The 72089-nt window shown below is 36.7% G+C and overlaps 3 protein-coding genes and 2 long non-coding RNA genes across 43 annotated transcripts in view; all 5 read right to left on the bottom strand.

Annotated features, from left to right (window-relative positions):
• Nucleotides 1-34131, bottom strand: part of LOC127794303 (uncharacterized) — a 58348-nt gene extending 24217 nt beyond the window's left edge. Inside the window, exons 1-6 of one of the 16 annotated variants that reach the window (XR_008021627.1) lie at nucleotides 19797-19881; nucleotides 19415-19714; nucleotides 19152-19341; nucleotides 17510-17614; nucleotides 17379-17415; nucleotides 15724-16322 (exon numbers count right to left, since the gene is read on the bottom strand). Coding sequence is in view for 7 of the 16 variants with exons in the window: in XM_052325282.1 (XP_052181242.1) it covers nucleotides 16133-16322; nucleotides 16619-16713; nucleotides 17510-17614; nucleotides 19415-19684 (660 nt within the window). In the remaining 9 variants the exon portion in view is untranslated. Of the gene's footprint in view, nucleotides 1-15723; nucleotides 16323-16618; nucleotides 16714-17378; nucleotides 17416-17509; nucleotides 17615-19151; nucleotides 19715-19796; nucleotides 19882-30611; nucleotides 31009-32428; nucleotides 32534-33693 lie in introns of those variants that run through there. The other 15 variants (XR_008021629.1, XR_008021630.1, XR_008021632.1 and 12 more) reach the window with 15 other exon arrangements.
• On the bottom strand, nucleotides 20472-25934 carry LOC127794311 (uncharacterized). Its single transcript, XR_008021637.1, has 3 exons — nucleotides 24551-25934; nucleotides 24388-24451; nucleotides 20472-24293 (listed from the first exon to the last, which is right to left on the bottom strand). It is a non-coding gene; the product is annotated as an uncharacterized LOC127794311 (long non-coding RNA).
• On the bottom strand, nucleotides 28335-29158 carry LOC127794309 (uncharacterized). The gene is made up of 3 exons (XR_008021635.1): nucleotides 29000-29158; nucleotides 28562-28916; nucleotides 28335-28472 (listed from the first exon to the last, which is right to left on the bottom strand). It is a non-coding gene; the product is annotated as an uncharacterized LOC127794309 (long non-coding RNA).
• A 7531-nt stretch (nucleotides 34132-41662) lies between the features above and the next one.
• On the bottom strand, nucleotides 41663-64041 carry LOC127794523 (protein MOTHER of FT and TFL1-like). Of its 24 annotated transcripts, none has more exons than XR_008021682.1 (7): nucleotides 54581-54829; nucleotides 53962-54471; nucleotides 53386-53569; nucleotides 53133-53199; nucleotides 52756-52969; nucleotides 49108-50048; nucleotides 48879-49027 (listed from the first exon to the last, which is right to left on the bottom strand). XR_008021682.1 is itself a non-coding variant. In XM_052325692.1 (5 exons), the coding sequence occupies exons 1-5, from the start codon at nucleotides 63965-63967 to the stop codon at nucleotides 48855-48857; spliced, it is 465 nt and encodes a 154-aa protein (XP_052181652.1). In that variant the 5' UTR covers nucleotides 63968-64041; the 3' UTR covers nucleotides 48518-48854. The 24 variants fall into 24 exon arrangements, 2 of the variants coding, with proteins under 2 accessions (XP_052181652.1, XP_052181651.1); XR_008021683.1 differs by having other exon boundaries at nucleotides 52756-52964; XR_008021678.1 differs by adding an exon at nucleotides 51463-51544 and having other exon boundaries at nucleotides 52756-53569; nucleotides 54581-54835.
• A 2780-nt stretch (nucleotides 64042-66821) lies between these two features.
• LOC127793735 (uncharacterized GPI-anchored protein At4g28100) lies at nucleotides 66822-69099 on the bottom strand. Its single transcript, XM_052324427.1, has 2 exons — nucleotides 68283-69099; nucleotides 66822-67652 (listed from the first exon to the last, which is right to left on the bottom strand). The coding sequence occupies exons 1-2, from the start codon at nucleotides 68931-68933 to the stop codon at nucleotides 67311-67313; spliced, it is 993 nt and encodes a 330-aa protein (XP_052180387.1). The 5' UTR covers nucleotides 68934-69099; the 3' UTR covers nucleotides 66822-67310.
• Nucleotides 69100-72089: the final 2990 nt, after the last annotated feature.

The raw sequence follows: 72089 nt of genomic DNA, 5'->3' as shown, positions 1-72089 counted from the left end.
GATTTTACGATCCAATTTTATGGACCATTTTTCGATTCCACTTAAAATCCCAATTTTAACTACCTTGGTGTGAACTTTGCGCACCTGAGGTGTATAAATATTAATCAAAAGTATAGAACATTTACATAGTATTATTTTCAACTTAAAACATTAAAAGAGAAAACAAGAGATGTAGGATTTTCATTTAGGCATTTTTTAGTAAGTGCCACGATCTAAATATGTGCATATATATACAGTGAACACCCTTGCAAGCAATGAAATCATATAGCCCATGGCATGATTTTTGGCATTAACTGTCCTATTCATCAAATTGAAGTACCTCTTCCAAAACAAATTTTACAGCTGTAACAAAGAAAGCAGATATCTAAAACAAATTTTGGGTTGCTGCTCCCTGCTTTGTTCTGGTATATATGGAGGATAAAAACCTAAAAGATATGTCTCATCATGAGACTTAATGTCAAATTATGGGGCACTTATATATATATATATATGCATGTATATGCTTACACAGAGTTGCAGTACTCCATTTCTTTCATTTCATAATAATAACTTTATGCCACAGATGTATCATCCACTCAAAACAGTTGGCTTCCCAGAACTTCTCATCACAAGTTGAAAACAGCACAACTTTTAGTCTTGTGAATCATCCAAGTAGTGAAACAACAAAACATCACAAAGTTGAGAGGCCTTCTCAGTTCTCAATATAATTTTGAGCAAGGGATTGATATTCAGGACTACCAAGATGCTAGAAGAGTTACCAGTTTTAGCATGAGTCTGAATTATCGCCTAGAATCTCTTATTTGGTTAGACACCAACTCTCAGGTCACAAAAAACATAGTAGTTTGTTATTTGAAGCCACCGGTATGTCAGCACAAACAAAAATTATAATTCATGGCCTCTTCAAAAGCATTCATGTTTTCCTACCCGCACAAGTATTACAGATACAAATTTCCCATTCGTGCCCACCAAAGACTAGGAACACATCAACCTTAAAGCCGGGGAGCCAGGGGCACCGGCAACACAACCGCATTGTATGCACCAGGAAGACAGTGAAGGAAGTGGCAGTATTTGGGCAGAGTTGAAAAACTTTGTACAAGCCTTCACCTTGCTTCTTACACCAGTTGCATTTCCTGCTTCCATTTCTTGAAGCCGCCAAATGTCCAAAGGATTCATCTGGACACATATCAACAATGGAAGCTGGACCAGCAGTAGTGGACAGAACAATGGCGGTTGGACCACTGTGACTTTAATATATCTACAATGTACTACAAAATAAAAAATGCAGCATCTCAGGTAATGTCACCAATTTCAATAACATAACCAGGAAGCAATGATTAAACTAAACAACCTTCTTTTTTTTTATCTGTTCTCATTTCTCACCTGTCCTGGCTTCATTGTCAATGCATATTCGCTCCACTTCCGTCGTACAGCATTGACGGCAAAGTGACCGACACCAAAAAAAAAAATTGGGGGCCGAAAAAAGGTCAACAAAATCAGCAGATTAAGCATAAAAATAAATTTCTTTCGGTAAATGCCTCTTCAACAAGAGAAGGCATTCGAGAAAGAAGGATCATATGGAATGGCACATCGAAGTTAAGCCTATCACGATAAACGCAGCAGAACCGATGGAAAATCTAGCAGCGAAACAAGACCTATGCAAAAGACGGAACAAATATACGGATAAGCAAGATACCCAGCAATATTTCCACAGACTTTCTAGAACCGTTCAGGCAATGGTGCATGTCACCCTCAAAAGTACTTCTGGCCAGCCATCAGATCCCACTTCTCGCCGTTGTCTCTCCCGCACCAGCCGGCCTCCGGATCCGTGGCAGCAAGCGGCCGATCGAGATTTTCAATCATTCGGAAACCCTAAAAGCTCTCTCTCCTTCAATTGCTGAAGAGCAAGCAGGAGGAAAAGAGAATTAAAACAAATAGAATAACAATGGAAACGAAGAAAAGTTGAAAAGCAACCTGAAGAAGAGAACAAGGTTTATACAGGAGCAGACACCGCAAGCGAGAGATTCTGCAGTTGAACAACGGCTACAGCACAGCAGCCGATTCAATAGTTGGTGATGCAACTGATGTCGTGCCGGAGGAAACCAAGTGATGAGGCTGGAGGAGGAATGCCTGTTTAACAAGAGAAGGAATTTCAAGAAAGAGGATTCATGTAGAACGGCACGTCCTAACTAACCGCATCACTATCAACCATGCAGAACCAACGGAAAATCAAGCTGCGAAAGAAGACCTATGCAAAAGTCAGAACAAATATATAGATAACTAAGATACCCGGTAATATTTATCGCACGACTTCCACAAGCTTTCTTGAACCGTTCCGGCCACCGTGCAAGTGGCGCTCAAAGTACTTCTGGCCGGCCACCAGATCCCCCTTCTCGCCGTCGATTCAGCGGCGCCGGTCGGCTCGGGATCCATGCCAGCCCTTCCTCTTTGTTTACCCTAGACAGCCGACGAATTGGTTTGACCTCTTCAGAAGCAAGCGATCGATCGTTCGCGATCTTCAATCATTCTGAAACCCTAAATTCTGTTCTTCATTTGCTGAAGAACAAAGCAAGCGGAGAATACAATTAAACAAGTCTGAAAACAATTAGAAGAAGAGTGGAAAGAAAGAAAGAAAGAAAGAAACTTACAACACCTTCTTATTCTTCTTCTACTTCTTCGGTCGATCGAAGCGAAGAAATTGCTTTCGAAATTGAAAAGAAGATGAAACCCTACCCCTTCCTCTGAAAACCCTAACCCTGTTCTGTAGTTTAAACTAGAGAAATGAGATTAGATACCTTGGACACCGACGAGACCTATGTACATATATAAGCAATTTGTTTTTCTTAATTACGTTATTCTCCTTATTTTTTTGTCTACTCGCAGCAAGTGCCTTATATTTTCGAAATTGCTCTAAGTACCCAACTCTTTTAATATTATATCAAACTCCCCCATGCAAGAACTCTTTGCTAGAATTCGCCAGAAATTTGATGATATAAGAAAAACTGAGTGTCAGTGGAAATTAAAAAAAAAAACATTTTAAAATAAGAATTATTGACTATTATATATATATTCTAAATTTTTATAAAATTGCAAAATTAACTTTAATTATATATATTTCTTCTAATATATTCGTTTGTATATAATTTATTTATATCTTATTTTATGAATTTACATTAACTATATCGATCTATTATGAATACAATTTTCCAACAAAGCAATAAGAATTATCGAAAAGCAACTAAGCGCTATATATAAAGTTTATTGTTAAATAAAGGCTGTAAAGAGAAACCACGTGTAATAGGATTATCAAAAAAATAAATGATAATTAACTACATTAATGAATTTAGGATAAGTAAATAAATGATAAATAAATGCTATCCACAGCACCCAAAGCATGCAGCCTATGTACCCATCACACTCTTCCCCCACCCCACCCCACGGCTCCCAACACAGAGTGCAATTTTGTGCACCCCACCTAACCGTTAATTAAATTAAACATAGAGAGAGAAACAAATTGGATTGCGCTACCATTTCTTCTCCTTTCACTCACTCTCACATGATACACACTCTCTCTCTCTCACTTTCCTTCCACCTCTGACGACCTCTCCCCTACCAACGAATAGGGTGTGTTATGACAAGAATAATGGCAATTAACGATGATTCAGTATAAGATAAGAGCTTGCTACGACAACGACGGGCTTTAGACGGAGGGGAGGAGCTAAGGTTGATGGTGTTTTCCTCTTTAGCGTGCACGCAAACAACTTCCAGAATACAACTATTTGTATGGGTATGTTTAGATAAAGGAAAATGCTACACGAACGTAAAGGTAGACAACTTGGTGGACAACTCTCTCCTAAAATTACAAATTTGTCCTTTACTTTTTGCTCCCAAATTTGTTACACTGCTTTCTTTGCTTCTTCCTTATACTCTCACACTCTTCTCTCTCTCTCTCTCTTTTCATTTTCCTTCCCCTTTATTTTTTTTCCATGCGTGACTAAAGCAGTCGGAGGCGGCGATGAAGCAGCTGTGACCCGTGGGTGAAGTAGAAGCGTTGATGGCAGCGGCGACGAACGGGGATGGCAGCTACGGCGGTGATGACAGTGGCGGCGAACTGTTATTATTATACAGTTCACACCCATAGATACATATTTCCGCACATATGTACAAACACTATTTGTGTGTCTAGGTTCATATCTTCGTGATTCATGCTCATTGTGTTTCGAAATTGAACAGAAGCATCGAATGAGGGTTTGGGTTTTAGACAATGCTTAGGTTGTCTCGACATATATGTTCATTTCCTTTCCACAACAGATTTTTCTTTCAAAATAAGTATTTGATTTTGGCTTTCCTCCGAAACTTGGCTTTGCTGGGGCATCCAGTTCTTGTGTTTTATACTTATATTTTATTATTTTTTGTTTCTGGTTGAGTGTATTTTTGGTTGAGTTGTTGAAACACATGTGAGAAGGCCTCTGGGTTTTTTCTACGTTGCAAAGGAATGGCAATAGTTGTGGCCTACAATAAATTTTTGTTTATAATTTTTAAAAACTTAAACTAACACATAAATATATAATACTGAAATATAATTATTAAAATCAGCTGCCTTTGCCTTTCAGCCCTCGTTTACTTTCATCAGCATTTAATCGTCTATACAGTTAAAAAGAAAGAGTATTTTAGTAGTAATTAACCATTCATACATCCATGGTGTTTAAGTCCACAGAGATTCAATCTGATAAGAAAGATAGATCTTCTTGGGTAGCCAGGCTTCATTGCAATGGAACATACAATGTCAATGCTAGATTTAAAGAAACAGAGATAATCACAAAATTAAGGAGTAGAAGGTCATCACTATTTAGCAGAAATCAACATTGGGCCGGCAAACACCCACTCATATATGTATACATACTTTCAGCTAAGTACAATAATACATTTTAGTAATAAATTAATGAATCAAAATTCAAACTAAACAGCTGAATACTGCAATCTAAAGTTGTCCCTTACAACTAAATATTTACAAAATTAGACCGTCAATCAATTTCTTCTTTTCTGTTCTTTTTAATATATGTATATATATATATACATATATCTAAGTGATGAGATGAACAGCAGCTAAAACTTCCCTGCTCATCTCCTTCAAATGAAACAAAAGCAGGCCAATTGAAGCCAGCACGCTGAAACCAACGACAACCACCATTCCTAGGGCCAAACACGGCCTTGTGTCCATCAGCTTGGCCTGAAGGAACCCTATTGCCTCACACACAAACTCGTCGTATCCCGCATAGCAGTTCTTCTCCTACTCGGCGGCCGGAATAACGACCAGAAACTTTGATGCCGGCCGTTCAACGGCGGCGACTGAGGCTGCGTCGGAGGCGACTGTGTCCATGGCGAAAGACGGCAGAAGCGGCTGAGGCGGCCACTACAACGGCGGTGACGACGTCGAACAACGATGGAGGAAGAGAGAGAGTGAAAGTATGAGGAAGAAGAAAAGGAAGCAGGATAGCAAATTTGGGGGGGAAAAAGAAAGGACAAATTTGTGAAAATGAAGAGAGAGAGAAAAGAGTGTGAAAGTATAAGAAAGAAGCAGAGGAAGCAGTGTAACAAATTTGGGAGGGAAAAGTAGAGGATAAATTTGTAATTTTAGGAGAGAGTTGTCCACCAAGTTGTCTAACTTTACGTTCGTGTAGCATTTTCCTTAGATAAAAGCTAAATTAATTTTTTGTTTTGTTATATATACGTATATTATATTATGTTAACTAATTAAATTAATATATATAATAAATTTAAAATTATTAAATTTAATAATATTATTATAATAGTTTTATTTTAAATATTAGATTTATAAAATTATAAATTAATTTATTAATATATTTATAAACGGGTCTATTTGCTAGTTATTCATGAATTTTTAATCAAACATGTTCACGAGGGTATAATTGAATATATTTATAAATTTTAATAAATCAAATTTTATTGAATTCAATCTCAACTTATTATTAACAAATCAAGATTGAAAGTTAAATTTAAATTCAATTCATTTACCAAACAAACTCAAATAATATTTCATCAAGCTAAACATTGAACTACTTATGAACGATTCAATTCAATTATAACCCTAACCAAGACAAAAGGGAGACAAATTTGGAGCTTTCATATTTAATTATCAAAATAAAATTATTCATTAATTATAGGTTTCCTAATTAGTTCTATGACATAATTTTTGATGGTTTTTACTCTACAATAAGAAAAAAAAAATAAAAACTTTAAAACCAGCTACTTTCAGTGATAAATTTAAAATTATTAAGTGAAGTAAATAAAAAAAGAGTAGAGATCACATGCGAACAACATATATATATATATATTTATTGGATGATTATTCTAATCAGTACTAGAAACTAATTAGGCAACATCCACAAATTAAAGCAATTAGATTTATATATTTTAGCCAAAGAACTTGGGGTCGTAGCCATTGTTGAAGGGACGATGTTGAATTCGATGGGATCATTGGACTTGAGCAGGCTCACGTACTCCTTGGCTTTACTGTCATCGGCCTCAAAGTGGGTCACGTCATTTTGCTCTCGCAGCCCTTGCTTCACCACGTTCTCCCTTTGGAAGTTGAAGAACACGAACCTCCCTAGGAACAACGATGAGTTAATCTTCATTTTCACGCCACTGCCCTAACTTCACCGTTTACTAATAGCCGTGAGTTAGATGTAAGAGAGTATTGATGGCAAGAAGTAGGAGTCAATGGGCTTCTTGAGGAATTTGAGACCTTGGATGGAAGGTAGGTGCAGAGAACAAGGCGAAGGCCATGGCAAAACAATGGAGCGTTGGAAGAAGAATGAAGATGAAGATGAGATAGTGGACGGGAAATAACAAGAAGAGGATATATGTTTGCTTGGTATTTGTGAAACAGAGTCTAGAGAGAGAGTCACCACTGGTGGAAGGGATGCCAGAGGTGGAAGGCAATTCTCCAACTACAACAGGAGGCGAAACAACACGCTGGAGGTGAAAAGACACTGCTGGTGGAGGAGTCGTCACTGGAGGTGGAGGGATAATGCGAGAGAGAGAAAATGTGTGTGTTGTGTGAGAGAGAGTAAGAGGAGAAGAAATGGATCAACTTATATTGGGCCCGCACGCAATTTCTTTGCCTCTCTCCCTCTATCTGTTTAATTTAACAGTGGGTAAAGTTACTCACTGGTAAATGGGGTGCAAAAAATTGCACTCCCCAACACAAAGACAATCAATCCTTGAAACAGTAAGCAGCCTTTGAAATAAAAAAAAATCAAACTGACGCAACTCAGATGGCACAGAAAAATGAAGGATGAAAACAGCGCTTTCTATATGAATGGATATAAGATTTCTTACAAGTACATGAGGCTACATTAAATGGGCTATCCCATTTTATGCCTTGGCAAGACGAACTTTTTATGGGCTTTGAATATATCAGGAAAAAGAAAAGAAAGAAAATATGGGCTTAAAGGAAAATTTATTCCAAAAATGGAAAAGTACAAGACCATAAAAGTACAACTTCTTGCATTTCATTGTCAATTAAAAAAAAGCCCATAAAAGGCTACAAAATGAAGAAAGAGAAACTTGTCAACAAGAAGCAACCTGAAGAAGAGAACAAGGTTTATAGAGGAGCAGACACCGCAAGCGAGAGATTCAGCAGTTGAACAACGGCTACAGCACAGCAGCCGATTCAATAGTTGGTGATGCAGCTGAGGTTGTGTCGGAGGAAACCAAGTGATGAGGCTGGAGGAGGGAGGGACAGCCAGCCAAAGAAAGCGGTGGTAGCAAAGAGGCACCTCATGTAAAATTCTGTTGGGTGGGGGCGAAAATAGTAGCAGCAAAGGAGAGCAGTTGATGTTGATGGTTGGCACGAAGGACACTTGAAGAATGCTAGTTTTGCTGTTGGCGCAGCAACATTTTCATCTCAAGCAACCAGGTCATGGTGATGACATCCGTCGAAGTGGGTATAAATCCAAATGCAGTGGTGAAGAAGCAACATAGAGCAACTTCTTGTCCTATTCACAAATTATTCCAAATTACAACATACACTAATTGCAAAATCTCCTGTAAGTACTTCCAGTTCGTAGGTCAAGGGAGTTGCTAAGAAATTACTGTGTACCATGCAGAATCTGTTAATTTACAGAGAAAATCCAAGAAATGAGAACTGCAGGTTTGGCTGTGTTGGACTCACCTCAACTTACCAGAAAGTATGGAGAAGCTGCTGTTTCCTTCCAGGCTGAACGAAAGCCAAGAGGGAGTCTCCAGCATCCCCGCTGACATTAGAAGCTTAAATTTGCCAAATTAAACTTTGAATAACGAACAAGTACAGAAGGAAGTGTGTCTTTTAAGCATTCACAAACCCTAATCTGGGAAACCATAACATCCAGAAAGGACAATGGCAAAGTAAATTATGGACTTTGATGGGCTGGAATGGATCATTCAATCGGATTCATAATTTTCTCTTGCCTTCCCCTGGCCACTGGTCAGGTTTGAGAAACGCTGAACAGAGAAAAACACCCAACATGGAAGACACACCAAAAAAAAAAAACCAACCTACACCACCGGTAGAGGTGGAAAAGATCAAAGGAAGGGGACGGTCCAGGCAGACTGAAATGGGAAGATGTCCGCCATTGCCATTACTGTCAAAACCAATACCTCCCCTACCGGTGCATCCACCAACTATGGAGGATACAGCGATTTCCACAGGCTTTCTTCAACTGCTCCACCGTGCATGTGGCACTCAGAACACTTATGGTCATCAGATCCCACATCTTGCCATCAGTTGTCCGGCACCAGGAATATAGTGAAGGAAGTGGCAGTTCCCCATAATAACCAGCAACGTTGAAAAACTTCATACTTGGCATCAATTTGCTTCCTAAACCAGTTGATAGGCAGTCCATTTCTTGTTTGCACTTCTTCAAGTCACCATTAGGGTGCCTAGTTCCCTAGCAGGCGTATGTTGCAGTTAATTACAGGTCAATGGAGATCCAAACAACAAATCAAGACATCAACCAGCAACCAAAGATTTAAAGAGAGCAAAAGGATAAAAATAAACAAAAACAAAAAGCCTACAGCAGATCCAAATACGGAGGCAAAAACCCTAATATGGTTTTGCAAAGACCGCTTGAGAGAGAGAGAGAGCAGGTAGCATGAATCTTATTTGTTTGACCTGGAAAGAAGTAAATAGTGTAGCAAAAAAGAAGAAAGAAAGACACCTATCACTGTTTTACAAGATGCATTTAAGAACAATTTATTTCCATAACCAAAAAAAATCTAGCACATACAGTATTGGCACCTTTAACATAATTGTATATTCCATGTTATTTACCCTTTTGTTCCATGTCAAACAAATCATTTGAAAACAAAATATAAGGGAACAAAAAGGGTAAAATAATAAAACAGCAATAATTGTACAATGGAATATGTTGGTGTAAATCACATTAACGGAAAGTACCCCAACAAAATAGAGCAGCGTCTTTTCAAGCATTTGCATCAAATAAATTTAATAATTGAAAATCATGAACATGTGAAAATAGGGGCAAACTGTGCTAGATATGGATTGTCTACCAGAAAAAAGTAAAAACACCTAGATCAGCCTTGTAAATGAACAAGACCATGAAAGTGTGGAAAGAAAATTAGGGAATGTTTCATTCGGTTCAATGGTGTCGCCTTTATCCAACACATTCACACAGAGATAGAGACTAGCCAGGTAGGATTTGCATGTAGACAAATTTGCAGTCAAAACATATAGCAATGAGTTTCAACTCCCAATAAATGGCATAACAGACTATACAAGTTCCCATGTGTGCGGAAATCCAGGAAGAAGAGCAAATCACCACACATACATAGACATTCACTTCTTGAGCAAAACAGAGACATACAGATCAACCAAACAAGCTAGAAGAGTTATCAGTTTTTACAGAGTGGGATCTACAACACCTGGAATGTTGGTGCCAATCCTGAGAGCTGAAACCAGAATGACACTTTCTGTGGTCGCATGAAACAAGAAAAATGCAGGACTACAAAAATTAGTCAACAAAGGAAACACTGACCCACGTGCCCATGCATGCATCAAAGGTTCACTTGGAATAGGATCTGCCATTACCTAAGAAAGCCAATAAACTTGTAAAAATCAATATTCATGGATAATAAAAGAGGCACAGACCTGATTGTAAGTATCCAAACCAAATAATAGACAGAGCAGAAAGCACAACTAACACAACACAGCACTAAAAAAGTGTAGGCAACCCAATGTAACATGTTTGGTCCATAACAGACTTCATAGAAATGCTGGGAGCAACTGTGCCCACAAAATCAACAAATTCTGCAAGCAATGGGTTAAAAGAATCCATGAGAACAAAAATGTAGAATGACAGACACGACTAAAAGAGATGGTGAAATGGCATAGGGGAGAGAGACTTTTAGATGTGAGTAAATGGTGCCATGCACAAGAATAAATTCAAGAAAACCCCAAAGATCAACCACCACGTGGCATCCATAATTGTTTTCCCATTCTGACACACGCACAATAAAGCATCCGTTGCTTCTGGATTCCGTTGTAAAAGGAAGATAACAAAAACAACTGGAATGCAAACCATTCCAGTACTAACAGAAAGGTTAGTGTTACTGACTCATAAAATGTCCAAGTTTTTACTTGAGATCTTCATAAGCCAACTGTTAAGTTGCAACTGCTTAGTCCCCAGAAATCAATGCGACTGGGTATCCAAATTGACTGATATAAACTAAAAACAGTCTAATCAAGTTAGAGAAAATAGCAACTTCCATTTCTCCCTTGTCAAGATGAATTGTTTTTAGATAAGGCTACAATAAATTTGTTAAACATTGTGCTTTTTCTCCCTTGTCAAGATGAAATGTTTATGGGCTTTGCACATATCAGAATAAACAAGAAATATGTGCTTAAATGCAAATTACTCCAAAAGGAAAAGTTACAGGTCTGTAAAAGTAAAAACTTGTTCTATGTCACTATCAATTAAAAAAATACCCATAGAGTGCTATGAGCCAACAAAACAAAAATTCTTGTCAAAGATTGATGCAACTTGTTATCCTATTAACAAATCATTGCAAATTACAACATGTAATAATTACAATTTCTCCTGTAAGCACTTTAATTAGCGGCCACAGGGAATTCCACAATTAAAGACTATAATTGAGTGTTAATTTTAGTAATAAATAGCATGAAAGTAAAATCAAAGCAAGTTAACTTGAGAAACAATTTCACAGGGTTAAATACTTGACAGATAAAACTGAAGTCGTTCAATACTTTTGGTGCAAAGCCATTGTATCATGGTTGCAGGAATATTCCTTTCTGCATTACGTACCGCAGCTACAAGGCCAGAAATAGAGTACATACAGACAAGAAGCAAATTGGTTGTATGCGTCTGTTGCATGCTGAGGTGATCAACACATGTTTCATTTGCTCCATCAATCAGTGTTACAAAAGTTGAAAAGTATGTTCTTTACCTTAGCATCACAAACAACCAAAGATAGGAAAAACATTTAGCACTTCTTATATTTGAAAATTATGGAGCATTTCTATAACCATATCTTAACTACACTGCTTATTTATGAAATACTTGCTCTTACTGAAAAACTGATCTTTTATCCTGGAATTCTATCATTGGATCCCTAATCTAGAGTTTAGTGGCCCATAGATTCCCATTCGGAAATCACAACAATCTTAATGGCACAACACAAGTCTTTCAAGACAATTTAAAGCTTTTTACAGTAATTTTTTGGGGGATGGCTAATAACTAAGCACTAATTTCAATAACCTAAACCAACAGAATAAAAGTAAACTCAAAGCCGATAAAATAACCAACTTCAGCACAAGTTCATAGAACTTGTCCATCCAATCATTATTATAGCAAAGTACCAACAGTACGTACCTTCTTGGGCCAACTCATATGCTGGCAGCATTCCATCACCCCCAGCAACCAATGCTCCACCACGAACAATAGCACCTGCAGCATCAGCATCCGCAGCAGAATCCATGGCATTCTCAGGCAACTGGCGACAGTCCCTGCCAGGTGTCTTCAGTATAGACCCATCCTTCTTGGGCTAATCCATTAGGGGGGGATAGAGAGAGAGTGGGCATATAAGATTTGCAGGAGGATAATTCTGACCATGCACCATGTGTAGATCACAATGATGAATGATATTAGTGTCACTTTGACCATTTTTCCAACAGAGTGTAAACAGAAACCGAATTCTAATACACTTGTGTCATGCAATGGAATTTCTCCTGTCCAATTGAATACTAATCAACTTGAGACGTTGTTGGCACAAATGGGTGTCTTGACACCTTGTAAGAAGGTTTGAAAAGAGCATTTCCTGTTCTTTTCTTTCTACTGCTTTGAGTGATTGTGGTATTTTATCTTTCATGTTTTTTCTTTTAAAGAATAAGAGAAAAGTGAATCTACAATGAACACGTACTTCTTTACCCTTGCAAGCCAAACACACAAGTACATTATAAATCAATTGAAAAGACAAATCCCATATGTTTACACTAAAACACAAGTCACATACAAACAAATTTGGTACAAATTTCATATCTTCCTACCCGCATAAACTATAGATACAAATTTCCCATTCATGGCCAAAGAAGAGTTAAGACAGACACCAACTATGAAATCTCACTGTCAATAAGCATTAACTTTATAACCAACAGGAACATAGTGAAGGAGGTGGTGGTTTTCCAAAACTAGCCGGCACTGCTGAAAAACTTTGTGCATGGCTTGGATTTGCTGCCTATACCAGCTGGAGAGGACTCTGTTTCCATCTTGGACTTCTTCAAGCCTCATTCGTGCTGATGCCCAGGCTCATTGGACCATATGCAGAGAGAACACACATGGCTCGCCCACTCTAGGCCAAAGACTTAACTACTTGTACAATATCCTACAAAATAAAAAAATGAGCATCTCACGTAAGATCACCAATTTCATTAACAAAACCAGTAACGAGAGACAGTGACAAAACTAAACAACCTTATTTTATATATATATTCTTACCACTCCTGGCTTCCCCGTCAATGCATTAAGGAGTGAGCCATTCCTTCTGTCTTCTCCACGCCAAAGCCATCTACACGAAAATAAATTTTAGGGGCAAGATAAGAGGCCAACAAGTCAAGTGATTAAGCATCAAAATAAAATTCTTTCAGTAAATGCCCATTCAACAAGAGGAGGAATTTCAAGAGAGTGGAATCGACATCGAAGTTAAGCCTATCATAATAAACCGAGCAGAAACAATGGAAAATCATGAAGCGAAAGGAGACCTACGCAAAACTCAGAACAAATATATGGATAACCAAGATACCGGGCAATAACTTTAAAAAGAAAAAAAAAAAAAAAAAGATACCGGGCAATAGTTCTCAGTTGATTCCACATGCTTTCTTGAACTGTTCCGGCCACGGTGCACGTGGCGCTCAAAGTACTTCTGTACGGGCTCCGGATCCATGGCATCAAGCTCCCATTTGAGACTTTCGATCATTCTGAAACCCTAAACTCTCTCTCCTTCACTTGCTGAAGAACCAGCAAGAGGAGAATACAATTAAAACAAGTCAAAAAAAAAAAAGGGAAACAACAAAAGAAAGAAATTTACAACACCTTATTCTCCTTCGTCTTTTTCTTCTTCAGCCAATGCGAAGGAAACGATCTGACCCCGAACCCGAAACTCTCCTCTCCTTCTTTGTTTGGTTTTAACCTAGAAAGAACGATATTTTAGTCTAGACACCGTAAATTCCCTGAAACCCTAAATTCGAAGGAATTGCGGTCGATCTTATTTTTTAAGCATTCTGAAACCTTAATTTCACTGAAAAGCAAGAGGAGAAGGCAATTAAACGAAATCCGAACACAATTAGAGATAAATTTATAACACCTTCTTCTTCAGCCAATTGAAGCAGATTCTGGACGCTCGGGGACAGTGAACGAACTGCTGTGACCCCGAAATTCTTAGAACAATAACGGAATAGAGAATGAAAGAAGTTTACAACACCGTCGTCTTCGTCGCGGAAGCAGATTCCTCGGGCTCGAAGGGGAGAGAAGATTTTGGAACCCTAATCTCTCTCTCTCTCCTTTGTTTGCTCGAACTAGACTCCCGATACCGGAATATATAGGGAAAAGCAAAATTTTTACTTAATTACGCTAACTCCCTTAATTTTGGCCTATTCTGACCGGGACACATGTTTTTTTTCTAAATTACAGTAAGTACCTCACCTTTCAAATATTATATCAAATTTTATCATTGTACGAGAACTGTTTATTTTATGAACTTAGGTTAACTAAATGCAACACATTATAAACTTGGAAGGGCGTGAAGTCGTAACACACTTTATAAAAGAGTTTGAATTGTTTATTTGAGTTTTGTTAAAATGCGTTTATTATTAACTCAAAACATCTGTTAAAAGTTTTATCAATTATATAATGAATAATTGAAATAAATAGACTGATATTATAAAACCAACTCAAAAAAAAAAAAGAAATCACATATATTTATGCTAAAATATGTCTAAAAATTTGTATTTAATTTGAAAAAAACAATTAAAAAAAGCTAAACGTTCAATTTATATTTAATTTTAAATAAATTTTTAATTTTTTAGTAACATAATTAATTTTTTTCCACCAGCGTGAACTTTATAAATACAAATTTCTCATTTAAATGATTTCACGATTTATAAAAATTAACTTTTATATATCCATCAAAAACATATCAATATCAAGAAATATATCTGTTTTCACAACTAGCTATGTTGAAAACATTTTGCATGGCTTGAATTTGCTACCCATACCAATTGAAAAAGACTCATTCGAACTTTTTCAAGCCACTACTAATAAGTAGTCTTGATGCCATCTCTTATATTATCAAAATTACTGTAATACCGACCCCGAGCATAATTCTGCTGGTAAAAGAAGAACCTGGGATGATACTTTTTGGGCCCCAGGTTTTGTGTACGAACCCTAGCTAGGGAAGAAACTCAGCAATCAAAACAATCCTGAAAATTAAAAATCGCTTACAGCCCGCACGTTTGCAACAAGACTAGGAATCGAACTGGCCGCTGAATCCTCAAATTTACATCTCATGCTGATATTGTGAGGCCGAATAGCAAAAGACGCTCAAACCAACAAAAAAAAAATTACTATAATACCTCCATTTAACTTTTGACACAAAAATAAAAAGTAAAAAGTGAGTTAAGACGAGAATCAACTCTCTCAAAAAAATTGAAGCGTAAATTTTGACACAAGTTATCTAAAAAAAAAAAAATACTGTCCGGAAGAAAGAAATGTGAGAGTTTAGCCTATTGATTCACTTTACTTTAGGGAAGATTACGAGGACGATGGGAACCATGGTATTATCCTCTAACCAGAAACCATTCAACCGCCAAGCCCTCTCGAAGAGTTCTACTATAGAAGCTTTCAACGTACACCAAGTGCTTATAAAAAAAATTATTTTAAGTTTCTTACTTTTTTAATATTATTTCAAATTCTCCCTCCATCTAATGTGCTGGAGATTTAATTATATATATAATTAATGTTATTACATAGTGAAAACAATAAAAAAAAAACTTTTAAAAATTATTAAACAATTTTTTATTATATTTTTTGTTAATAACTAAACACAGTGAAGTAACTGATCCGCTGAAGAACAAGCAAATGGAGAATACAATTAAACATGTCCCAAAACAATTAGAACAAGAATGGGAAGAAATAAAGAAACTTACAACACCTTTTTATTTTTTATTTTTTTTTGCACACCACTACTTCAATTACAAAACAATCGCACACTAAGCAAGGCCAATAATCCACAGCCCAAAGCAACCAATAGACCAAACCACCACACTCCCTCCCAACTACCCGACACAAGGACAATCATAACCTCAAACGGCACCAAACGTATTCTACTTACTGAACAAGAGCAAAGGGAAACGGCAGTTTTGAACAATTTGAAAGAGAGAAATTCTATACAACAGGAGTGATAATCTAAACCAAATTCAGTCAAGTCACCTACAGATAAATTTTATACAAATTTCATATTTTCCTACCCGCATAAAGTATGGATACAAATTTCCCATTCATGGCCCCACCCAAAAGTTAGATAGATACCAACTCTTGAGATTTCACCTGATGAGCTTTACATGAACCAGGAACATAGTGTAGGGAAGCAACTGTTTATCCTCCCCTAAATGGAGCCAGCTGCGCTGAGCACTTATGTGCATGGCTTGGATTTGTTGCCCATAGTTGGAAGGGACTCCGCTGGACTTCTTCAAACCACCATTAGTGCCAATGCACAGCGCCATGCCTATCTCCCTGCAAGCATCCATACCAGTTAAATACAGACTGACCGAGATCCAAGCGGGGCTAATCAAGACGTCAATCAATAAACAAATATTTTAGGTACAGAACCAAAGTCCCCTTAAAAATAGGTGGAAATCAAAGCCTGCTGCAAAGATCCAAAACCCTCAAAAAAAAAAAAAAATTGTTTTTTTTTTTTTTTTGGGTGGGGGGGGGGGGGGGGGGGGGAAGGATTACTTCACCTAGAAATAAGCCTACGGTTTAGCAAAAAAGCAGAAAAAAGAAGCCTATCATTTCATAGTATGCATTACAAGGAAAAATTGTGGTGCATGCAATATTGGCAACTTTCATATATTTCTATATTCCGCGTTCCTTCTCTCGTTTTGTCCCCCGTAAAACATATCATCTGAAAATGAAATATAAAATTACAGAGTTAAATAATTAGACAACCACTTTCTGGATTACGCTGTAAATGCAACTACAATAAAGAGTACAACTGGAATGGAAAATGTGGCAGTACAGTCGGACATAAATACAAATTAGAACATACAATAATTGCACTTTATCCTACAAGTGCTTTGTATTAGAAGGTCAAGGGCCATAGCATAACTAAAGACTATATTTAAGAGTTACTCCAATGATAAAATTGAAGTAGCTCTATATTTAGAGCAACTTACAGAAAGGCCAAAAAGGTGAATTAGTAAACAAATCCCTGCCAAGAAAGTGAAATTAGGATTTTCGATATACCTAAAGGAGACAAAAACCATAAATAGTGACAAGCCTAAGCAAGAGGAAGATAGACTACACAAGAAAGAAATGGAATGCAATCAAGAGCTAAAGTGAGAAAGACAGGTGGAGCTTTCAGTTCATGTAGATTTTTTTTTTAATGGGAGACCAGTGAATTAAGTTAATTCTCTGAAAGGTGCCCATGACCCCAGACCTATTGAATAAAACATCAACTTAATGTAGCAGTCTCACACATACATCTAGATATAGCCAATATCAGTTCAGTTCTTACAGCCCTCAAAATTTTATGTAATTTATGTTTCTGAGTTGATTTAGTAATTTTACCTGAAATACAGAAGCCCACACGGGTCGAATCATTTCTCTGAAATGATGGACAAGACAAAAAAAAATAAAAAAACATAAACGATCCCCATTTCTATGATGCCAAAAAAAAAGAATATGAAAAATCGTTTCACCTGAAAATCAACGGTGAACTTGATTTGTGTACACACACAACTGCAACCTTCACCAAAGTTGAGTTTCAAAAGGACATCATATGGCTTTGCGGTCCTCACTGTCCTCTGAATGTATGAATTCAGTCAGTATCATATGAAGTGAACAAATGAGAAGGAAAACATACGATGCAAAACTTAACCACAACCTGCTCAAGTAAATGAATAACACAGACTATGCAACAACAGAACAATAAGACTGTACAAACCATATTGTATGTACCTAGCAGGCAGTGCAGACAAAGAACAGACGAATATCAAGTGTAAAGTAACATCCCGTTCGAGCGATAGGAAGGACCGGAACAACTTACCCTGATGGGCCTACGCGAATTTCCTAGAAGGGTCACCCATCCCTGGATTACCCCCTTGGGAGTTCTTTGCCAACATTCAGCCCAAAAGGTATCTAGCTGGTGTTGTTTCCTTTCTTACACTATCCTCAATATATACTAACTTCTCTGGACTCTCGGGGTATTACATTCTCTCCCCCTTAAGCACATGACGTCCTCGTCATACGACCTTACAACCGGTCTCAAATCTCCCCCCCCTTGCATGATCGATGTGGGATTCGCCTAAGGTGCCTACAAGCACCCCCCATAGGGGCCTACACACACCCTCCTCGGGACTCAGCCTCCTCGCTGAGGTTTGCCCCACCACCGCGCTCAGAGGCTCGGGGGTCGGCTCTGATACCACCTGTAACATCCCGTTCGAGCGATAGAAAGGACCGGAACAACTTACCCTGATGGGCCTATGCGAACTTCCCAAGGGGGTCACTCATCCCTGGATTACCCCAGGTTAAGCACGCTTAACTTGAAAGTTCTTTGCCAACATTCAGCCCAAAAGGTATCCAGCTGGTGTTGTTTCCTTTCTTACACTATCCTCGATATATACTAACTTCTCTTGACTCTCGGGGTATTACAGTTTACCCATTGATGAAGACATGCAATGCATGATAAAGAGACTCAAGTGATCGATCCAACTGATTCTGCATGCATCCTCACTCAAATCTCAAAGCAACACAGATTTGGGGAAAGGTTAAGATGAATTCGGGATAGGAAGAACCTGCTTACAAAATGGTTGAGAGTTATATGAAATTTGGACGTATCCTTAGATGGGTGAATTTGGCATCCATTATAAACCACTATCAGCCTTAAAAACTCAAGTTCTCGCTAATTATGTAGCTGAATAAGGAACCTTTGATAAGATGAGCACAAACTGATTAAATTTTTAAGGAGAGGAGTGTTCGGTATGGTTGTTGCATGTGGATGGAGCATCTGGACGAACGCCATGTTACCACATGCATGGACAACTGAGAATATGAGGAGGTATTATTAGTGAAACCTTGTGTCTTCAAAAAACACTGTTAAAGCATGCGTGCTTTTTATTTATTTGCCTACCACTGATGACACCTTGTGGTAAACAATTCCCAACTTTAGTTCATGTAGATTTAGTTGCTATTAAGGGGCAAGTACGCATCTAGGGCTTGTTTGCGAGAAAATTCTTAGCAGTATGAAACATTATTCTTTAGCAAAAGCAAGCCATGTTAAGCCAAAACAACATTATACAAAACCAATACGTAAAACCAAAGAGAGAATGGATTGATTCCTACCACTGTGACTTATGATGTCCACCACAACCACCACAAACGATGATGCCAAATTCACCAGGAAACCATACCATCCAGCGCAGGACAACGGCGAAGCAAACTATGGCCTTTGATGGGCTGGAATGGGCCATTCGATGAAATTCATAATATTCTCTTCCTTTTCCCTGGCCACACCGGCCAGGTTTCATAAACACTTGAACAGAGAAAACACTCACAAACAGAAAGAGAAAACAACCGATTTTGATGGGAGAAAAGTAAGCATATACCTTTGGTAAGGTAGACATTATCCCCCGAAGGCTACTATTGAGCCAGACCGCAGGGTTTGGATCCACCAATGGAGGACGCAAGGAAATTTCCACAGGCTTTCTTGAACTGCTCCGTTGATCTCCTTCAACGCAAAATCCGTTGGATGCCAGAATTGGAAATGAACAGGGCGACCGCTGGTCGTCGGAGGGTGGGAAACAACGTCGGATAGTTGGTCGGGGCGAGATCCCCCCCTCCTCAGGAACAAGCGGTCGATCGAGTGTCTCGATCATTTTGAAACCCTAAACAATTTCCTTCAATTCCTGGAGAGCGAGCAACAGGATACTACAAATTAAAACAATTAGAATAAGAACTGAAACAGACAAAGAAATAAAATAACACCACCTTCTTCTCCGTCGGGATGCAGATTCTTCAGGCTGGGATTCAAAATTTTGGAACCCTAACATAAAAGAATCCCCTTTGTTTTGAGTCTATTGCCCCCCCCCCCGATACCCTTATATATATAGGGGAATTGTCAATTTTTTTCTTAATTACGTTTACCTCCTTCAATTTTGGTCTATTTTGACCGGACCTCTTACATTTTATAAATTACAATATATACCACTTTTGAATGCTACATCAAAATTTCCCTCGGGTGAGTTTTTTGTTCGATTTTCTCATTAATAATACTAACAAAAATAAATTCATCCACTATCACATATGTTGTAAATTCATAAAAAAACTATTATATTATTTTTTTTACAAACATAATTGTTCTTTATTTATTTATAATTCTTAAATTATTAATTATTTATGACAAGACTCTTAATATAAAACTCTCGTTTCTTTGGATTCGATTGCTGGAACTAAAAACTTTTAAACACCATGTACCATTCATATAAAAAATTTCTTAATTACATTTACCTCCCTTAATTTTGGCCAATTTTTTATCAGACCTCTTATATTTTTCAAATTACAGTAAATATCGTACTTTTTGAATATTACAACAAAATTTCCCTACATTTAAGAGGGAGCTTTTTGTTCTGACTTTCCCATTAATAATAACAAAAAATAATAAGTTCATCAACTGTCAGTATGCTTTAAATTAATTAATAAAATACTACCATATTTTCTTTTTATACTCGTAATCATTCTTTATTAATCTATAATTATTAAACTTTGTATGGCAACACTCCTCATTCTAGATTCTTTTCGGAATTTAAGATTTAAAACATTAGTAAATATAAATATCTCTCTATACACATTAAAGGTAAAGAAGTTGCTTGGGTCATGGACCTGTCTGTACTAGCTGCTGCGACAGTTAGGAAATGATCACTCGCAAACACAAAACCTTTCAAACCCGATCGGATACAACCACGGCCTCTTCCAAAGCAATCAAACGAGAGTAAACTTCGTGCTTGAAACAGACCTCAAGAACATAGTGAAGGAGGCAGCATCTCCCCAAATGGACAGCCACTGAACTGTGATCATGGTTTGGATTTGCTTCCTAACCACTTTGGACATCTTCCACCTAGAAAATAGCCGAAGATAGTTTAGCAGAAAAAAGAAGGATGAAGCATATCATTTCATAAGATCCATTTTAAGATCAAATTATTTCGCTTCTAACCACAGAGTTCTAATGCATTCAGTATATGCAACTTTGATATATTTCTACATTCCACATTCCTTGTTTCTCATTTTGTTCCATTTAAAACAAAAATATTCAAAAACAAACTCTAAAAGAAGAAGACTAAAATAATAAATCAACAGCTTTTGGATTCTGTTCTAAATGGAAATAAGATTAACAAGTATACCTGGACTGGAAGTTGTTCTATTACGCATGCGGTCCACCACATGCCACAGCAATTCTGCTACAGAATACTATATAAAACTACTTCTACAAATTTCTTATGTATAAAATTTAACACCAAATTAAACACTGATTCCAATCATTAGCAATTAAAAATTGCCCATATAAAACAATAAGCAACATACAATAAGCACTGTGTAATCATAGCACAACTAAAGACTACAAATAATAGGCTGTATGAAAGCACTGTGTAATCATAGTACGTCAAGGGCCATAGCACAACTAAAGACTACATCTGCCTGCTAGTAACAAATAGCGCGTAAGTAAAAATCAAAGCTAATAAACAATTAACTTATTTCAACAATATAGCAAGGCTTAAAACTAAATTACTTCAACAATAAAATTGAAGTTGTTCTATATTTAGTCCAGTTGCCAAAAAATGAAAAACGTGAATTAGTCAACAAATCCATGCCAAAAAAAAAAAAAAGAGTAGGCTGTATGATAAAAGTGATATTCCATTCTAAAACAATAGGCTACAATCATAAACAAATAGGCTACGAGAGGAATCAAACTCAAATTTGATTCCATTCTAATCTTAAAAGTGATATTCCAGAGAGCACATCTTCTACATCTACATTACATATGTTGAAGAACAGGCTACATCTACATATGATTTAAAAAAAAAAAAACATTAGAGAAATAATAGCAATAAGCAACATATAGAGAAAGCAGAAAGGGGCTGTTCTATATACAACTAACTCATTTCAACCATTTTGCAGGCCTAAAACTGAACTACTCTCCAAAGATAAAATTGAAGTTGTTCTATATTTAGAGCCAGTTGCAAACAAATGAAAAACATGGAAGAAATTATGATTTTCAATATACATAGAGAAAAGAGACAAAGTATAAATAGCGATAAGCCCATGCAAGGGAAGGATAACCTATACAAGAGAGAATAGGAATGCATTTAAGAGTTGAACCGAAGGAAAAGAAAAAAAAAATGAAAACAGGTGAACTTAATTCAAAGATTCCCATCTTAAAGGCGATCATCCCGAAAAGGGCATCTTCTACATATAGTTATAAATATGTCGAAGAATAGGCTATTATTCAACAACAATCATCCAAATTTAATTGTATTAATCAACATATGTTTGTCATTTTTGTCAGAAAAAAGCCCCTCTAACAATTTTGGCAGGAAACAAGCAATGCACACCACTAATGTTTATCGCGACCTATTTTGTGGGGCGTTATATCATGCCAAAAGAATATACACTAAAAATGATAGCTATATAAGGCTTCACTTAACTAAATAATAACCTTATAATAATAGAAATTTCAAAAGTTTAATTTATTATAACTTCTTTTTAAGCAGGGATAAACAAGCAGCTAACAGATAATTTAGTTTTGGATTCCCCAAAATTTATTTTGCAATTAAGGAAATTATTGCATGTTGACTACCTCATTTAGGAAAAAATTTAAGAATTAAGCACAGTTCTTGAAAAATAGTATTGATCATTTCATTTCTCTCATTTTGAGAAGAAAAAAAAAAATGACAATCCTTTTCAATTTAATTTTTCGTTCTTTATAAATACTTATCATGTTATTTTCACTTTAAATGAGAATTATATAATAAAATAATTTATTTACAGGTGCATGAATGAGACAAACTCTCATCCCAAAAAATGAAGTTAGAATTGAAAGCAAAACCCAGAAGATGTAAAAACATGGAGTTAGGATCAAACCATGCCCCATATCTTGAGGCAAAGCCACCGAAACCATCAGGCATAATGTCAACAACAGAAACCGGACCAGTAGCAGAGAAAACACAAGCGGCTCGACCACTCTTAAGGAAATAACTTTACTATTTGTACAATATTCTACAAAATAAAAAATGCAGCATCTCATGTAAGATCGCCAATTTAATTAAAATAACCAGGACTAAACTAAACAGCCCTATTTTCTATATCCATTCTTACCTCTCCTGGCATCACGGTTGATGCACATATGGAGTGAGCTTTCCACCAGCTGTGATGATAGCAAAGCCACCTACACCAAAAGAAATTCCAAGGGCAACACAAGAGGCCAACAAATCAAGTCATTAAGCATCAAAATAGAATTTCTTCGGTTCATTTTGTCTCAAGTAAATGCCTATTCAACAAGAGAAGGAATTTCAGGTAAAGTGTTCACATGGAATGGCACATAGAAGTTAGAACTATCAAGAAAGTAGTTTAATCCCAACCAGCATCTGTGGAGAGAGTAAAAAAGCTTCTGCAGAAGCATGGCAACGCTTGACCAAATCTACCATCAAATTATACCACATCTAAAAAGTCATGCCAAACCTGTAAGTCCATCCGAATTTGATGAATCCACGAAATTAATAAACTGACATGAAGAATCAACCATGAGCATAATCACTTACGGGAGGATCCATAATTGGTGGAATTAATAATTGGGTTTTGCTTTCAACTATTCAATGTAGCATGCCTCTATAAGCATACAGGCTTTCTTACAAGTGCAAGAGGTTTCTACATTAAATGGGCTAAGCATATCGCTTTTTATGCCTTGTCATGATGAACTTCTCTATGGGCATCACATTTATAACGGAAAAAAAAGAAAGAAAATATGGGTTTTTTAAGGAAAATACTCCAGCATGAAAAGTTACAAGTGGAGTCTCTCCAGCATCTCTGTTGACATTAGAAGCTTAGATTTGCCAAAATACAACTTGAATAAAAAAGAAGTTCAAAAAGAAGCATGTCTTTAAGCAGTCAAAAACCCTATTCTGGGAAACCATACCACCCAGCACAGGACGATGGCAAATTAAATTATGGCCTTTGATTGCCTGGAATGAATCATTCAATCAAATTCATATCTTTCTTTTGCTTTTCCCTGGCCACTGTTCAAGTTTGATAAACTTCACCAGAGACACCCACAAAGAGAAAGAAGATATAAACCAATTTGATGGGAGAAAAGAAAACTTATACCAATGGGAATGGATTTCTGCAGGCTCTCTTTAACTGTTCCGGCCACTGTGAACGTGGGCCAAATGGTAATTCAGGCTGGCCACCAGGTCCCACTTCTAACTGCTAATCCTACTACAACATAAATTGCAGCACAGGAAAAAAAAAATCCATTAGATGCAAGATTTGCCGGTGGGTCGGATAATTGGTCAGATTGTGATCCCTCCACCTGAAGCAATCAGTCAATTGAGTCTTCCAATCATACTGAAACCCTCAATTGTCTCCTTCCTTTCCTGAACAAGCAGCAAAAGGAGAATAGAATTAAAAACAGGTCCGAAAGCAATTAGAACAAGAAAGGAAACAAAAAAAAGAATCAAAGAAATAAACACCACCTTCTTCTTCAGCTGACCGATGGAAAAAAATTGCTTGGACCTCGAACCCGAAACTCTCCTTTCCTTGTTTGATCGGTATTAACCTAGAAAGATTTAAAGAGTATAAAAGGTAAACAAACAAACAAAAAGCCCACTGAAACTTTGGAAACCGAAGCCTACAGCAGATCCAAAGATTGTGGAAAAAACCCTAATACGGTTTGCAAAGACCACCCAACCCAAGAGAGACAGACAGACACAGACAAAGAACAGGTAGCATGAATCTTATTTGTTTGACCTGGAAAGAAGCAAACAGTTTGGCAAAAAATAAGAAAACAAGAAGCTTATAATTATTCTACAAGACATATTTTAGAGCAATGGCAGGGGATGGTCAAGACAGACTGAAAAGGGAAGAAGTCCACCATTGATATCCCGGAAACAATGACTTCCACAGGCTTCCTTTGACTGTTCGGCCACTGTGCGTGCGGCGCTCACAGCACTTCTGGCCTGCCACCAGAGCCCGCCTCACTGTCAGTTCTCCAGAACATAGTGGAGTGGCAATATTGGCAGCTATGCTATTTCCATGTTTGTTATATACCATTTTGTTCCACATAAAACAAATCAGTTCAAAACAAAATATAAGGGAGCAAAAAGGGTAAAATAAAAGAACAGCAGCTTTGGGATCCTGTTATAAACTTTTAGATGGATGTAATACAACAAGGACAAAAGAATGCAAACCATTCCAGCACAAACGGAAATGAGGTACACGACCTCAGAGACACTCCGATGCACACAGATGTCCAGGAAGGAGAATAAATCACCTAACACAGGCAGACATTCATTTTTTCGGCAAAAAAGAGACAAAACAGATCAACCAAAAAGGCTAGATGAGTTATCAGTTTTTTACCCAAAGTGGGATCAACATCACCTGGAATGTCAGTGCCAATCCTGAGAGTTGAAAACAGAATGAGACACTTTCTGAGGTTGCATGAAACAAGAAAAACATAAGACTACAAAAATTAGTCCAAGCAAAAACTGACCAATGTACTCATGCATGCATCAAAGGATCACTAGGATTTCACGCATAGGGACCCACCATTACCTAAGAAATCCAACTAACTTTTATAAATTAATAGTCTGGTATTACATATCCAAACCAAATAATAGACAGGGCAGAAAACACGAGTAAACACACACATAGCAATATAGAATTGCAGGCAAACCAAGCTAAAATGCTTGGTCTCATAACAGACATTAATAGAAACGATGAGAGCAACCGTGCCCACAACATCAACAAATTGCAAGCAGCGGGCTAAAAGAATAATGAGAGTAAAAACGTAGAACAATAGGCAAAACTAAATAGAGAATGCAAAATGGTATGGTAGAGAGAGACTTTTAAATGCGAGTAAACGGTACCATGCACATGAATCCATAGATCAACTACCATGTGGCATCAATAATTGCTTTCCCATACCCACAAACACACAGTTAAGCATCTGTTATGAAAAGAAAAAGAGCAACTAAGTCATTTGCTCACTATTATTAATCTTTCATGACATGCTAGCATGATTATTATTAATTTGACCTCTGGAGAAAAGCCCATAGTTTAAGAAAAAACAAAGAAATAAAGACACCTATAATTTCATAACATGCATTTTAAGAACAGTTCATTTCCCCTCGAACCACATAAGTACAAGTTTTTGCAATAATGCAACTCTGATATATTTTTATATTCCATGTTACTTATGTCCCATTTTGTTCCACTTAAAGCAAATGATTTCATAAAATTAAAGTTGTTTAATAGATTTGGCATGCACCAGTAGTATCAAGGTAGCAGGACTATTCCTTTCAGCATTAAAGTTGTTCCACTTCATTGTACGTGTTCATTGTTTGTGATGCTGAGGTGATCAACAAATGTTTCACAGCTATCAATCATTAGATCCCAAATCTGGAGTTTAACAGCCCATTAGATTCGAATCTGGAATTCACAGCTATCTTAAGGGCTCAAAACTAGTTCTTAAAGAAATTTTAAAGCTTTGCTCACTACATTTATTGGAGACCACTAATAAATAAGACCTCACTTGAATAACCAACAGTAAAAATGTAAAATCAAAGCCAATAAAACAACAAACTTCAACACAAGTTCATAGCAGTTGTCCATTAAATCATTATTATAGCAAAGTCGCAACAGAATGTACCTTCCTTGGGCAACCCAAAGGCTTCCTGTAAGCTTTCTGGGCCTTGTTAGTCACACCAGATCCTGACAGCCAGTCCCACAGCTAGACTGACAGCATTGCCTGAACCCCAGCAACCAACACCCCATCACCAACAACAGTAGTGGCACCGTCAGCATCAGCAGCAGAATCCACCGCATTCTAAGGCTACTGGCCACGATCACTGGCCAGTGTCTTTACTTCAGACCCATCCTTCTTGGGCTAACCCATAGGAGAGAGAGAGAGAGAACAGGGCACATAAGATCTAAATGTAGAGAATACTCACCGTACATCATGCGGAGATCAAAATGATGAATGATGGAAGTGTGACTTCTACAATATTTGGAACAGATAGTACAAACAGAAAACAGATTCTAATACACTTGTGTAATGCACGGTATTCTAAAAAACTTCAGAATTGATTGGCGCAAAAGGGCATCTAGACGCCTCGTAAGGAGGTTTCAAAAGAGTATTTCGTCTGTGTTGTTCTTTCTACAGCTTTGCGTGATTGTATTCTTTACACTTTGTGTTTTTTCTTCTAGAGAAAAAAAATGAAAACTGAATATACATTGAAGACCTACTCCTTTACCATTACAAGACAAACACGTACAAGAATTAAATTATAAATCAAGTGAAAAGACAAATATCATATATTTATAACAAAACATGAGTCGCATACAAACAAATTTGATACAAATTTCATATTTTCCTACCCGCATAAACTATAGATACAAATTTCCCATTCCTGGCAAATGAAAAGCTAAGCTATGATATCTCAACTGTCAATAACAATCAACTCGAAATCCACCAGGAACATAGCGAATGAGGTGGCAGTTTTCCCAAATGGACAGCCAGCAGTGCTGAAAACTTTATGCCTGGCTTGGATTTGATGCCTCTACCAGCTGGAATGGGTGCCATTTCATGACAAGAGTTCCTCAAGCCACCACTAGCACTGTTGCCAGCTTCACGCCTACCTCCCCTGCAAGTATCCATAGCAGCTAAATACAGATTGACGGAGTTCCAAACAGTGAATCAAGACCGCAACCAACAAGCAAATAATTTATAAATGGAGAACAAACAAACAAAATCCCCTTGAAACTAGATGGAAATCAAATCCTACAGTACACATCCAAAGAATGGAACCAAAAACCCTAATATGCTTTTGCAAAGATTGCCAGAGAGAGAGAGAGAGAGGCCTGTGGTTTACTTGATCTAGAAAGAAGCCTACAGTTTAGCACAAAAGAAGAAAGAAAGAAACCTATCATTTCTTAAGATCCATTTCAAGAACAATTTATTTCCCTTTCTAACCACAAAACTTCTAATGTGTGCAATATTGGAAGCTTTGATAATAAAATGACTCCTCTTGGATTCAGCCGAATGAGTTAACAAGTCCAACTGGAATTGAAATCGTTGCAGTACCAACGAAAAAGGTTCTACACCACATGCTGCAACAACTGTTCAACATAATCCATTGCCATAAATCACGCAATCTCAAAGTACTACAAACTTTTTACGTATAAAATTTAATATAAATTTAAAAATTGTTTTTTGTCATTAAAAATCCCCTTAAAGACAATATGAGAGTTAGGATCAAATCATGCCTCGTATCTTAAGGTAACGGCGCCAAAGGAACTATCTGGTCACAAATCAACAGAAGAACCTGGATCACTGGCAGAGAGAACACAGCAGGCTCGACCACTCTGATTGAGTGACTTAACCATATTCACAGTGACCTACAAAATAAAAAATGTAGCATCACATATAAGATCGCCAATTTCAATGACATAACAAGTAATGGAAAACAGCCACTAAACTAAACAACCTCTTTATCCTGGTCAGAGAGTACAGTGAATACAATAAGCCAGCATAACCTTTCCTTCAGCTGTGCTGATAAAAGAGTCCCTAAACCAAAAGAAATTTTAGGGACAAGAGAGAAGGTCAACAATTTCCACAGGCTTTCTTGAACCGTTCCGGCCACCGTGCATGTGGCACTCAAAGTACTTCTGCCCGGCCACCAGATCCCCCACCTCGCCGCCGGTTCTCCGCCGGCGGCCGCCTCCGAATCCATGCCAACTCTTCCTCTGTGGTTAGCCTAGACAACCGACCAATTGGTTTGACCTCTTCAGAAGCAACCGGCCTTCAATCAATCTGAAACCTTAAATTCCGTTCTTCGTTTGCTGAAGAACACGCAATTGGAGAATACAATTAAACAAGTCACAAAATAATTAGAACGAGATTTGAAAGAAATAAAGAAACTTACAACACCTTCCTCCTCTCTTCTCCTTATTCGGCCGATGGATGCGAAAGGAATTGCTCTCACTTGTAAGGAATTCCAAACCCTAACTTCGTCTTACGAAAATTTTAAACCCTAAACCGAGAGAGAGAGAGAGAGAGAGAGAGAGAGAGTACGTTATGGTTATACTATGACTCTATATGAGCGGACGGGGCAAGTCAGACAGCTGCTAGATATATAGGCAAAAGTGTAAACTTTTCTTAATTACGCTATTCCTCTCCTTTTTTGGTCTTTTCTGATAGGACCCTTATATTTTTAAAAGTATTGTAAGTATCCTACTTTTTTAATATTTTTTCAAACTCTCCCTCCTTCTAGTGGTCTTTGCCAGACTTTGCAATATATTTTATCATGTAAAAAATAAATTAGTGTTATTATACAGGAAAAAAAAAGGACTTTTAAAATAAGTGTTTTAAAAATTTTATAAAAATTATTAAATTAACTTTTATTATATTTCTTTTTTATGCTTGTAATATTTTTGTTTCTCTATAATTTATATTTTATTCTATAAATTTGTGATAATAGTTAATAATTAACACAATTGTTGAATAGAGCGATAAAGGTTGTCCAAAAGTAATTCAGCACCCTTCACAATTTATTGCTAGATAAAATATCTAAAAGAAATCTCCAGAGTTAGAGGTTGTTGAAATGAAATGTTATTTATAATAAATAAATGACAATAATGTTTAAAGAGATCATTTGCAAAGTTATGGAATAAGATTTAAGGGTAATTTACAATGCCTTATATAAAGAAATAAATTCACAAACCTTATTCTCCTTCTAGTTTTTTTTTTTTTTTTTTCTTATTTGGCCCATTGATGTAAAGAAATTATTTTAAACTTTGAAAGAATCAAACTCCATCTTCTTATCTAAAAACATTAAACTCTCATCTTTAGTATAATTTAGAGAGATAAGATATATTAAACACCGATCACACTTATATGTACACACAAAATGGTAAAATATTTATTAGTTGCATTGTTCTTTTTTTATCTGACTAGTTATATTTTTAAATTACTATAACTACCATACTTCTATAATATTATTTTAAACTCTACCTCCACCAAACATCTCTTTCATTATATAAAAAGAATTAGTGTTATTTTATAGCAAAAACAAAAAAAACTATTAAAATATTTGTCTAAATTTTTTTTTAAAAAATGCGTTGAGAGGTATAAAAGAGAAAAAAAAAAAAACTAATAAAATATTCACTTTATTCAGATGTTTAGTGGAAAAGAGAAAAAAAATTCATTTTCTCATCATTGAGAGGTAAAAGAGAAACAAAACGGAAAATAAAAGGTTATAAAATAAATTTCCTACACAATCCATATATTTAAAAAGAAATATTGATTTAGTAGCACAAATGAGATTCAAATGAAATATAGCTTTTTAAGCAAAGCAAGCACTTCTATTACAAAACACCTGCCCACTAAGCAAGCCCAATAATCCAAAGCCCAAAGCAACCCATAGACCAAACCACACCCCGCGACCCGAAGCAAAGACAATCATAACCTCAAACGGTAACTAGCGTTTGAAATAAAAAAAATCAACAGATAAAATTTGAAGAGAGAGAGATTCCATATAACGGATAAAAAACAACACATATTTTACTTACTGAACAAGAGCAAGGGGAAATGGAAGTTTTACACAATTTTAAAGAGAGATTCTACACAACAGGAGTGATAATCTAAGCCAAATTCAGTCAAGTCACTTAAAGTTAAAGCTACAGATAAATTTTACACAAATTTCATATTTTCCTACCCGCATGAAGTATGGATACAAATTTCCCATTCATGGCCCCACCCAAAAGTTACATAGATGCCTACTCTTGAGATTTCACCATTAATAATAACGAGCTTCATATCAACCATGAACACACTGCATGGCTTGGATTTGCTGCCCATACCAGTTGCAAATGGATTCATACGGACTTCTTCAAGCCACCATTAGTCCTGAAGCTCAATGCCATGCCTATCTCCCTGTGCAAGCATCCATAACAGTTAAATACAGACTCACTGAGATCCAAGCGGCTAATCAAGACGTCACCCAACAACCAAATATTTTAGATACAGAACCAAACAAAAGTCCCCTTTAAAATAGGTGGAAATCAAATCCTGCTGCACAGATCCAAAAACCTCAATTTTTTTTTTTTTTTTTTTTTTTTTTGGGGGGGGGGGGGGGGGGGGGTTGGAGAGAGAGAGAGGGCCCAAGGATTACTTGACCTAGAAATAAGCCTACGGTCTAGCAAAAAAGCAGAAACAAAAAGCCCATCATTTGATTCATTTCGTAAGATCCATTACAAGGAAAAGTTGTGGTGCATGCAATATGGGCAACTTTAATATATTTCTATATTCCATGTTCCCTCTTTCTCATCTTGTTCGCCATAAAACATATCATCTGAAAATGAAATATAAAATTACAAAGAGAGCTAAATAATTACAAGACCACCTTCTGGATTCCACTGTAAATGGAACTAAGATAAAGAGTACAACTGGAATGGAAAACGTGGCAGTAAAGTCAAACACTAATACAAATTAGAACATACAATAATTGCACTTTATCCTACAAGTGCTTTGTATTAGAAGGCCAAGGGCCATAGCACAACTAAAGACTATAGTTAAGAGTTAATTTCAGCAACAAATAGCATGAAAGTAAAATCTAAGCTTATAGAACGAAGTTACTCCAATGATAAAATTGAAGTTGCTCGATATTTAGTTCTATTGCAAAAAGGTAAAAAAGGTGAATGAGTAAACAAATCCCTGCCAAGAAAGTGAATTAGGATTTATGATATATCTAAAGGAGACAGAGTATAGATAGTCATAAGCCTAAGCAAGAGGAAGATAACCTATACAAGAAAGAAATGGAATGCAATTAAGAGTTAAACTGAGAAAGACCTGATTCAAATTTGATCCGATTCTTATCTTAAAAAAGATCCTCCGGAAAAGGCGTCTTCTAGATACTAGTATATTTCGTAGTTCATACCTAAATTGCTATTATTTTACATGAGCTGTCACTTGTTTATAAAGCCAGCTACATCCTGCTTATAATGTGGAGCTTTCCGTTCATGTAGATATATACATATTTGTTTTTTTTAATGGGAGACCAGTGAATTAAGTTAATTCTCCGAAAGGTGCTCATGACCCCAGATCTATTGAATAAAACATCACCTAAATGTAGCAGTCTCACAGATACATCTACATACAACCAATATCAGTTCAGTTCTTACGGCCTTCAAAATTTTATGTAATTTATGTAACAAGTATGTAATTTATGTTTCTGAGTTGATTTAGTAATTTTACCTGAAATACAAAGGCACACATGAAAAAAAAAAAAAAAACCTAAACGATCCCCATTTCTGTCATGCAAAAAAAAAAAAAAGAATATGAAAAATAGTTTCACCTGAAAATCAACGGTGAACTTGATTTGTGTACACACACAACTGCAACCTTCACCAAAGTTGAGTTTCAAAAGGATATCAAATGGCTTTGCAGTCCTCGCTGTCCTCTGAATGTATGAATACAGTCAGTATCATATGAAGTGAACAAAAGAGAAGGAAAACATACGATGTAAAACTTAACCACAACCCACTCAAGTAAATGAATAACACAGACTATCCAACTACGGAACAACAAGAATACTGTACAAACCATATTGCATGTACCTAGCAGGCAGTGCAGACAAAGAACAGATGAGGATCAAGTGGTTTACCCATTGATGAAGACATGCAATGCATGATAAAGAGACTCAAGTGATCAATCCAACTGATTCTGCATGCATACTCACTCGAATCTCAAAGCAACAAAGATTTGGGGAAAGGCGAGGTGAGTCAGAAGGTTCAGATGGATTCGGGATAGGGAGAACTTGCTTGCAAAATGGTTGAGACTTGAGAGTTATTTGAGATTTGGACGTATCCTTAGATGGGTGAATTTGGCATCCATAATAAACCACTATCAGCCTTAAAAACTCAAGTCCTCGCTAATTATGTAGCTGAATAGGCAGCCTTTGATAAGATGAACATAATCTGATTAACTTTTTAAGGAGAGGAGTGTTCGGTATGGTTGTTGCAAATGGACGAATGCGACATTTCTGCATGCATGGAATACAGACAATATGAGAAGGGATTATTAGTGAAACCTTGTGTCTTCAAAAAAACACTCTTAAAGCATGAGTGCTTTTTATTTATTTACCTACGTCTGATGGCACCTTGTGGTAAACAATTCCCAACTTCAGTTCATGTAGATTTAGTTGCTATAAAGGGGATATTACGCATCTAGGGCTTGTTTGCGAGAAAATTCTTATCAGTATGAAACATTATTCTTTAGCAAAAGCATGGCGTGTTATGCCAAAACAACATTATACAAAAACAATACGTAAACCCTAAGAGAAGAGTGGATTGATTCCTACCACTGTGACTTAGGATGTCCACCACAACCACCACAAACGGAGATGCCAAATTCATCAGGAAACCATGCCATCATGGCGAAGCAAAGTATGGCCTTTGATGGGATGGGATGGGATGGAATGGATCATTCAATGAAATTCATAATATTCTCTTGCTTTTCCCTGGCCACACCGGCCAGGTTTCACACACTTGATCAGAGAAAAACGCTCACAAATAGAAAGAGAAAACAACCGATTTTGATGGGAGAAAAGTAAGCCTATACCTTTGGTTGAGGCGGACAATATCCCCCGAAGGGTACTATTAAGCCAGACCGCAGGGTTTGCATCCACGAATGGAGGACGCAAGGATTTCCACAGGCTTTCTTGAACTGCTCCGTTGCTCTCCTTCAACGCAAAATCCGTTGGATACCAGAATTGGACGTGAACAGGGCGGGGGGACGACCGCTGGTGGTCGGAGGGTGGGAAACAAGGTCGGAACAAGCGGTCGATGGAGTGTCTCGATCATTTTGAAACCCTAAACAATCTCCTTCAATTCCTGGAGAGAAAGCAGCAATAGGAGAGACTACAATTAAAACAAGTATTGAAGCAAGCAGAGAATGAAAGAAATTAACTCAACCTTCTTCTCCGCTCGGGATGCAGATTGATTCTTCAGCCTCTTAGAAAACCCTTTCCTTCCTTTTTGAGTAAATAGAGCTTGAAAGTTCTAGACCCCCGATGCCTTATATAGGAAATGCCAATTTTTTTCTTAATTACGTTTACCTCCCTCAGTTTTGTCTTATTTTGACTGAACCTCTTATATTTTTAAAATTACAGTAAATACAATACCATTAAATATTACTTCAAAATCTCCCTGCACTTAAGAAAAGCTTTTATTTCAATTTTCTCATTAATAATAATAACAGAAATAAGTTTATTGACTATAACATATGTTCCAAATTATTCTTTATTTATCTATAATTCTTAAATTATTAACACTCCTCATTTTAGATTACCTGCCGGACTTAAAAATTTAAAACATTAATAAATATGAATATCTCTTTATATAGATGAAAGGTAAGGAAATTAGGAATTATAATTCTTAAATATGAATTAGCTCTCTTTGAGTCAATCAAATCATATATACAGTTACAAAATTTCCAGCCATGGCCACTGAAAAGTAAGACACACTCTCAACTCCCCAAATGAAAATAAACTTCGTGCATGAACAGTTTGGACATCTTCATGCCACCATTATTTCCCTTCTAACCAGAGAAAGAGTTCTAGTGCATGCAGTAAATGCAACTAAAAAGAAGACGACTAAGAGGCTGTTTGGCTTAGCGGTTTGACCGCGTATAAGCCATTTATGCAGCTGATCTGCTATGATGCGTTTGATGATTAAATGTTTGGCTTAGAGTTTCAATTTATACGCTATCTACTGAAACGCTACTATAGCAGCGTTTAGCAAAAGCTGGTACTCCCCAGCTTTGCTAGAAAACGCTACATCGTTGACCAACAAAAATATCAAAATATCCTACATACCAAGCTCTCTTCTCCATCATCTTCTTCGAAGCTGTGCTTTGCCATTACCGTCACTGCTGCCGTCACCTCTCCTCCATACTGCTATCACCATCGTCGTCGTGCAGCTGGGCCGCCACAAGCAGCTCGTGTTGGTGGGTTGAGCCATCGCCTGATCTCGTTTCAGCCTCGATCGCGCCATCGCCTCATCTAGTTCTAGCCTCGATCGAGCCATCGCCTCAGCTGATGGGTCGCACCATCGCCTCATCTGATTCCAGCCATCGCCATCGCCTCATCAAGCGCCGCCTTCAGCTTCGATCGCCGTCTCCTCCAGTGGCGTCCCCAACCTGTAAGTGTATATACACTTACAGGTATATATATATTGTATATATATTAATGGTAGAAAAAAAATAAAGGATGTATGTATATTATAGTGATATATTTTTTAATAAGTAATTATAATTTATCTATTTTTCATTAAAAATAATATTTTTATAATTTTTATTTGTATTATTTAACATTGTATCTATTTTAGTCTTTTTGTCAAGTTTTGACAACTTATTAGCTTTTACAAACCAAACACATAACTATTAACTAACAGCTTAAAAGCATATTTATCCAAACACACTATTAATTTAAACACTACAGAACTTTTATACTAATCACTAACTAACTTAAAAGCTTCAATTAAAAAGGGTAAGCCAAACAGCCTCTAACTGGATTGGAAATTGTTCTAGCACCAACGGAAATATGCTCCACCACATGCCACAGCAATTCTGCAACACAATACGTTGGTCCATCATAAACTACTACTACAGATTTCTTATGTATAAAATTTAACACCAACTTAAAAACTGAGTTATGTCGGTAAAAAAGTAAAACTTGTTTCCAGTCATTAGCAATTGAAAATTGCCCATAGGCAACATGAAGCAACATATAATAAGTACTGTGTATTAGTAGCTCAAGGGCCATAGCACAACTAAAGACTACAACTGATAGCTAGTAACAAATAGCGCGAAAGTAAAAAATCAAAGCTAATAAACAATTAATTCATTTCAACAATTTAGCAAGGCTTAAACTAAATTACTTCAACAATAAAATTGAAGTCCTTCCATATTACAATAAGCAACATATAGAGAAAGCAGAAAGGAGTTGTTCTATATTACAATTAACTCATTCCAACAATTTTGCAACTGAACAACACCAAAGATAAAACTAAGGTTGTTATATATTTAGAACCAGCTGCAAAAAAATGAAAAACATGGCAGAAATTATGGTTTTCAATATACATAGAGAAAATAGACAAAAAGTGATAAGCCTATGCAAGGGAAAGATGGCCTGTACAAGAGAGAATAGGAATACACTTAATAGTTAAACAGAAAAAAAAAAACTGAAACAGCCAATAAGAACAAGAAAGGAAACAAAGAAACAATTGGTCAGATTGTGATCCCTCCGCCTCAGAAGCAAGCAGTCAATTGAGTCTTCCAATCATACTGAAACCCTCAATTGCCTCCTTCCTTTCCGGAAGAACAAGCAATAGGAGAATAGAATTAAAAAGAGGTCCGAAAACAATTAGAACAAGAAAGGAAACAAAGAAAGAAATTAACACTTCTTATTCAGCCGATTGATGGAATGAAAGTGCTCTGACCTTGAAATTCGAAGTCCGCAGAAGCATGGTAACATTTGACCAACTCTACCATCAAATTATACCATATCTAAAAGGTGATGCCAGACCTATAAGTCCATACGCATTTCATGAATCCAAGAAATTAATAATCTGACATGAAGAATCAACCATGAGCATAATCACTTACGGGCGATCCATAATTGGAACCATAGATAGGAATTAATAATTGGGTTCTGCTTTCAACTATTCAATGTAGCATGCCTCTATGTGCATATTCTTACAAGTGCAAGAGGCTTCTACATTAAATGAGCTAAGCATATCGCTTTTTACACCTTGTTACGATGAACGTCTCAATGGCCATTGCATTTATCACGAAAAAAAGAAAAGAAAGAAAGTATAGGTTTTTTAGCAAATTACACCAAAATGAAAAAGTTAAAAGTTGAGTCTCACCAGCATCCCTGTTGACATTAGAAGCTTAGATTTGACAAAATAAAACTTGAACAAAAAAGAAGTTCAAAAGTAAGCGTGTCTTTAAGCAGTCAAAAACCCTATTCTGGGAAACCGTACAATCCAGTACAGGACGATGGCAAATCAAATTATGGCCTTTAATTGGCTGGAATGAATCATTCAATCAAATTCATCTTTCTTTTGCTTTTCCCTGGCCACTGTTCAGGTTTGATAAACTTCAACAGGGAAAGACACCCACAAAGAGAGAAAATATAATCCAATTTGATGGGAGAAAAGAAAACCTATACCATTGGGAATGGATTTCTGCAGGATCTCTGTAACTGTTCCGGCCACTGTGAACGTGGGCCAACCAGTACTTCAGGCTGGCCACCAGGTCCCACTGCTTGCTGCAAATCCTACTAAAACTTATATCGCAGCACAGGAAAAAAAAAAAAAATCCATTGGATGCGAGATTTGCCAAAATTAGACATTAATAGGGCTGTGGGATAACCATAGGGTCATCGATGGGTCGGATAATTGGTCAGATTGTGATCCCTCCACCTCAGTAGCAAGCAGTCAATTGAGTCTTCCAATCATTACTGAAACCCTCAATTGTCTCCTTCCTTTCCTGAAAAACAAGCAAAAGGAGAATAGAATTAAAAACAAGACCGAAAACAATTCGAACAAGAAAGAAAACAAAAAAAGAAACAAAGAAATTAACACCACCCCCTTCTCTTCAGCTGATCAATGGAACGAAATTGCTCGGACCTCAAACCAGAAACTCTCCTTTCCTTGTTTGATCGGCATTAACCTAGAAAGATTTAAAGAGTATAAAGGGCAAACAAACAAACAAAAAGCCCACTGAAACTAGAAGGAAACCGAAGCCTACAGCAGATCAAAAGATGGTGGCAAAAACCCTAATATGGTTTGCAAAGTTTTGCCAAGACCGCCCGAGAGAGACAGACAGACACAGACACAGAACAGGTAGCACGAATCCTATTTGTTTGATCTTGAAAGAAGTGAACAGTTTGGAAAAAAATAAGAAAACGAGAAGCTTACAATTATTCTACAAGACATATTTTAAGAGCAATGGCAGGGGATGGTCAAGACAGACTGAAATGGGAAGAAGTCTGCCATTGACATCACCGAAACAAAGACTTCCACAGGCTTTCTTTAAATGTTCCGGCCACTGTGCCTGTGGCGCTTTCGGCACTTCGGGCCTGCCACCAGATCCCCCCTCTTGCCCCCAGTTCTCCGTCACCAAGAACATAGTGGAGGGGCAATATGGGCAACTTTGCTATATCCATGTTTGTTATTTACCATTTTTTTTCCATGAAAAAAAATCAGTTCAAAACAAAAAATATAAGGGAACAAAAAGGGTAAAATAAAAGAACAGCCGCTTTTGGATCCTGTTGTAAACTTTTAAATGGAGGTAAGATAACAAGTACAAAGGAATGCAAACCACTCCAGCACAAATGGAAATTGAGGTACACCACCTCAGAGACATTCCCATGCGCACAGATGTCCAGGAAGAAGAATAAATCACCTAACACAGACAGACATTCATTTTTCCAGAAAAAAGAGACAAACAGATAAACTGAAAAGGCTAGATGAGCTATCAGTTTGTTACCCAAAGTGGGATCTACATCACCTGGAATGTCGGTGCCAATCCTGAGAGTTGAAAACAGTATGAGACACTTTCCAAGGTTGCATGAAACAAGAAAAACACAAGACAGCAAAAATTAGTCAAAGAAAAAACTGACATATGTACTCATGAATGCATCAAAGGATCACTTGGATTAATGCATAGGGACCCTGTTATGATTAGGGGCTCTTAGGATCACTCAATTCAATGCCAATACACAAAACTCCCTCACCCGGATACAAACCAATGCACAGAAAATAAAAGACAGAATTGAAAATAGAATTAAACTAGGAAAGAGAACCAAACCAATCAGCGAAGACAGCAAGAATTATACTGGTTCAGACCGCATAAATCGGTCCTACATCCAGCCTTCAGATCCTCTGAGAAATCCACTAAAGAAGTGATGAAACCAGTACACAAGAGTCCCTCACACACACACACACACACGAGTACAATCAATCTTGGAGATTACAAAGACTATCTTTTTTCTAGCTTTTCTCACACACACTACACTTGCACGGTAGAATAAATGATTGTCTCTCAAACGGCTGCCTGATGTCTTCTATTTATAGACATTATGGGCGGATATTACAAGGGAAATAAAAGACTCCACATTTCCTATTATACCCCTCATACATAAGTACATAACTATACTAAGAATATTCTGTCGCTTGATACCATTGACTTCACTGGCTTCTTCTAGGGCTTACACTCGATGCAAACAACAAAAGACCCACAATTACCTAAGAAGACCAACAAACTTGTAAAAATTAATAGTTCGCTTCGCTATTACATATCCAAACCAAATAATAGACGGCAGAAAACATGAGCAAACGCACACATAGCAATAAGGAATTGTTGGCAAACCAAGGTAAAATGCTTGGTTCCACAACAGATTCATAGAAACAGTTAGAGCAACCGTGCCCACAACATCAACAAATTCTGCAAGCAGTGGGTTAAAAAGAATCATGAGAGCAAAAATGTAGAATGATAGGCAAGACTAAATAGAGCATGTGAAATGGTATGGTAGAGAGAGACTTTTAAATGCAAGAGTTAACGGTACCATGCACATGAATCCACAGATCAACTACCGTGTGGCATCAATAATTGCTTTCCCATACCCGCACACACACAATTAAGCATCTGTTATGAAAAGGAAAAGAGCAACTAAGTGCATTTGCTCACTATTTTTAATCTTTCATGACATGCTAGCATGATTATTATTTATTTGACCTAAAGAAAAGCCTATAGCTTACCAAAAACAGAAAAAATAAAGACACCTATAGCAACAAATTATTCCTCTATACACTATAATCCATCTCCCAAAAACCCTCGTTATCGATCACCATCTATGCCACATCTTTTTACTTCAGTGGGCAGATGATGAAGAAAAACATGAGTTAAAAGACAAAGGAAGTTTGTAAGGGGTGAGGGATTGGTGAAGATGGTGGCTTAAAATGAGACTGGGTGGCCAATGTGGTAGGACAAGAAACAACCGGCGAGAGGCAGGTAAAGTGGCCGGTGACCAGAACAGAATATGGATGAGAAGATGTGGCAAAGATGGTGGCTGATGATGAGCTGTGCAACTGACAATTTCAAATATAAGGAAATTGGGACAAAAAGAAAATAATATCCAAAAAAACATATACTAATTGAAGGAATATCCAAACCATGACAGGAGAATTATATAAGCCTCTAGAAATTGAAAATAATAAGAACTTGACTAAGGCATACACAAGAATGATGATTCAAAAACACAAAAGAGACATTTTTTACCAGTAGGGTCATGAACATAATAGTTAGAACACTCGAGATCTTTTCATACCAATAATGATGTGATTACAATTAGCCACTCAGCTACTAAAAACTGCAATAGCCATTAGACTACTAAAAACTAAAAAGAGTACAAAATTAACATATTTCATGGTTCACATTCATACCCTCGTTGAAAAAGTTTAATCAGTGCAAAAATCATCAATCCCAAGTGATAAAACAACAAAACATACAATCTCAAGTGATGAAATAACATCAAAATCCTAAACGATATCCAAACACAGATCTCCAAATGAACAAAAATTATACTAGTACTTGCATGCATGTCTAACAACGTATTGATAGAAACTATATAAAACTTGCTAAGACCTTTACTGTGACCAGTTCAGGTGAATGGGCGGAGCAGCAGCAGCAGGTGGTGAGAGGCAGTAGGCGGCGGCAGGCATAGCAAGAGGCTGGCGGCAGACGTGACGGATGACGTAGAAGGCGAAGGTTGACACAGGCAGCGCCTGCGATTGCGACCAGCAGAGATTCGGAAGGATGACCAGCGGCGATTTGAAGAAGGAAGAACAACTATGGAGGAAAAATGGGTGGGAAAAGGACAGACTTGGTAGAAAAGTTTGCTTCACTTTTTTCACAGTGGGTAAAAAAAGTAGTCTTGGAAGAGGAGAGAGCAATTCTAAAAGACAATGAAAGAACCACATCTTTAACTCATTAGCCCTCACTCTTGAATATTAAGAAGAAATCTGAATTTGTAACAACAATTGCAAACCGGTTACCAACATCAAAGCCTGCAACCAAGTACCATCTAATGCAAAATTTGGCTTAAAGGAAGACAAAGCATTATAAATGAATCTACACAAACTTGTGTTCTGTTCATACCATGTTCACCATCCTGTGATGATGCTAAAGGATTGCCAAGCTCCCACTTTCCACAGGAAAGATGACTTTGTCACCCAACTTGAAGGCTTGCAGCCCTCTGCAGGATTGTATTTGTTGCCCATCCGTGCATGAACAGGAGGAGGAGAAGACATGCTGGACATGGGAGGAAGTGACAGGTTCATCATTGGTGCGAATGCGATCTCATTGTATCCACCAGAACCATAGTGAAGGATCTGACAGTTCTCCATGATAATAACCAGAAGTGTTGGAGAACTACATGCTTGGCACCAATTTGCTTCCTAGACCAGTTGACACGGAGTCCATCTTTAGCTTGGACTTCTTCAAAGCTGCCATCCACTTTGATGCCAGCTTCATGCCTAGCTCTCTAGCGAGTATCCAAAGCAAAGTAAATACCGAGCAGCAGATATTCAAACAAAGAATCAAGGCATCGACCAACAACCAAAGAATTTATACAAGGTAAAGAAATAAACGAAAAGCCCCTTGAAACTAGATGCAAATCAAATCTTAAAGCAGATCCAAAGATGGAGACAAAAACCCAAACACTGTTTTGGAAAAGACTGGCAGAGAGAGAGAGAGAGAGAGAGAGCGAATCTTACTTGTTTGACCTTGACGAAGCAAATAGTATAGAAATAATGACGAAAGAGAGAAGCCTATCATTATTTTAGAAGACATGTTTTAAGAACAATTTATTTCCCTGGAAACCACAAAAACTCTGGCGCATGCAGTATTGGCAACTTCGATATATTTCTATATTCCATGTTCATTATTTACCATTTTGTTCCATGTAAGACATTTCACTTGAAAACAAAATATAAGAGAACAAAAAGAATAAACTAATAAAATGGCCACATTTGGATTCTGTTGTAAATGCAAGTAAGATAACAAGTATAAAGTAATGTAGATAAGACATGTAGCATGTAGTCAATTTGCAGTCAGGCATAGAGCAATGAAGTTGAACTCCCCATAATCCAATAACTCATCATGTACATTCCCATGTGCCCAGAAATCCAGGAAGAAGAATAAATCACAATAGATAGATAAGAGATTCATTGTTTGAGAAAACAGAGAAATACAGATTAACCAAAAAGGCTAGAAGAGTTATCAGTTTTTACCACAAGGGGGATCTTTTATCACCCAGAATGTCAGTTCCAATAACGAGAGTCAAAAACAAGATGACATGTTTTTTGTACTTGCATGAAAGAAGAAAAAGATAGACAACAAAAATTAGTCAACACAAGAAGCACTGACTGAAGTGCCCACGCATGCATCAAAGGTTCACCTCGGATTTCATGCATAGGGATCCACCATTACCTATAGAAAGCCGATAAACATGTAAAAACCAAAATTCATTGATAGTAAAAGAGGCAGAGACCTGATTGTAAGTGTCCAGACCAAAAAAATGGGGTAGTGTCCAGACCAAAAAAATGGACAGGGCAGAAAACACAGGTAAACACACACATAACAATGAAGAAGTGTTGGCAAACCAAGATAACATGCTTCTGCAATATTGCCACTTTGATATATTTCATAAGATGCATTTTAAGAGCAATTCATTTCCCCGCTAACCATAAAACTAGTAGTTTGTGCAAATATTGCCGCTGAAATATTTTTATTCCATGTTCCTTATTTCCCCTTTTATTCCATGTAAAGCAAATTGTTTGAGTATATATATATATATATATATATAAAATAGCACAACAAGGGCAAATAATAACAATGGCTGCTTCTGGATTCCATAGTAAATGGAAGTAAGATAACAAGCATAACTGGAATGCAAATCACTCCAGGACCAACAGAAAGCGGAGCATAATTAACTCACAAAATGTTCAAGTTCGTTACTGAGATCTTCATAAGCCACCGACTGTTAAGTTACAACTGCTTGGTCCCCAGTAATCAATGCGCTTTAGCATCCAAAAGCCATTAAAAAACAAAAATCAGTCTACCCAATTAGAGTAAGAGAAAATAACAAGTTCCATTTGCACTATGACTAATAAGGTTTCTTACAAGTGCATGAGGCTACATTAAATGTGCTAAACATTCTGCATTTTCTGCCTTTTCAACATGAATTGTTTATGGCCATTGCATCTCTCAGAAAAAGAGAAAAGAAAATATGTGCTTAAATGCAAACTACTCCAAAAGGAAAAATTACAGATCCATAAAAGTAAAACTTGTTCTATGTCACTATTTCGATTAAAAAAAATGCCCATAAACAGCCATAAGCAAAAGAAACAAAAATTGGTCAGCATGAAGCAATTTAATATCCTGTCAAGAAATCGTTGCAAATTAGAATATGCAATAATTAAAATTTCTCCTGTAAATACTTTGTATTAGTAGGTCACAGGCCATGGCACAATTAAAGACCATAATTGAGTGTTAATTTAAGAAACAAATAGCATGACAGTAAGATCAAAGCTAAAAAACAATTAAGTTGGGAAATAATTTGACAGGCTTAAAAATAAATTACTTAAAAGATAAAACTAAAGTCATTCTATTTTTTTGGTTTGCATAGTATCTGGGTCTGTTCGCAGGACTATTCCTTTCTACATTATGTAGCACAGCTACAAGAAAAGAAGTAATGGTACTTTAGAAAGTATATACAGACAAGAAGAAACCTCATTGTTTGTGATGAACACATGTTTCAGTTGCTCCATCAATCAGTTTTACAACAGTTGAAAGCAGAATCTTTGATCGCCTTGGCATCACAAACAACCAAAGATAGCAAAAACATTTAGCACTTCTTAGATTTGAAAATTATGGAGCATTTCTATAATTATCTTAACCACACTTTATTTACTCTTACTCAAATTAAACAGTTTTTTTATTCTGGAATTCGATCATTACATCCCTAATCTGGATTTTAATGGCCCATAGATTCTCATTTGGAATTCACAGTTATCTTAATGGCACAAAACTAACTTTTCAAGAAATTTTATAAGGTTTGTTCAATAAATTTATTGGGGACGGCTAATAATTAAGACCTAATTTCAATAACCAAACGGCTTGAAAGTAAAATCAAAGCCAATAAAACAACCAACTTCAACACAAGTCCATAGCAGTTGTCCATTAAATCAATTATTAAACCAAAGTACCAACAGAATGTACCTTCCTGGACCGACCAGAAGTTTTCCTGTAAGCTTTTCTAGGTCTTTTAATCTCACCAGATCCTGATGGCCTTCCCCAACACTTCACTGGCAGCATTCCCTCACCCACAACAACCAACGCTCCAACACCACCAACAGCAGCGGAACCCACAGCATTCTCAGGCAACTGGACACAGCCCCTGCCCGGTGTCTTCGCTACGTACTCATCCTTCTTGGGCTAACCCCGCCGTGGGGGGGGGGGGGGGGGAGAGAAAGCAGAGCACATCAGATTAGCAGGTGGACAATTCTCACCACATACCATGTGGACATCAAAATGATGAATAACTGGTGTCAACTTTTCCATATTTGCAATGGACAGTGCAGATGGCAAACAAACTCAACTACACTTGTGCCATGCAATGGAATCATACAGCCTGCTGTGTCATTTTTGCGCCATAACTAATCAGGGTCAAAGGTAAATAGAAATGTCTATTTGTGCCAAAGATAATCAAAGGATATGAATAGAAAGTGCTAAAGGAAATCAGTGTTACTGGAGGTCACACCAGAGCTCCATATAGAACCTCTCCTTGCTCCAGAAAGAGAGGGAGAGAGTGGTAGAGGAGTTGCATAAAAGGCACAACAATTAGGCACTCAACGAAGTTGTGGTATCAGCGAAGGGGTCTCATCCAATCAGGGAAAGAATCAAAAAGGGCCTGTGAAGTGCAAAGCTACATACCAGGGAACCGTCTGAGTTGGGGAAGAAGAAGGGTAGGCCATTGGAGGTCACCAGGGCTAGGGAAGGTGAGATGCAGCTCAAGAGAAGTCCATTAGATGGTAGATTTGCCAAAATTTATGTATTCAAAATACTTCAGAAATAAAACCATTTATCTGTATAAATATGAAATGCAAGTATTATAAGGTAAGTTGTATTTGTGTGTTTGTGTGTGTCTATGACTCTATGTAGAATAGGGCTGCCAACAGAAGAGCCATAATTTTGCACTTTCTAACTTGCCCTACCTTCTATCAACCCAGTGGCATATCCATACATCACTGCTTAAAGGTACAGAGTATCAACTAGATGCTGACAAAAAAATAAATAAAATAAAATAATAAACCAAGAATGATAAATCAAGTTTTTTGTTAAAGTTTATCAGCAATCACGAATTATGAATCCAATAGCCAACAGGTCCGGCATGGCTAAAAGTGTAACTCAAATCCAAATACTTAGGATTTGCTTTTTTCTTTCTCGGATCAAACAGAGAATTTTGTGCCCTGGCAAAAACAAAAAAAGAAAAAAATGTGAGACAACCTGCTCACGGGTAATATGACCAAATCACAAAAAATATTAAGGGCATGATGCAGCTGCACAATCCATTTTATTGGGCCATGGACATCTAATTCTGCCAACAGCCTTGACGTCATAAGCGACATAAAAATTCTGCATTGAACTTGCCTTCATTTTAAATTTGAAGCAAGGGGCAGCACCGAAGCTGTCTCTAAAACATGAAACCCGGACGCAAGTAGTGATTCATCCAACAGAATCAGTATCCTCTCTACCAGCTTCTACTCATTCCATTTAAAATAACCACCAGTCATGCTGAGTAAGTTTCAAAACATCCTGCACAGGGGTGTTCTGGCTAAAAAGGAAAGGGGAGATTACAAACAGCCAAAAATATGGTAAATACCAAAAACATTTGAAATTTGGCAGTTTGAAGCCATCGGTATATCAATACAAACACAAAATACGATTCATGGATCTTCAAAAGCATTCATATTTTCCAACCCAAATAGAGCACAGATACAAATTTCCCATTCATGGCCAATCAAAAAGTTAGACATACACCAACTCTCAGGTCTCACTCAATGCCCATAACCGGTTCGTTGCCATTAGGGTCTAGCACAAACACAAGATAAAAATTCATGGCCTCTTCAAAAGATCTTACTACCCACGTAAAGCATAGCCAAATTTCCCGTACATTGCCCAACCCCAATAGCGTCCTTCAATAGCGTCCTTGAAGGCTGAGCCTTGACCCTGGCATCAGCTGGCTGGTTGTGAGGTGAAGAGTCAAATCCAAAATGGGGACAACGGGCTTCTTCCCCCGCAGACGCTCCACCATAAGACCCAGAAACGTGATCACAGAATTTTCAGCCATCCGTGGACACCGAAGCCGTCGTTCTTCCACTCGCCGTCCACGTTCTCCAGGTATGTCCCCGGCCCAACAATTCACGTGACCCGTTGCCGTTCCTCTCCTACCTCAAGTTCTACCACCCGTGCGACGACGTGACGTCAACGGTTGAAGTGCGCCTGCCGCTGGTAGACTCCATAGCTACCGGATACCTCGCCGGCAGGTTCATGTTGGCCTTCGCCATACTTGGCCATGCCCTGCCTGCCTCGCTGGTATCCGACGCAATTTTGTGGTAAATCATTGATTCAATGTTTAGAAATAAGCAGCTCCTTCTTCTGCTCGAAATCTGTATCAAACCATTCAAGCAAATTGAACGAAATTATGGAAAGCCAAAATCTACACGCAAGGGTTATTTGTATGAAAGAATAGGCTAGCTAGAGTCGGAACCTACATACCAGGAATTCGTTGGAGCCATTGGAGTTGGAGACAAGGGTTTCGCCGGAGCGAGACCCCCTCGTCGGAAGCAAGCCGTCGATCGTATCTTTCAACCATTCTCAAACCCTAATGCCTAAACATTCTCAAGCCCTAGTCCTAATTGCAACTCAACCCAACACCACATGCTCTTTATAATAAAGCATTCCCAAACATCCCACAATCTTGCAAAGATTTCAATCTTACAAAATATTCCGAAAGATTTTCAAAATTTTCTAAAATAGAAATAAAAATAAAACAATATTCTTTTTTATTTCAAAAATTTTAAAAATGAGAATAAAAAATAACAAAACAAAATAAATAGTAAGAAAATCTATGTATAAAAAGCATGTTAAAAAATTATTAAAAATTAAAACATATCAAAATTAACATTAAATTATTAAAATTAAAAATTTCAAAATCTATTTATCAAAAACAAGTCAAATGTTTTGTCGAGAGTGTTAGGAAAGTTTCTCTAAATTATTAAAATTAAAAATTTTAAGATCTATTCAATAAAAACAAGTCAAATACTTTGTCGAGGAGTGTTATAAGATTGAAAAACTAAACTTATTTGAAAATTATAAAGTAACACTTTTATATAATATACATAAATTTATGAAAACATGTGATTTAATAGTATAAATGCTGATATGTTACTCGCGTGGGACATTTATGTTGCTTGACATGATGAGCGTGGAGAAAGGGAGCTACAGCTAGACCCATAGCTGTACTTTTAGAGTTGTTCAACACAAATAACATAACATCTTAATTATATAGAAGAATAAATAAAGTATCCACTATTCAATATACATTGAAAGTAATAACAATTTAGAGGTTGTTTGGTTTAGCGTTTTTTATTTAAGCTTTTAAGTTAGTTGACTTTTAGTATAAAAGTTGTGTAACATTTAAGTTGATGACGTGTTTAGATAAATGTACTTTTAAATTATTAATTAATAATTGTATTTGCTTTGTAAAAACTAATAAGTTATCAGAACTTGACAAAGACTAAAATAGACATGATGTTAAATAATATAAATAAAAATATTATTTTTTATAAAAAAATATAAATTAATTTATAAATGTTAGATAAATTATACATATTTATTAAAAAATATATTAATACAATATATATTACTTCTTTTACTTTTTTCCTACCATTAATATATATACACAATATATGTATATACAATATATATAGACTTACAGTCAATTGGGGATGCCACTAACGATGGAAGAGGAGGCGACGATTGAGGCTGGAGGCAACGACAATAATGGAGGAGGGCCAACAGCGCTAGGCGACGAATTTAAATCTGAAAAAAGGACCAGTGATGTCACGTTGTGGTAGCTCAGCTAGAAGACAGCAAACGACGATGACAGCCAAAGGGCGATAGCAGTAGCGACAATAATGGCAGAGCTTCTGAAGATGATGGAAGAAAGAACTTCGAAAAAAAGATGATAACGGCAATAACGAGACATGCGTATAGATATGAAAATTATATGAGGGCAACATTATATTTTGCTCGGTCAACTTTCCAACTTTTTTTTTTCTCAAAGTTAAGGGACACCAACTTCTGTCCAATGCATGTTAGTTCTTGCCAAACACACCAAGCTATATAACTTTAAAATTGCTTATATAACTTATAAGTGATCAAACCGCTAAACCAAACAGTAGTACTATGTTACACAAGTGACCGTTAAATGTACTTGTGTTCATGAATAAAGGGGATCCAACACAACCATCTTCATCTGAATCTCAAATCAAATTCACAGCCAATTAGTTCTAATAGAAATGAAGAGTATTACAAGACATCTTTCCAACACCACTAAACCAAGCAGAAACGCTCATATACACTGCCTGCTAGTTCACTGCTCCCAATTTGTACGCGCTTGCAAATGCTGGGGTGCTGTGGCGTGCCCTAGACGGTAGCCTCTCCAGCAGTCCAAGGGGGCGTTGCTGTTTAACCAGGAGTGCGACAACACGATGAATTCCAATGGCTGGGCATAGAGGGCCATATGAAACGACTTCATTTCCTGCATGTAGACATCCCAATCAGATTATGCTAGCCGAATGAACAAAAATTATATTGATACATACATGTCCAACAACATACTGATAAAAGATAAAACAAAACTTGCTATGATCTTTACTGTGACCAGTTCGGGTGAATGGGCGGAGCAGCAGTGGCAGATGGTGACAAGCGGTAGGTGGCAGCGGGCAAAGCAGGTAGCCGCCAGAGGCGGTGAAGCAGTCCATGACGGACAACATAGGAGTCGATGGTTGACACAGGCGGTGCCGGCGAGCCCAAAAGATGCAGCAGGCGGCTGCCATGGCGACTGCGACTGGCGGAGATTTGAAGAAGGAAGAACAGCTGTGGAAGGAAAAATGGGAGGGAAAATGACAGATTTGGTAGAAAAGTTCGCTTCACTTTTTTCAGTGGGTTGAAAAAGTTGTCTTGGAAGAGAGCAGGGAGCAATTCTAAAAGACAATGAAAGAACCACATCTTTTAATTCATTAGCCCTCTATCTTGAATATTAAGAAGAAATCTGAATTTGTAACAACAATTGGCAAATCAGTTAACAACATCAAAGCCTGCAACCAAGTACCAACTAATTCAAAATTTGGCTTAAAGGAAGACAAAGCATTATAAATGAATCCACAAAAACTTGTGTTCTGTTCATACCATGATCACCATCCTGTGATGATGCTAAAGGATTGCCAAGCTCCTACTCTCCACAGGAAAGATGACTTTGTCACCCAACTTGAAGGCTTGCAGCCCTCTGCAGGATTATATTTGTTGCCCATCCGTGTCTGAACAGCAGGGGGAGAAGACATGCTGGACATGGGAGGAAGTGGCAGGTTCATCATTGGTGCGAGTGCGATCTCATTGTATCCATCAGGAACAAACATAGTGAAGGAACTGGCAGTTCTCCATTGTAGAACTACATGCTTGGCACCAATTTGCTTCCTAGACCAGTTGACACGGAGTCCATTTCTAGCTTGGACTTCTTCAAAGCCGCCATCCGCTTTGATGCCAGCTTCATGCCTAGCTCTCTAGCGAGTATCCAAAGCAAAGTAAATACAGATCAGCACAGATCCAAACAACAAATCAGGACATTGACCAACAACCAAAGAATTAAAGAGTATAGAAGGTAAAGAAATAAACAAAAAGCCCCTTGAAACTAGATGTAAATCAAATCTGACAGCAGATCCAAAGATGGAGGCAAAAACCAAAACACCATTTTGCATAGGCTGGCAGAGAGAGAGAGAGCACGAATTTTATTTGTTTCACCTTGAAAGAAGCAAATAGTATAGAAATAATGACGAAAGAGAGAAGCCTACCCTTATTTTAGAAGACACGTTTTAATAACAATTTATTTCCCTGGAAACCACAAAAACTCTGGCGCATGCAGTATTGACAACTTCGATATATTTATATATTCCATGTTCGTTATTTACCATTTTGTTCCATGTAAGACAAATCACTTGAAAACAAAATATAAGAGAACAAAAAGAATAAACTAATAAAATGGCCGCATTTGGATTCTGTTGTAAATGCAAGTAAGATAACAAGTATGAAATAATGTAGGTAAGACATGTAACATGTAGTCAATTTGCAGTCAGGCATAGAGCAATGAGGTTAAACTCCCCATAATCCAATAACTCATCATGTACATTCCCACGTGCCCAGAAATCCAGGAAGAAGAATAAATCACCATAGATACATAAGAGATTCATTTTTTTAGAAAACAGAAACATACAGATTAACCAAGAGTTATCAGTTTTGACCACAAGGGAGACCTTTATCACCCAGAATCTTGTTCCAATAATGAGAGTTAAAAACAAAGTGACACGCTTGTTGTGGTTGCATGAAACAAGAAACAGATAGACAACAAAAATAAGTCAACACAAGAAACACTGACCGAAATGCCCATGCATGCACCAAAGGTTCACCTTAGATTTTGTGCATAGGGATCCACCATTACCAATAGAAAGCCAATAAACTCGTAAAAATCAAAATTCATTGATAGTAAAAGAGGCAGAGACCAGATTGTAAGTGTCCAGACCAAAAAATAGACAGGGCAGAAAACACAGGTAAACACATGCATAGCACTAAAGAAGTGTCCGCATACCAAGGTAACATGCTTCTGCAGTATTGCCACTTTGATATATTTCATAAGATGCGTTTTAAGAACAAATCATTTCCCTGCTAACCATATAAGTAGTAGTTTGTGCAATATAGTCACTGATATATTTTCATTCCATGTTCCTTATTTCCCATTTTATTCCATGTAAAGCAAATTGTTTGAACACACACATATATATATATATATAAAATAGCACAACAAGGGTAAAATAATAACAATGGCTGCTTCTGGATTCCATAGTAAATTGAAGTAAGATAACAAGTATAATTGGAATGCAAATCATTCCAGGACCAACAGAAAGTGTGGTGCAATTAACTCACAAAATGTTCGAGTTCGTTATTGAGATCTTCATAAGCCACCGACTGTTAAGTTGCAACGGCTTGGTCCCCAGTAATCAATGCGCTTTAGCATCCAAAAGCGACCCCATTAAAAAACAAAAAAACATTAAGTATGAGAAAATAGCAACATCCATTTCCACTGACTATTAAGGTTTTTACAAGTGCATGAAGCTACATTAAATGTGCTAAACATTCTGCATTTTCTGCCTTTTCAACATGAATTGTTTGTGGCCATTGCACCTATCAGAAAAAGGGAAAAGAAAATATGGGCATAAATGCAAACTACTACAAAAGGAAAATTACAGGTCCATAAAAGTAAAACTTGTTCTATGCCATCATTTCAATTTAAAAAAAGCCCATAAACAGGTATAAGCTAAAGAAACAAAATCGGTAAACATGAAGGAACTTGTTATTAGCCTGTCAACAAATCCTTGCAAATTGGAACATGCAACAATTAAAATTTCTCCTGTAAGTACTTTGTATTAGTAGGTCACCGGCCATGGCACAACTAAACACAATAATTCAGTGTTAATTTAAGTAACAAAAAGCATGATAGTAAAATCAAAGCTAATAAGCATTTAACTTGAGAAACAATTTCACAGGCTTAAAAATAAATTACTTAAAAGATAAAAGTCATTCTATTTTTTTGGTTTGCAGTGGTAGTATCAGGCTCTGTTCGCACAACCATTCCTTTCTACATTATGTAGCACGGCTACAAGAAAAAAAGTAATGGTACTTTAGAAAGAGTATATCCAGACAAGAAGCAACTTCATGGTTTTCGATGCAGAGGTGATGAACACATGTTTCAGTTGCTTCATCAATCAGTTTTACAAAAGTTGAAAGCAGAATCTTTGATCACCTTGGCATCACAAACAACCAAAGATAGCTAAAACATTTAGCCCTTCTTAGATTTGAAAGTTATAGAGCATTTCTATAACCATATCTTAACTGCACTTTATTTATGAAATACTTACTCAAATTAAACTGATTGTTTATCCTGGAATTCGATCATTCCATCCATAATCTGGAGTTCAATGGCCCGTAGATTCTCATTCAGAATTCACAGTTATCTTAATGGCACAAAACTAATTTTTCAAGAAACTTTATAACCTTTGTTCAATATATTTATTGGGGATGGAAAATAAATAAGACCTAATTTCAATAACCAACAGAGTGAAAGTAAAATCAAAGCCAATTAAACAACCAACTTCAATACAAGCCCACAGCAGTTGTCCATTAAATCAATTACTAAACCAAAGTGCCAACAGAATGTACCTTCCTGGACCGACCCGAAGGATTCCTGTAAGCTTTTATAGGTCTCTTAATCTCCCCAGATCCTTACGGCCTTCCACACCATCACTGGCAGCATTCCCTCATCCACAACAACCAACGATCCATAACCACCGACAGCAGCAGAATCCACAGCAATCTCAGGCAACTGGCCACAGCCCCAGCCCAGTGTCTTCGCTGCATACTCATCCTTCCTGGGCTAACCCACAGAGGGGAGAGAGAGAGCAGAGCACGTCAGATTTGCATGTGGACAACTCTCACCACATACCATGTGCACAACAAAATAATGAATGCCAAGTGTCAACTTTTCCATATTTGCAATGGCCAGTGCAAACGGTAAACAAACTCTAATACACTTGTACCGTGCAATGGGATCATACAGCCTGTTGTGTCATTTTCTTTCTCAGATCAAACAGAAAATATTGCGCCCTGGGAAAAAACAAAGAAGAAAAGAAAATATTGTGAGACAACCTGCTCGCAGGTAATAAGACCAAATCACAAAAAATACACAGGGCATGATGCAGCTGCACATTCTAAATTATTGGGCCAAGAACATCTAATTCTGCCAACAGCCTTGACGTCATAAGCGATGTAAAAATTCAGCATTGAGCTTACCTTCGTTTTAAAATTGAAGCAAGGGACAGCACCAAAGCTGTCTGTAAAACATGAAACCTGGACACAAGTAGTGATTCATCCAACAGAATGAGTACCCTCTCTACCAGCTTCTTCTCTTTCCATCAAAAATAACCATCAGTCATACTGAGTAAGTTTCAAAACATCCTGCGCAAAGGTGGCCTAGCTGAAAAGGAAAAGGGAGATTACAAACATCCAAAAAGATGGTTAATACCAAAAACATTTAAATTTTGGCAGTTTGAAGCCATCAGTATATCAATACAAACACAAACTACAATTCATGGATCTTAAAAAGCATTCATATTTTCCAACCCAAATAGAGCACAGATACAAATTTCCCATTCATGGCCAATGAAAATGCTAAGACATACACCAACTCTCAGGTCTCACTTACAATGCCCATAACCTGTTTGAAGCCATTAGAGTCTAGCACAAACACAAGATACAAATTCATGGCCTCTTCAAAAAGCAGCACAAACAAAAGATACAAATTCATGGCCACTTCAAAAGGCAGCAAAAACACAAGATATAAATTCATGGCCTCTTTAAAAGACCTACCTACCCACGTAAAGCATAGCCAAATTTCGCATACATTGCCCAACCCCAATACTAGTAGGCTGATCCTTAACCTGGACACCAAACGGCCGGATGTGAGGCGAAGAAGCAAATCCAACGTGGGGACAACGGGCTTCTTCCCCCGCAGAGACTCCCAAAATACCCAGAAACGTGATTACAGAATAATCAGCGAGCCGTGGACACCGCAGCCGTCGTTTTTCCACTCGCCGGCCACGTTCTCCAGGTATACCCCCGGTCCAACAATTCACGTGACCCGTTGCCGTTCCTCTCCTACCTCAAGTTCTACCACCCGTGCGACGACGTGACCTCAACGGTTGAAGTGCGCCTGCCGCTGGTAGACTCCATAGCTACCGGATGCCACGCCGGCAGGTTCATGTTGGCCTTCGCCATACTCGGCCATGCCCTGCCTGCCTCGCTGGTATCCGACGCAATTTTGTGGTAAATCATTGATTCAATGTTTAGAAATAAGCAGCTCCTTCTTCTGCTCGAAATCTGTATCAAACCATTCAAACAAATTGAATCAAATCCTTGAAAGCCAAAATCTACACGCAAGGGTTATTTGTATGAAAGAATAGGCTAGCTAGAGTCGGAACCTACATACCAGGAATTCGTCGGAGCCATTGGAGTTGGAGACAAGGGTTTCGCCGGAGCGAGAACCCCTCGTCGGAAGCAAGCCGTCGATTGTACCTTTCAACCCTAAACATTCTCAAACCCTAATGCCTAAACATTCTGAAACCCTAATCCTAATTGCAACTGAACCCAACACCCACGTGCCTTTTATAATTAAGCATTGCCAAATATTTCACAATCCTTTTAGAATATTTTTAAGGATTTTAGAATCCTACAAAATATTCTGAAAGATTTTTTAAAATAAAAATAAAAATAAAATAATATCCTTTTTACTATTTCTAAATATTAAAATTGAAGATAAAAAATAAAATGCTTTTATAAAAAGCATGTTAAAAAGATTTTTTTGGTTTAAAATTAAAAAATATCTTACTTTATGAGAAGTCAGTCAAAATTTTGTCGAAGGAGAGTGTTGGAAGGGTTTCATTTCATTAATTTGAAAAACTAAATTTAAATTTTACTGTATGAAAATTCTAAAATGAGATTACAAACAAAATAAGTTATAAGAAGTATGTTCAATTTTTTTATCTAAAATTAGAAAGTAATAAAATTAAAATCGAATTATCAAAATTAAAAGTTTTAAAATTTACTTATTAATAACAAGTTGATAAATGTTTTGCCGGAAAGTGTCAGAACGATTTTTTTTTATTAAGTTGAAAATTTTCTATCTGAAAATTATAAATAGTCAAAAAGATGATAAAAAGTTAAAAATAATAATAAAACAAAACAAGTCATGAGAAGACCAAAGTATAAAAAACATGCTGAAATTTTTTTTTATCTAAAATTAGTAAATATCGAAACTAATATCATATTGTCGAAATTAAAAATTTCGAGATCTACTCATCAAAAGTAAGTTAGATATTTTGTCGGATAATGTGCCATCCATTAAGTAGAAAAACTAAATTTATGATGCAAAAATTATAGTCAAAAAGATGGTAAAAAGTTAAAAATGAGTCATAAAAAGAGATAGATATAAGAAGAATATTAAAATAAAATTGACTAAAGTTTGGAAATATTGAAATTAATATCAAATTATCGAAACTAAAAGTTTCAAGATCTATTTATTAGAAACAAGTGAAATACTTTGCCGAGAAGTGCAAGGAGGGATCCCCTCTATTAACTTGAAAAACTAAACCTAAATTTTATGATACAAAAATTCTAAACTAACCTTTCTTATATGCATAAATTTATATAGACATGGTTAGTTGTATGGAGAAATGATGAAGACACCACTAGTAGAGTGTACATTAAAAGTAACAACAAATTAGTACTATGTTGCACAAGTGACCGTTAAATGTACTTGCGATCATGAATAAACGGAATCCAACACAACCATCTTCATCTGAATCACAAATCAAATTCACAGCAAAATGAAAACACTGCCAATTAGTTCTATTAGAAGATAAAGAGCATTACAAGACAATCCTTCCAACACTACTAAACCAAGCAGAGACACGCTCATATAGACCGCTAGCTAGTTCACTGATCTGAGCGCTTTCGCTTCCCTGATTCCTTCTGGGTGTTAAAAAAGACTAATCGCCACTGGAGTCTGGATCTCCCAGGTTGTACGCGCTTGCAAATGCTCGGATGCTGAAGTGTGCCCTAGATGGTACCCTCTCTCCAGCAGTCCAACGGGGCGCTGCTGTTTAAACAGGAGTGCAACAACACGATGAATTCCAATGGCTGGGCATAGAGGGCCATACGAAACGAATTCATTTCCTGCATGTAGACATCCCTACCAGATTATGCTTAAAACCCTTAATTGTCGAGACAAAACTAAATCAAGAAATGGAGAAAAACTAGCCCCGTTGGATTTCCATGTATATAGTTCCCCAACACAGATTTTGCATGTACATATAGCATGATGGAAGTGTCACAATATATATATGTGCAGGAGACAGTTCACATGTAAAACAAGTTCTGGAACACAGATGCTTCATGCAATGGAATCATACAGCCTGTTGTATGATTTTCGGTATGAATTTTGCCCTATTCAACAAATAGAAGCACATTCAATAAAACAAATTTTACAGGCTGTAACAGAAGCAAGATATTATAGGTGCAGTGCAGACCACCAAAACACCATATGTAGGCAGCTGCAATTGATTATATACATTCCTGTATAATCAAAAGTTCAGGACTATTTTGAGAGAGTATATATTAAACATGGACAGCCCAAAAACAACTGCCTTCCGCTTCATGATATACATTCATTTTCAAGAAAGGGAGAGAGAGAGATCAATCAAAATGGCTACAAGAGTTTGATCAGCTTTTACCCTGAGCCGGATCTTTATCACCTGGAATGTCAGTGACAATCTTGTGTGTTGAAAACAAAATCAGATGCTTTTCATGGTTGAATGACAGAGAAAAAAAAAGATGAACTTCGAAAATTAGACAATGCAAGAGAGACTGACCAGTGCACCCACTCACGCATTGAAGGCTCACTTGGATTTGGCACATCGGGATCTGCCATTACCTAAGAAAGCGAATACACTTGTGAGAATCAACACTCTCTCATGAGAAGTCCATTAGATGATAGATTTGCCAAAATTTAGGTATTCAAGATGCTTCAGAAATGAAACAATTTATCTGTATAAATATGAAATGCAAGTATTATAAGGTATGTTATATTTGGGTGCGTGTGTGTGTATAATTTTACCCTTGCTAACTTGCCCTACCTTCTATCAACGCAGTGGCATATCCATACATCACTGCTTAAAGATACAGAGTATCAACTAGATGCGGACAAAAAATAAATAAATAACCCAAGCATGATAAATCAAGTTTTTGTTAAAGTTTATCAGTTAATCATGACTTATGAATCCAATGGCCAACAGGTCCAGCATGGCTAAAAGTGTAACTCAAATTCAAATACTAAGAGGATTTGCTTTTTTCTTTCTGGGACCAAACAGAAAATATTGTGTCCTGGCAAAAAACAAAGAAAAAACGAAAATATTGTGAGACAACCTGCTCGAAGGTAATAAGACCAAATTACAAAAAATACTTGGGGCATGATGCAGCTGCACATTCCAAATTATTGGGCCACGTACATCTAATTCTGCCAACAGCCTAGACATCATAAGCGACGTAAAAATTCGGCATTGAACTTACCTTCATTTTATAAATTTGAAGCAACGGGCAGCACCAAAGCTGTTTGTAAAACATGAAACCTGGACACAAGTAGTGATTCATCCAAAAGAAATAGTACCCTCCCTACCAGCTTCTTCTCTTTCCATCTAAAATAACACACATCAGTCATGCCGAGTAAGTTTCAAAACATCCTGCGCAAGGGTGGTCTAGCTGAAAAGGAAAAGAGAGATTACAAATATAAAAAAAGATGGTTAATACAAAAAACATTTAAATTTTGGCAGTTTGAAGCCATCGGTGTGTCAATACAAACACAAAATACAATTCATGGATCTTCAAAAGCATTCATATTTTCCAACCCAAATAGAGCACGGATACAAATTTCCAACTCACTGGCAATGCCCACAACCTGTTTGAAGCCATTAGGGTCTAGCACAAACACAAGATACAAATTCATGGCCTCTTCAAAAAGCAGTACAAACAAAAGATACAAATCCATGGCCACTTCAAAAGGCAGCACAAACACAAGATACAAATTCATGGCCTCTTCAAAAGGCGTACCTACCCACGTAAAGCATAGCCAAATTTCCCATACATTGCCCAACCCCAATACTAGTAGGCTGATCCTTAACCTGGACACCAAACGGCCGGCTGTGAGGTGAAGAGGCAAATCCAACGTGGGGAAAACGGGCTTCTTCCCCCGCAGAGACTCCCATAATACCCAGAAACGTGATCACAGAATAATCAGCGATCCGTGACACCGAAGCCGTCGTTCTTCCACTCGCCGGCCACGTTCTCCAGGTATGTCCCCGGTCCAACAAGTCACGTGACCCGCTCCTCTCCTACCTCAAGTTCTACCACCCGTGCGACGAGATGACTTCAACGGTTCAAGTGCGCCTGCCGCTGGTAGACTCCATCGCTACCGGATACATCGCCGGCAGGTTCATGTTGGCCTTCGCCCCTGCCTGCCTCGCTGGTATCCGGCGCAATTTTGTGGTAAATCATTGATTTAATGTTTAGAAATAAGCAGCTCCTCCTACTCAAAATCTGTATCAAACCATTCAAACAAATTGAATGAAATCTTTGAAAGCCAAAATCTACATGCAAGGGTTATTTAGGCTAGCTAGAGTCGGAACCTAGATACCAGGAATTCGTCGGAATTGGGGACAAGGGTTTTGCCGGAGCGAGACCCCCTCGTCGGAAGCAAGCCGTCGATCGTATCTTTCAACCATTCTCAAACCCTAATGCCTAAGCATTCTCAAACCCTAATTCTAATTGCATCTCAACCCAACCCCCACATGTCTTCCCAAATATTCCACAACCCTTTCAGCAATATTCTCTAAGATTTTCAGAATCTTACAAAATATTTTGAAAGATTTTCAGGATTTTTCAAAATAAAATAATATCTTTTTTTTCTTATTTCTAAAATTGTGAAAATAGGGATAAAAAAATATAAAATGACTACCAAACGAAATAAATCACAAGGAGACCTAAATATAAAATGCATGTTAAAAGTATTTTTTTTGGTCTAAAATTAAAAAGTACTGCAATTGATATTAAATTATTAAAATTAAACGTTTTGAGATCTACTCATTTGAATCAAGTCAAATGCTTTACCCAGAAGTTGAAAGACTAAAACTAAAGTTTATCATTCAAAAATTCTAATAAGAGATTACAAACACCTAAAATTATGATAGAAAATTAAAATTAACAATAAAATAAAATAAATTTAACAAGACATAAATATAAAAAATATATTGAAAAAGATTTTGCTTAAAATTAGGAAGTTTCAAAATTGACATGGAAGAGTTAAAAATTAATGATAAAACATTAATTTTTAAAAAAGACAACAAAATAAAACAAATCATAAAAAGACAGATATAAAAACATGCTGAGAAGATTTTGTCTAAAATCAGAAAGTATCGAAACTAATTTTGAACAGTTGAAATTAAAAGTTTTGATAACTACTATCAGGAGCAAGTCAAATGCTTTATTGTGAAGCGTCGGGAGAGTTTCCTTCCATTAATTTGAAAAAGTAAACCTAAACTTTATGATACTAAAATTTTATAGAGAGATTACAAGCAGTAAAAAAAATGATAAAAAGTTAAAAATGACAACGAAACAAAACAAGCCGTATGAAGAGCTAGATATAAGAAGTATGTTGAAATTTTTTTGTCTAAAATTAGAAAGTATGGAAATTGACATCGAATTCTTGAAATTAAAAGTTTCAAGATCTACTCTTTAGAATCAAGTCGGATGCTTTGTCGATGAGTGTTAAAGAAAGTTCCCTCCATTTAGTAGAAAAACTAAATCTAAATTTTATGATACGAAAATTTTAAAAAAAGATTACTAACAGCCAAAAAAATAATAAAAAGTTAAAAATGACAATGAAACAAAATATGTCATAAGAAGAGGTAGATATAAGAAGACTGCTAAAAAGATTTTGTTCACAATTAAGAGGTATCGAAATTAAAAGTTTCGAGATCTACTTATCAGAAGCAAGTCAGATACTTTGTTAGGAATTGTCAGAAGAGTTTCCTTCCATTAATTTGAAAAACTAAACCTAAACTCTATGATACGGAAATTCTAAATTAACCTTTCTTATGCGCATAAATTTATATTAGTTGTATGGAAGAAATGATGAAGACACCCCTCGTTGAAAGTAATATCAATTCAGTGATATGCTGCACAAATGACAAGAAAATGTACTTGTGTTCTTTAATAAAAGGGATCCAACACAACAATCTCCATCCGATACTCAAATCAAATTCACAGCAAAATGAAAACACTGCCAATTAGTTCTATTAGAAGATAAAAGAGCATTACAAGACAATCCTTCCAACACTACTAAACCAAGAAGAGACGCATATAGACCGCTAGCTAGTTCACTTATCTGAGCGCTTTCGCTTCCCTGATTCCTTCTGGGTGTTAAAAAAGACTATCGCCACAGGATCTCCCAGGTTGTACGCGCTTGCAAATGCTCGGGTGCTGAAGTATGCCCTACATGGTACCCCCTCCAGCAGTCCAAGGGGGCGCTGCTGTTTAAACAGGAGTGCCACAACACGATGAATTCCAATGGCTGGGCATAGAGGGCCATATGAAACGACTTCATTTCCTGCAAGTAGACATCCCTACCAGATTATGCTTAAAACCCTTAATTGTTGATACAAAACTAAATCAAGAAATGGAGAAAAACTAGCCCGATGGATTTGCATGTATACAGTTCCCCAACACAGATTTTGCATGTACATATAGCATGATGGAAGTGTCACAATATCCATATGTGCACGAGACAGTTCGCATGTAAAACAAGTTCTAGAACACAGATGTTTCATGCAATGGAATCATACAGCCTGTTGTATGATTTTCGGTATGAATTTTGGCCTATTCAACAAATAGAAGCACATTCAATAAAACAAATTTTACAGCTGTAACAGAAGCAAGATATTATAGTTGCAGTGCCGACCACCAAATCACCATATGTTGACAGCTGCAACTGATTATATACATTCCTGTATAATCAAAAGTTCAGGACTATTTTGAGAGAGGATATATTAAACATGGAAAGCCCAAAAACATCTGCCTTCCGCTTCATGATATACATTCATTTTCAAGCAAAGGAGAGAGAGAAATCAACCAAAATGGCTACAAGAGTTTTTCAGCTTTTACCCTGAGTCAGATCTTTACCACCTGGAATGTCAGTGACAATCCTGAGAGTTGAAAACAAAATCAGCTGCTTTTCATGGTTGAATGACAGAGAAAAAGAAAGACGAACTTCGAAAATTAGACAATGAAAGAGAGACTGACCAGTGCACCCACTCGCGCATTGAAGGTTCACTTGGATTTGGCGCATCGGGATCTGTCATTACCTAAGAAAGCAATACACTTGTAAGAATCAACACTCATAGTATAAGAGGAAGTGACCTGACTGAAAGTATCCAGACTAAATAATAGGCAGGGCACAAAACAAAGTAACACACACACACAACAATAAAAGATGCGTAGGCAAACCAAGGTGAAAAGTTCACTATGCTGGCCACTGATTGTGATCCCAGGAGGATTGACAGCTATTGAAGGCTTGATATTGGAACCATTGGTAACACACTCTGTCCCAAAAAAGACTTCCATGGTAACACTGGGAGTAACCCTGTCAACAACATCTCCGATAATTCCATAAGCAACCAATGGGTCAAACGGATCCATGAGAGCAGAAATTTAGAAGGATAGACAAGGAGGGGAAGTCAGAGAAAAGACCAAATAGAGATGGTGAAATGGCCAAAGGTAGAGAGCCTTTTATATGCGAGTAAAGGGTGTGCTATGCATGTGAATAAGCAAACCCCAAATATAAGTTTCCATGTGGCATCCATAACTCCTGTCCCATTCTAAAACACATGCAATAAAGCATCAGTTATGGAAGGGAAAAGAGTGTCAAAATGCACTTGCCCACGCCATTGTGGATACATAAGCTGCCTCAACTTTCATGGCATGGTAGCATGAATCTTATTTACTTGACCTAGAAACAAGCCTACTTCTCATAAGACGCATTTTAATTACAAGTAATTTCCCTGCCAACGACAAAAGTTCAAGGTGTGGCCAATATTGGCCACTTTGATGTTTCATGTAAAAACAAAACATTTGAAAACAAAATATACAAGAACAAAATGGGCAAAATAATAAAACAGCTTCTTTTGGAATGTCTAGTTAATAAAAGAAAGATAATAAGTACACCATGAATGCAAATCATTCTGGTACAAAAGAAAATGCTGTATACCACACGCTGGCAACAAGAACTGAGATAAGGAACTTGCCTCTTTCAGACTCCGACCTCTCTAAATCTAGACTTGGGATCAATGGCCAGGCAAGCTCTTCTAGAAAAGGGGGTGCAACAATAACACTAGACTATATTATTTTTTCAATTAAACATGTAACAACATGTTTCTAGAAGTATTATTACCCAATAATTTGTAATGCCAAACTCCAATCTCTCTAAATTACTTTTATTAAGGTATTTTTCTGCTAAGGAAATTGTTGAATGAATAAATAGCAAAACCTTCAGGGATTGCTTTGCTTTGGATAGCTAAAGTCACTGTCTAAAAATGGAGGAGTAAAACATTCTATAGAAAGCATTTTAAGACATAAAATCCCAAGGACACAAGGGTTTCCTAGTAACATAAGTGGAAAGCAATTTTGAAAGAACTAACTGAAGCGGCACAGCATCAAGTTAGGCACCTCATTAAATTTTTTTTTTTTTTCCTTTAGGAAGATAACGGGAAAAAAAAAAAAAAAAACAACAACAAAACAGTCCACACAAATAATATGAAAAAATATTTATCTCAAGTCTAGTTTGCAGACTACTTGGATAAGGTTCCAGCACCACCAATCTGCTCTATAAATCATTTGGTTCGCTGTATGACCCTTTTCTATAACCCATCATACAGGTCCTGATTGTCATCCATGCACAACTCAACCTTAACACTAAACAATTAATGTTGAATGACAAAGCTTAAGAATAGGCCTATTAATGTCGTTTCTTATTTATTTACTCTGTGTTTGGATCTATATTTCACTGAGAAAAAAAAAAAATGGTATCCACTAATTGGTAGAACAAATAAGGTTTGTTTAGAACAAAAAATATCAACTCTCTAAATGGTATCCACTAATTGGTAGAACAAAAAATGGTATCAACTCTCTTAGAAATATTAAGAACTTGAGATTATTTCAATAAGAATATCAAAGAATGAAGGCCCTAGAAAAAAAAAAAAAAGAACAAATAAGGTTTGTTTATGCTTTTCTATAACTGTTTTTGAAGGGACTGCTTCATTTTGTTTACAATTTTCATGCATTTAATTTAGTTTTCCTCTTCAAATTTCTACATTCAGCTCAGTCTTTGTTTTTAATTAAAAGAATGGAAATTTAATGTGTTTTTGACAACATTGTGTTCATCTTCAATTTTTTTATTTATTTTTATTCTTCTCCTACTCCTAGCATCGCCTGCGACTGGAGGAGGCAGCGGCGACTCCCATGGGAGTCTTGCGCGATGGCTGCGGAGTCGCTTTTCTGCAGAGCCTCCATTAACTCAAAGGTACTAACGTGTATATATATATATATATGTATATATTGCTAAACAAACCAACAAGCATTTGCTGAAAAGCAAGAGAATAACTGAAGAAGACAATGAAAGGAAATGCGAAGAAAATAAGGATGAATTTGAAAGATCTTACATTGTGGAATCTTCAGCCCTAATTGTTCCTGAATCTGAGAAACGTTCCTCCATTTCTTCGTATGCGATTTCATCGGACAGAGGACAGAGATTCCGGTGTACCGACGATTGACGAACCAAGAAAGTTAAACCCCTGAGAATGAGTAAATTACATTAAGCACCTTTAAGTTTTTTTCTATTTCAAAGTATGTCTTTATATTTTAGAAATTGCAATAAGTACCCTATCTTTTGGAATTTATCAAATTTCCGCACCACTAGGGAGCTGTCAATCCTGTCATGCAATGCAGCTGTGTTATGTATACATTCTTTTTCGTTATTTATATTTCTCAATATATTGAGCATTTAAACGATTCTATCAGTCAAGCAACGATAAAACCTACCTCATTTAGAGTTGATAACAAAATGGGATGATTTTGCCCCATTTTCAATCCCCAACTCCAATACCCTGCCTTAATGAAGTGCAAGGCAAGGTCGAGGAACCCTAAACTTGATCTTTTTTTTAAAAAAAATTAAAATACTATCTTGTGCACATGCAAATAAAAAAATAAATTTTAGAACCTTATTGGTATTGTATCATAATCTCAAAATAACTTATATGCTTAAATAATATAATATACATAATATTTATATATAATTTATATACAAAAGAGTACAAAGAAGACCGATAATAATATTTTACCATTCCAGGCTTATTACCAATTGAAAAACAATTAAAAATTCTCCGAATCCAGCATGATCTCGATCATATAGCTTTTTAACTATGCTCAACGGGAACATAACCGTGAATTTGAGTTATTTTACTACCCAAAGTCGAACATAACCAATATTTTTGCTTGTATTTTTATATTTTTTTTAATGGCCATTAAAATTTTAAATTTTTTCTTTGATTATATTTCAAAACATGTTTTTTTGAGCCAATTTATATACTTTAATTTTTTTTCTTTTGTAATAAGCTTACATTTTCATTATTTCAATTATGCCTTTGAACTTGTATTTTTTTAATTAATTTAATTTAAATACTTTAACGTAAATAGAGTGTAATGTTTATTTTGTCAGTAATCTAAATAACAAAAAATTTAAGTTGACACACACAAAGTATGAAAGTTAAATTGACTCAAAACTCAGGTTTAATTATGTAATTAAAATAATAAAAATATATAAATTTATGTGCAAAAATATAGGTTTGACTCCAAAGTACGGACTCCACCGTCTAGGGAATAAGTGGGCCGAGTGGGATGGTTAGCTACAGTATGGCCAATTCAACCCTCCCCTGAATCCGCCCCTATCTATGGCCATCTATTGGGCCGATCACATCGGCTTGGGCCGAATATGGGCTTAAAATTGGTCAACATACAATATGCCCACCAATCCATATTGTAGTCGTACATTTTATTTAAAATAATATATAGAATAATTTATTATCATTTTAAAATTATAAAATATATTATTGGTTATTCATTTTTTCCTATAAAGACGAACAATTTCTTGCCGGGGTCTATAACCTAATTATTATTATATCTTCTCATATATTCTTATATATGATTGTGAATACTTAATTTTTAATGGATCTAAAGATAAAAAAAAAATTATCTCCACCATAGTGGACAAGTTTTGACCTAAGTTGCACAAAAATAAAAATAAAAAATAAATATGATATAAGAGGAAAATAGAAAATTGATATTTAAAAAAATAAGAAATAAAAATACAAAAAAAAATCCATAAATAAAAAAATATAGAAATTTTTATAAATATAATTTTTAATATAAAAATAAATTATTAATTAAATATAAACATAAATTCTATTATTCATTAAAATAAAAATAAATACAAATTATTTCTATATCTAACGTCATATATTTTTTCCTGTAAATTATCTAACGTCATATAGAGGCAAAACTATTCTTATCTTTAATGTTGGAATAAAAATACATTTTCAAAATTTTTTTAATATTTTAAAATAGTTCAAAAACATTTTTAAAATTATAAAAATAATTCAAAAACTTTTTTTTATGTGTTTCTTAATATTTTGAAATAAAAAAACATGCATCAGAGTTTCTGACAACTATTAAGTTGCATTCTTTTTATTTTTTAATTTTTAATTTTAAATTTATTTTTAATTTTTTGTTTTGATAATTTGTTTTTAGAAAATTAAAAATGCGTTATTTTTGAAATTTTAAAAATAATTTTTTAATAATATTTTATTTAATAAATTTAATTATTCAATAAATTAGAATTATTTAATATTAATTATTATTAAAATATATATATTTTAAAATTAATTAATTTTGTAATATTTTTTTTCGTTACAATAATAAAATATAAATAAATAAATATATTTTGAATTTAAAATTTATTTTAAATGAAATCACTCAAAATAATTTTTTATTATTTTAATTTTTTAATTTTTATTTTTTATTTTTAAAATAATAAAAAGAACGCTTTTTCAGATAACCAAGTTTTTAAAGTTTTAGTTATTTGATTACAAGTTGTTTTCTATTTTTATTTTTAAAATATAAAAACTAAAAATAAAGTGTAACTGCAACCACGAAAATGTTTGGAAGATGCTGTTTCTGAAAAGAAAAGCCACAGGAAAGAAAGAAAGGACCAAAAAAGAAAAAAAGAAAAAGGGTCGAATGAAATGACCTTTTCAGGCCACCCCTTTGACCTTTGTCTCTATGCCTTTCTGTGAGAATTCAGTCAGACGTTGACGTTTCACAGATTCCCCGTGAGCCAGTGACTCAACTGGGACGTCGTCGTCATCTGCTCTCTGGAGGAGGAAATCAAGAGATCGATGGAAACGGCGACACGCAATCAGAGCGCCGTTGACGGAGACTGATCCTCCATTTCCGACCAGTTTGACTGTCAGCGACATTCTGTTCTGTCGCTGTTTTGAGCGTGCAACAGCTCGGAAACCTAAATTAACAAATTGAAGGTCATGAATCTTACAACATTACACAGCACATCCGGTTTCTCCGACGGAAAAGGTTACACAGCACATTCAATTTGAAACGGACGACTGCAGGCGATTTTCAGCCGTTGCGCGACATTTTCTAACATTACGTACGTACACAGGTGACAACACATCCAATTTTTTTCTTCTTTTTGCTAGGGTTTGGTACAGTCACTCGCTCAACCAGAATGCCGTCGTCGCGGTGCGGCTAATGTAAAGCAAAGGAAGCCACAGAACCGCGAAGGCGACGGGGAATCGGAGCCTGGTTGACGGAGACAGTGCGTCGATTTCCGACGAATCGATGGCGAGCGGAATCCAGTCGCTGTTGAGAGCACAAGAACTCGGAAACCTAAATTAACAAATTGAAGGTCATGAATCTGACAACATTACACAGCACATCCGATTTTTCTTCCTTTTTTCTCGGGTTTGGTACAGCAACTAGCTCGACTAGAACGTCGTCGTCGTCGCAATGCGGCTAATGCAAAGCAAAGAGAGCGACAGAACCGCGACAGCGACGGAGAATCGGAGCCTGGTTGACGAAGACTGATCGTCGATTTCCGAGGAATCGACTGCGAGCGGCATGCCGTCGCTGGTGAGGCTGCATGATCGGGGACGAGAGCCGTCGGAGCTCATCATGATGGCTCTGAGAACGGAAGACACCGTGTGCATGTACGCCGATCGGTTCTTCGCCAGCAGCCACGTCAAGCCCATGAGCTCGCAGTCCCTGCTGTGCATTTTACTCGTCCGGTCCTCCAGCTTGCTGCTATTTCCACTGTTGTCCTCATTCAGCTGCACCCACACATACATTCATTAGGGGTATATGAGTAAATTCGTCGTGTTCTGGTAGAATGTCTCTTTTTCTGTGATGGGGTATTTAAATAGAATTTCCAATGGGCTATCATTCTCCACCGGTGACTGGGAATTCTGTAAAAATACAGTATTCTCTGCCCCACATCACATGATGCAGATGCAGGAGCATGGTTCTCTCCGTGGACTGAGACGCACTGGGTAAGCGTGAACCCCAGACCACTAGCTCTCGCGCTCTGCGAATCCCCGCCGCACTAGCGGCGCGTGCAATCCTATGAATCAACTTCAACCGGTTGGATAAAATTTTATAATCCCCACTCAATCGTCAAGCGAATTCAAAAAGGGAACAAAAATAAAACAACAAACCAGCCGGCCGATGCGGCGGCGCGTGACGGTCCTCTACTCAATTTCATGAGTAGAGACACAACTCGCGGTGGCGAGCATGTGAGGTGCTGTGGAAAAGGCGCTGGCGACACTTTCCCAGTTAGACGCACGTTGACGCTGCTGGCGGAGCAAGACTGGGATTAACCCAGGAACCGAACCCAGAAAGAAGAATGGATCGACCCGACCAGCTAATCCGTTATGGAGACAGAGAAAGAAGAGGACGATTACCAGGTATAAACTGTTCAAGCACTTGGAGCAGCCGCCAAGACCCACATAGCCATTGCCGTTGGGGCTGGAGCAATCTCCTTCCAACCTCTTCACGCTCTCGTCGCCAACGAGCTTCCCCTTCTCCGACACCGAGAACGCCTCCGGGCAGCTGAAGGGGTGCAGCCTTATCCCGCAGTAGCAGTACACCGTATCGCAGGTCTCGTTTGGCTTCGCCAATTCTATCCCTTTGTCGCCGAGCGCTTTTTGGAGGCTATCCACACAGGTCTCGGAATCGTCGGGAAGGAGCGGGAGATCGTACGACGCCGTTTGCGGCGCCCTCCCCGCCCGGCCCAGAGCCGTGCCCGAGTAGGCGGAGTAGAGCCAGGCGGCGAGCACCGGGCAGCACCTGCTCCGGTGTAGCTGGCTAGTTGAATCCGACCCCGATTTGCCCTTGCCGGCACCGCACGAGGATTTGATGCCGTGGAAGAGCTCCTCGGGGAGGTCCAGAGGGCAGCTGGCGATGGCCGATTGCTCCGGGAAGGCGGGGATGGTGGCCTGGGGAGACGGGCTCGGCAGGAATGGCTGGATCGGAACCGGGTCCGGGTTTGGCAGGGCGGGCATTCCGGGCAAGAGTGCCAAGAAGAGGAAAGTGAATAACCAACTGTGGCACATTTCTCTCTTGATAGAGCGGGGAGCGACCCAATAAAGGTGGTGGTGGTGATGGTGCTGCTGGTGGAGGGAAGGGAAAGAAAAAAGAGGAGATGGTTGGACTTTGGTGTTGGCTGTGGGGTGGAGGGGCCTGCCCTGAGGGGTGTGGTGTGTGGGGTGGGATATGTTGGAGCTGTCTATACTATATGGCCGCTAGTGCTAGGGAGGCCATGTAGATACTGTAGCATAGGGTACAAAATATGAAGTGGGGCTGGATAAGGTTTTGGCATTTTGCTTCCTCTTAAGGGTTAAATATACATAATTTAAATGTAGCAAAGCCTTTAATTTGGAGCTCTTTTTAGAGCCCAGTGGAGATTGCTAACAGTATCATCACCAAATCATTCTTGGGATACCATGTTTTCTTTATTTTGTACCTCGTTTATAAATTTTCTCAATACACATCTCAACAATTGTGCTGATCAATCATCATCAAAACTAAAAATATATTATTTGCATATTAATTCTCTAATTAAAGCTTAATTTTATTTTTTTTTGGTATTTATTTAGTGTAAATTCATGGGAATGTCTTGTGAAGTAGTTTTCGGAATGAATTTTGGAGGTAAATTACATTATTAAATTTTAAATTTTAATTAAACAAAATAACTTTTATTATAATTCAATCACCCTTGTGATTTATTACGAAATGTAAACGTCACTTATTCAAACTGGGTCTTGGGGGTGATGATTTGAAGCTTATACGGCAATTTAATTAATATTGGGGTTGTGGTTTTGGGGGGTAGTAGGTACAATTGACTGGAAGCTTGGTAAGGAAGGGATCCAACACATCATTCGGTTTGGTGCTTCAGCCTTCAGTCCATAAATTACGTCAGTTGGGAGTTACTGTCATTAACAGACTGATGGTACCAACATTAATTAATGTGTTATATTTTCAAAAATTATTATTTAAGCATCTAAAAGTGATATTTGATGGCTTTATTATGTTTTAAAAAATATTACTCACAAACTTCAGAGTTCTGTAATATTTTTGCATTAGCTTATTATTATATACCTGTATTAATTAACACATGATATAATATATTAATATATGAGTGCTGCTAATATTAGTGTCACTTTTAAATATTCAAATAATATTTTTATTATATTTAAATTTTTAAATTTAAAAAAAAAAAGAGTCCAACGATTTTAAGTTTGTAAAACCCAAATATTAGATTATTTCAACTGAAGCTAGATGTTAGCTTTTTAAAGTACTCCCCCAATTTTATATATTTTGACAAGAAGAAAGAAAGAGGGGAAAGCACATCATTATTATTAGTTCTTGTGAAAAGAAAGAAATGAGTACTATTACATCATTCTATCGAATAATATCATAATCTCAAGTAATTTAAAATTATAATGTTATATTTTTGAATTTTGAATGTATCATAATTATAATTTTTGAACCCTAAGGGTAGCAAATATAATTTCTATATACCTAAAGTATGGTTAAAACTAAGGATAAATTCTAGAGAAAATGGAAATGGCGGAGGACATCAACAATATAGCGTAATATGGCGATGTGTTCGAATTTTTTTGGGGGGGGGGTGGTGATGTGACTTTTGGGAGCAGATCACATGGTGATATGAGCTGCCTCTAATTGGATTTTTCTATATCGTTTGTTGCCAAAGGGCTTCTTCTGTCGCCCAGTCATGTGCCCATCTCATTCTCACGTCTGCCAGCCATTCCACATTCCACCAGCGAATAGAGGACCAAATACATGTCGTGTCCCTTGGAAGCACATATAATATCATATCATATAATTAAGAATGTTATTTGGATATTTAAATTTAATATTTATAATGATATTTTATATTATTATTTTTAATGCTTGTCTAATGATTGATCTTATTTTTTTGAGAATAAAATCTTAAAATTCATAATTATTTATAATTAATTTGAGGGTATATTAAGATGAGGTTTAAAAAGTCGAGTCTATCCAACAATCTAATATAATACTAGGTTTGGGCCCAAGCCTATGCTCATAGTTGGCTCACTTAATTTACCCCAATATCTTCGTCTACATTGTATTGTACTTTTTTTATGGATGAGGGTATTTTGATCTTTTATCCATATTCTATAAATTTGATTGTCAAAACGAACTAAAAAAGAACACGGTTATTACACAGATTTAATGACGATTGATCTTAAAACCCTTATCAATGTCGTATCAATCCAAGTATGCAAGACAGAGTGTTAGTGAAAATGTCAAACTTGAGTATTCAAATAGTGCTTTTATAAAATAATTAAGATGTATGAATTCATCACCATCTTATTACATTTTTTTTTTTAGAAATCAAATGTAATGATTTATATTTAAATTAGTTATTATTCAGAAGTTATGAATTTAAATTTTGTTGATACATTTAATTTTTATTTTTAAAAAAGTACATAATTCAATGAAACCAATTTAGGACTTAGTGTTCAGGTTAAGTTCAATAACCAATACAGAGGATGACTTTTAAATTTAATTTGACTTTGTTTTTTAATTATTAATAAATTCAATTTTAAAACTAGGTTTTCATTTCCCTTTCATCTGTTGGGAAACTATCATTTTAAAAATAAAAATAGTATTTAAATATTAAAAAAAATCATTATTTATATAACACTTAATATTAATAATAATTTTTTATTTTTGTAACGTGAAAAATTTTCAAGGATTTTCTAATATAGATAATCTCTACCTCAAATCATTTCACTCTTCTTAAAATTTACGATTCACGCCCCCCTGAGGGCATAGCTAGGGTGGTAAAGAAGGAGATTGTAATATCGTGCTAGAAGTTGTCAGTATGAGATCAATTCTTAGAGGAGTCAAATCTACATCATTTTAGAAATAATTTTTAGTAAATGTTAGTGAACACAGCTTCAAACCCTAGTTATCCAGACGCATCTCTAATTTATCTTCTTTGTAATGACTCTAAAACGGATTCGACGATAGTCGAGTGATAACGCATAATTAAAAAAAAAAATTACAATTCACTTTTACCCATTTTAAGTTTTAGAAAAAATTCATCGTCAATTGAAGTCTGAAACTTGTAAGATAGATGGACTTTGATAATTGTACACCCTCGAGTTAATATTAATAATAATAAATTAATGGAGGATAAAATGGTGACAACTGGCAGG

The sequence above is a fragment of the Diospyros lotus genome, chromosome 2 (assembly GCF_014633365.1).
Source record: "Diospyros lotus cultivar Yz01 chromosome 2, ASM1463336v1, whole genome shotgun sequence".
Lineage (NCBI taxonomy): Eukaryota > Viridiplantae > Streptophyta > Magnoliopsida > Ericales > Ebenaceae > Diospyros > Diospyros lotus.
This window is presented reverse-complemented; position numbering and strand designations above follow the sequence as displayed.

Bases quoted from the DNA above. Each gene is read 5' to 3' on its own strand.
- LOC127794523 (XM_052325691.1), bottom strand. From the start codon at position 63,967: ATGGAGGAACGTTTCTCAGATTCAGGAACAATTAGGGCTGAAGATTCC. The intron at 61,404-61,500 runs GTCAGTCTCTCT...TTCAACTCTCAG, and splicing joins ATGCGCGAGTGGGTGCACTG to GATTGTCACTGACATTCCAG. The intron at 60,809-61,362 runs GTAAAAGCTGAA...GTCTACTTGCAG, and splicing joins TGGTAAAGATCTGACTCAGG to GAAATGAAGTCGTTTCATAT.
- LOC127793735 (XM_052324427.1), bottom strand. From the start codon at position 68,933: ATGTGCCACAGTTGGTTATTCACTTTCCTCTTCTTGGCACTCTTGCCC. The intron at 67,653-68,282 runs GTAATCGTCCTC...GTGTGGGTGCAG, and splicing joins GCTTGAACAGTTTATACCTG to CTGAATGAGGACAACAGTGG.